Source organism: Salvelinus alpinus, chromosome 6, assembly GCF_045679555.1.
Source record: "Salvelinus alpinus chromosome 6, SLU_Salpinus.1, whole genome shotgun sequence".
NCBI classification, from domain to species: domain Eukaryota; kingdom Metazoa; phylum Chordata; class Actinopteri; order Salmoniformes; family Salmonidae; genus Salvelinus; species Salvelinus alpinus.
In genome coordinates, this window is record NC_092091.1 from 49,554,158 (window position 1) to 49,626,246 (window position 72,089).

At 42.3% G+C, this 72,089-nt stretch overlaps 3 protein-coding genes and 1 pseudogene across 8 annotated transcripts in view; all 4 read left to right on the forward strand.

Annotated features, from left to right (window-relative positions):
• The first annotated feature begins 4,484 nt into the window (after positions 1-4,484).
• LOC139578795 (THO complex subunit 6 homolog) lies at positions 4,485-14,281 on the forward strand (annotated as a pseudogene).
• Positions 14,282-14,571: 290 nt separating this feature from the next.
• LOC139578796 (ras-related protein Rab-35-like) lies at positions 14,572-27,822 on the forward strand. Of its 4 annotated transcripts, XM_071406822.1 has the most exons (8): positions 14,572-15,006; positions 15,810-16,557; positions 16,695-16,865; positions 17,349-17,399; positions 17,561-17,684; positions 23,568-23,692; positions 25,109-25,233; positions 27,285-27,822. In XM_071406822.1, the coding sequence occupies exons 3-8, from the start codon at positions 16,805-16,807 to the stop codon at positions 27,432-27,434; spliced, it is 636 nt and encodes a 211-aa protein (XP_071262923.1). In that variant the 5' UTR covers positions 14,572-15,006; positions 15,810-16,557; positions 16,695-16,804; the 3' UTR covers positions 27,435-27,822. The 4 variants fall into 4 exon arrangements, with proteins under 4 accessions (XP_071262923.1, XP_071262921.1, XP_071262919.1 ...); XM_071406820.1 differs by having other exon boundaries at positions 15,796-16,865; XM_071406818.1 differs by having other exon boundaries at positions 15,810-16,865.
• Positions 27,823-33,306: 5,484 nt separating this feature from the next.
• LOC139578797 (E3 ubiquitin-protein ligase RNF25-like) lies at positions 33,307-51,045 on the forward strand. Of its 3 annotated transcripts, none has more exons than XM_071406823.1 (10): positions 33,307-33,461; positions 47,299-47,370; positions 47,958-48,054; positions 48,440-48,507; positions 48,643-48,712; positions 48,967-49,038; positions 49,248-49,391; positions 49,590-49,679; positions 49,861-49,998; positions 50,110-51,045. In XM_071406823.1, exons 1-10 carry the CDS (start codon positions 33,322-33,324, stop codon positions 50,941-50,943), a joined length of 1,725 nt encoding a protein of 574 aa, XP_071262924.1. In that variant the 5' UTR covers positions 33,307-33,321; the 3' UTR covers positions 50,944-51,045. The 3 variants fall into 3 exon arrangements, with proteins under 3 accessions (XP_071262924.1, XP_071262925.1, XP_071262926.1); XM_071406824.1 differs by having other exon boundaries at positions 33,349-33,439; XM_071406825.1 differs by lacking the exons at positions 33,307-33,461; positions 47,299-47,370 and having other exon boundaries at positions 47,803-48,054; positions 48,624-48,712.
• An 18,094-nt stretch (positions 51,046-69,139) lies between these two features.
• Positions 69,140-72,089, forward strand: part of kat8 (K(lysine) acetyltransferase 8) — a 17,989-nt gene continuing 15,039 nt past the window's right edge. Inside the window, exon 1 of the mRNA XM_071406826.1 lies at positions 69,140-69,531. Within this exon, the coding sequence (XP_071262927.1) occupies positions 69,201-69,531 (331 nt within the window). The 5' untranslated portion in view covers positions 69,140-69,200. The remainder of the gene's footprint in view (positions 69,532-72,089) is intronic.

The following is a 72,089-nucleotide window of genomic DNA, read 5'->3' on the forward strand; positions in this document are numbered from 1 at the left end:
TGCAAAAACAAAGTGTTGGAGAAGAAAGTAAAAGTGCAATATGTGCCATGTAAGAAAGCTAACGTTTAAGTTCCTTGCTCAGAACATGGGAACATATGAAAGCTGGTGGTTCCTTTTAACATGAGTCTTCAATATTCCCAGGTAAGAAGTTTTAGGTTGTAGTTATTATAGGACTATTTCTCTCTATACCATTTGTATTTCATATACCTTTGACTATTGGATGTTCTAATAGGGACTTTAGTATTGCCAGCCTAATCTCGGGAGTTGATAGGCTTGAAGTCATAAACAGTGCAATGCTTGAAGCATTGCGAAGAGCTGCTGGCAAACGCAGTAAAGTGCTGTTTGAATGAATGCTTACGAGCCTGCTGCTGCCTACCACCGCTCAGTCAGACTGCTCTCTCAAATCATAGACTTAATTATAATATAATAACACACAGAAATACGAGCCTTAGGTCATTAATATGGTCAAATCCAGAAACTAGCATTTAAAAAACAAAACGTTTATTCTTTCAGTGAAATAAGGAACCGTTCCGTATTTTATCTAACGGGTGGCATCCATAAGTCTAAATATTGCTGTTACATTGCAAAACCTTCAATGTTATGTCATAATTACGTAAAATTCTGTCAAATTAGTTCGCAACGAGCCAGGCGGCCCAAACTGTTGCATATACCCTGACTCTGCGTGCAAAGAACGCAAGAGAAGTGACACAATTTCCCTAGTTTAACTTCTTATGGCTGCAGGGGCAGTATTGAGTAGCTTGGATGAAAGGTGCACAGAGCTGCCCATATTAAACGGCCCATGCTCCTTAGTCCCAGTTGCTAATATATGCATATTATTATTCATATTGGATAGAAAACACTCTGAAGTTTCTAAAACTGTTTGAATTATGTCTGTGAGTATAACAGAACTCATATGGCAGGCAAAAACCTGAGAAGTTCCACTTCCTGTTTGAATTGTTTCTGAGGTGTCAGATTTTCAACCAAGCTCTCAATTGAAATGACAGCGAGATATAGATGAGTTTTCACTTCCTACGGCTTCCACTAGATGTCAACAGTCAACAGAACTTTGTCTGATGACTCTAATGTGAAGGGGGGCCGAAGGAGACAGGAATGAGTAATCACTTCCACGAGCTGATCACGCATTCACCATGCGCCTTCACATGAGTAGGACGTCCGTTCCATCGCTCTTCTGAAGTCAATCTAATTCTCCGGTTGGAACGTTATTCAAGATGTATGTTAACAACATTCTAAAGATTGATTCAGTACATCGTTTGACATGTTTCTACTGACTGTTACGGAACTTTTGGACATTTTGTCACGTTATAGTGGAGGCGCTTTCTGACTTTGGAATTGTTTACCGAAGGCGCGAACCAAAGTAGCTAATTGGACATAAATAACGGAAATTATCGAACAAATCAAGCATTTATTGTGGACCTGGGATTCCTAGGACTGCATTCTGATGAAGTTCATCAAAGGTAAGGAAACATTTATCATGTATTTTCTGGTTTCTGTTGAGTCCAACATGGGGGCTAATTTGGCTATTGTTCTGAGCTCCGTCTCAGATTATTAAAATCTGACACAGCGGTTGCATTAAGGAGAGGTATATCTATAATTCCATGTGTATATGGAGGGAAGGGGGCAGTAACATATTATCATCTACATTTATGATGAGTATTTCTGTTGAAACAATGTGGCTATGCACTATCACTGGATGTTTTTGGAACTAGTGAATGTAACGCGCCAATGTAAACTCAGATTCTTTGTTATAAATATGAACTTTATCAAACAAAACATGCATGTATTGTGTAACATGAAGTCCTATGAGTGTCATCTGATGAAGATAATCAAAGGTTAGTGATTAATTTTATCTCTATTTCTGCTTTTTCTGACTGCTATCTTTCGCTGGAAAAATGGCTGTGCTTATTGTGGTTTGATGGTGACCTAACATAATCGTTTGTAGTGCTTTCGCTGAAAAGCATATTTGAAATCGGACATTTTGGTGGGATTAACAACAAGAATACCTTTAAAATGATATAAGACACATGTATGTTTGAGGAATTTTAATTATGAGATTTCTGTTTTTTGAATTTGGCGCCCTGCACCTGCATCTGGCTGCTGTCATATCGATCCCGGTAGCGGGATGCAGTGTCACGGCTGTCTTCCTCTTCTTCCTCTGAAGAGGTGTAACAAGGATCGGAGCAATACGCAGCGTGTTAGGTATCCATGTTTTAATATAGAAAACTGAACTATGAACACCAATACAAAACAATAAACGTGAACAAACCGTAACAGTCCCGTGTGGCACAAACACTGACACAGGAAACAATCACCCACAAAATACCCAAAGAACATGGCTGCCTAAATATGGTTCCCAATCAGAGACAACGATAAACACCTGCCTCTAATTGAGAACCAATCTAGGCAACCATAGACTTACATAAACACCTATAATGAACACAACCCCATAACTCTACAAAAAAAACCTAGACAGTACAAACACCCTAGACGAGACAAAAACACACAAACCACCCTCGTCACACCCTGACCTAACCAAAATAATAAAGAGAACAAAGATAACTAAGGCCAGGGCGTGACATGCAGCCATAAGAATTGCCTGCTAACATGAATTTCTTTTAACTAAATATGCAGGTTTAAAAATATATACTTCTGTGTATTGATTTTAAGAAAGGCATTGATGTTTTATGGTTAAGTACATTCGTGCAACTATTGTGCTTTTTTTTCGCAAATGCGCTTTTGTTAATTCATCCCCCGTTTGGCGAAGCTGGCTGTCTTTGATAGGAAGAAATAGTCTTCACACAGTTCGCAACGAGCCAGGCGGCCCAAACTGCTGCATATACCCTGACTCTGTTGCACAGAATGCAAGAAAGTGACACAATTTCCCTAGTTAAAAGAAATTCATGTTAGCAGGCAATATTAACTAAATATGCAGATTAAAAAATATATACTTGTGTATTGATTTTAAGAAAGGCGTTGATGTTTATGGTTAGGTACACATTGGTGCAACGACAGTGCTTTTTTCGCGAATGTGCTTGTTAAATCACCCGTTTGGCGAAGTAGGCTGTGATTCAATGATAAATTAACAGGCACCGCATCGATTATATGCAACGCAGGACAAGCTAGATAAACTAGTAATATAATCAACCATGTGTAGTTAACTAGTGATTATGTTAAGATTGATTGTTTTTTATAAGATACGTTTAATGCTAGCTAGCACCTTACCTTGGCTCCTTGCTGCACTCACATAACAGGTAGTCAGCCTGCCACACTGTCTCCTCGTGGAGTGCAATGTAATCGGCCATGATCGGTGTCCAAAAATGCAGATGACAGATTGTTATGAAAACTTGAATTCGGCCCTAATTAATCGGCCATTCCGATTAATCGGTCGACCTCTAGTACTCACCTTCATAGTTGTCAATGTAGCTACCTATATACATCTTGAACCCCTTTTAATTCTTACTAGCTGGAGTCTCGGAGGCTGATTTAACAACTCAATGTACATCATTAGTAATAATTTGAGGCATAATTTGAGGCAAGTCCTGAAGATACCTAGTAAAAATCTGCGACATAGTGGTAGTAAGACATATCGTCGATAACAACTAGACTGACTTCCGTTCTATAGTATGCGCCACCGGTAGGAAGTGTGTTTAGAACGTTTGATCATGGAATGTGCATACGGGATATTCAAACTCGGGAACTCTGATGAAACAACCACACGTCACCAAGTACGGCCACTGGGCTTCCTCTCATCACCATATTTGGTAGTGAACGGAAACGCCAACCAGATGCTTCACATTAACACATCTGGTGAAATATCTGTCTCATTGTATATTTTGGCGACTTTTTGGTTTAAATTGGAAACACGAAATTCGTAAACAGAAGTTGAGCTCAACAATATTTATATTTTCTGACGCTTAAAACTGTATATTCGTCTTCACAATGGGTCCTGTCGAGGTAACAGTATAAAGTTAAAAATACTAGTGTTCATTGTTCTTTCAGTATTGTTGTTATTGTCATTATTACAAATATATATAAAAAAAATCGTCCGATTAATCGGTATCGGCTTTTTTGGTCCTCCAATAATCGGTGTCGGTGTTGAAAAATCATAATCGGTCGACCTCTAGTGAGTACCAAGTCAGTGACAGATATTACGTCAGCTAGCTACAATCATATTAGCTAGCTATCAGGAATAGTCATGCAATCAACGGCAATCAAGTCGCCTGCTCAGATAACATGATTGCTAGCAATGTAGCTAAGTTAGTTTGCACTAGCTACATGAACGCTTACAGACATGTTATTAGTCATTTAACTAGCAACATTAGTTAGGTAATGTTACTGTAACGTTGAACATCTAGCTAGCAATACTTGTATCATACCCATTCAATATGTTTTAAAATGCTGCTATTGCTTTTATAAATCTGATATCTTAATTACATTAGCTATGTGTCATTGTGTTCTTCGTCCAGCACCTCCACATGTCCGTGTTCTCCCAGAGTTTCTCTCCCTGTGGTCGTTTCCTAGCCGCCGGCAACAACTACGGCGAGATAGCGGTGTTCAGGTGAGACCGAGCTAGGTCGAGGACATACAGTTTACTGGCTGCTTGCAGTTTGAGTAGTGAGAAATTTCATGATATGAACAGAGATTATGTAATCAGACTGTCCCTGCAATACAAATGTATCATTTAAATGTTTGAATGGATAAAGCACATTTTTGAGGTGCCCAAGTCCAATGTATCTTATTTACTTAGTTCTTTACAGTAAAATGCTATTTTTTATCATTTCACCCAGTCTCTCCTCAGCGTTTAGCCCAGATGCTACAGATCTGAGCCAGAAACCCATCCTCACATTTACTGGTCCAGTCTATGACAGTATGTGAAATCGGCCAAGTCTCTGTGTCTCTCTCCCAGAATACCAAGGCTGCTTGGACAAAGAGGCCGAATTACAAGTAAGGCACCAATCAGCCGTAAATTTGTTTTGAGAAAACACAAGAAAGTGTGTCTGTGTGTAGACTGTGTACATTTGTGTTGGTTATTTTATCTCCAGATGTTTCTCTTTGCTGTCTGATGTTTGTAGCCAAAAAGTGTTTGTTCATAAATGCCCCTCTGCAGATCCAGCCTGGAGATCCCAGAGATCAATGCCATGTCTATCAATTCCACTGTGAGTACACAGACACTTGTCAGATTCATTAAGTACCTCACTGTACTGAGACAAGTGTTCTCTCTCTCTCTCTCTCTCTCTCTCTCTCTCTCTCTCTCTCTCTCTGTCTCTCTCTCTCTCTGTCTCTGTCTCTCTGTCTCTCTGTCTCTGTCTCTGTCTCTGTCTCTGTCTCTGTCTCTGTCTCTGTGTGTGTGTTCTCCAGAGAGAGAGTCTAGTGATTGGTAGAGGGGACAATAACATCCACATAATGGATCTGGAAAGTGGCGTCTTTAAGGTTTGAGAAATATTCATTGCTTCGATTCGGTCTCAAGATTCAGCAATCTGATGTTGAACATTGTAAATAAATATTCTTCGTTGAACATTTTAAATAAATATTCTTCGTTGCTACATCTTTTAATATCTTCTCTCTTCATCCTTTCCTCTCTCGCGATCACACACTTAACCTTTGCTCGTTCTCTTTATTGCTCTCTCTCCCTTCCCCAGTCAGTTCTGCAGGGTCATACAGACTATATCCACTGTCTGAGTGTGAGAGAGAGGGAGGGGGAGATCCTCTCTGGGGGTGAGGATGGCGCTGTCAGGATATGGGGTGAGTGACGGATGCATCAACCTATCACTGCTTCAGGTTACGCTATCTGTCATTGACACATCTGGAATCAATGCATGGCTGTATTACATTATACTGTAGTGTTGTCATGTATCTCACTCTCTGAACTCCGCCTCCAGACTACAGGACTGGCCAATCCATGCACTGCATTGAGGTCTACAAATATGAGGTAAGATATTGGGATGGGTGGTTGCCTGCCCCTACCCTCCATATGTACAGAAGTTATAATGTAGCATCTTTCTTACATACAAAAGTATATTTAAGTAATTTTTTGTTTAACCAAAAACATGTTTTATATGTAGGCAGGGCAAACGGTCCCGTGTGGCTCAGTTGGTAGAGCATGGCGCTTGCAACGCCAGGGTTGTGGGTTCATTCCCCACGGGGGGACCAGGATGAATATGTATGAACTTTCCAATTTGTAAGTCGCTCTGGATAAGAGCGTCTGCTAAATGACTTAAATGTAAATGTAAATGTAAACCTGTTTTGTTGATTTCTGGTATATCATCAAAAATAAATAAATCACAGCCTGTTTTTGTATTTATCAAGCAGTTGTTACCTGATTTAAGTACAATACCATTGGAAATTAATGTTGAAAGTTCAATTTATATACAAACACCACGCTTACAAACTAACAATCCCGCACAAAGAAACGGGCGGACCGGCTGACTGATAAAGCACAACAAATTAAGAACAAACACAAAACAGGTGTAACCAATGAACACATAAGGAGGGGGAGAAAAGGATCAGTGGCAGCTAATAGGCCGGTGACGACGACCGCAGAGCGCCACCCGAACGGGAAGGAGAGCCTGCCTCGGTCGGAGTCGTGACACATATGATTACTTTTGTTGCACATGTATGCTCTGTTGAAACTACCACAGCTCAAAAAACATGTAAACTGGATATATAACAGTCGGCTACATTTTGGAATGTTGCAATTTGGTACAGGGTTCACCAAAACAGAAAGACAAACTCATCACTGTTTTGTCAATCACTCCTATCGATTATCACATTGAAATCAATTGTTGCGCGAGAGGGATATGAGGTCTCATGAGGTTGTTGGTAAAGCATGACCCTTGCAACGCCAGGGTTGTGGGTTCAATTCCCACAGGGGACCAGTAAGAAAATGTATCCACTCACTACTGTAAGCCATTCTGGATAAGAGTGTCTGCTAAATGACAAATGTAATGGTAATGTTGTATGTCCTGTTAAAACTAACCCCGCTCAAAAACCACACGGAATCTGAGAATGATGTGTACATCACTGGTTAGAGGACAATTTGTAGAAGACAGCTAGCTACATTTTGAAGTTGTATTTTGATTCAAGTGGGTCGCCAACATGGTAAGTGTAACGCAACACTTTTTGTTAATTCCATTGATCCATCTGAAAATCAATAGAACAGGGGGCAAACATTTGGGTGTCGCGGTGTTTAAACTGACACTATTCAAAGGCCACATGGAAACTTGCAATAACCTATACATTGCTGTTTAGATGAGAATGTGTAGAAGGCTTCTATCTATATTTTGGAATGACCTATAGTATGGGGGGGAGCTTTCTGTTAACTTCAACTAATCACAACCCTCCATAGGATATCAACAGTGACAACTGTTGGCTGCTATTTAAGTGATCGTTTGACTGTCAAGTTTGTGCATTTGTGTATGGCTAGTGTCTTTTATAGGGAACTACCAAATTATCCATGCCATTTCAGAAAGAAAATGGCTGCCTTCTACACTGCAAAAAGTCAGCCCTCAAAAACAAGAAAAAAATGCAATAAAATGAGGGAAATATTACCTAAAATAAGCAAAATTGCACATTTGTGGCCTGCTGGATTCATTTTGCAGGGCTCTGGCAGTGCTCCTCCTTGCAAAAAGGCGGAGGTAGCGGTCCTGCTGCTGGGTTGTTGCCCTCCTACGGCCTCCTCCATGTCTCCTGATGTACTGGCCTGTCTCCTGGTAGCGCCTCCATGCTCTGGACACTACGCTGACAGACACAGCAAACCTTCTTGCCACAGCTCGCATTGATGTGCCATCCTGGATGAGCTGCACTACCTGAGCCACTTGTGTGGGTTGTAGACTCCGTCTCATGCTACCACTAGAGTGAAAGCACCGCCAGCATTCAAAAGTGACCAAAACATCAGCCAGGAAGCATAGGAACTGAGAAGTGGTCTGTGGTCACCACCTGCAGAATCACTCCTTTATTGGGGGTGTCTTGCTAATTGCCTATAATTTCCACCTTTTGTCTATTCCATTTGCACAACAGCATGTGAAATTTATTGTCAATCAGTGTTGCTTCCTAAGTGGACAGTTTGATTTCACAGAAGTGTGATTGACTTGGAGTTACATTGTGTTGTTTAAGTGTTCCCTTTATTTTTTTGAGCAGTGTATATGAAAGCTGCCAAAATGTTGACAGTTCAATGCACCCAATTTTTTCAAATGAAAGGAAGATGGGACCTGTATCAGAGGTTAAAGATCTACAATATTTATGTGGAAAATTGAGGGACTTCTTAGGTTTCAATGAAGTAAACCATGCTGTATCAGTCAAATGGCTTGTACTAAATTCTAATAAATTCATAACTCAGAAGTCCATGATCTTTGCCAAAGTACTGAATGGTAATATGCCAGAATTTGGACTGGTCAAAAACATATTTCTTCTTGATTCTAGGCTTTATTGTTTGGAATATCAACCATTTCAAACTATACGCTTTGTTAGAAACGTCATGGCTTATTGTCACGTCCTGACCATAGTTCTTGTGTGTTTTGCTTGTTTAGTGTTGGTCAGGACGTGAGCTGGGTAGGCATTCTATGTTGTGTGTCTAGTTTGTCTGTTTCTGTGTTCAGCGTAATATGGTTCTCAATCAGAGGCAGCTGTCAATCGTTGTCCCTGATTGAGAATCATATATAGGTGGCTTGTTTTGTGTTGGGGATTGTGGGTGGTTGTCTTCTGTCTTTGTGTTCTGCACCAGATAGGACTGTCTCGGTTTTCACATTTGTTATTTTGTATAGTGTTCACGTTATTGTCTCTTCTTTATTAAATCATGTTGAACACTAGCCGCGCTGCATTTTGGTCCTCTCCTTCATCTCAGGAAGAAAGCCGTTACACTTATCAAGTTGAGGTCCCACACCTTGCACAGGCCACTGAGTTAGTGGATGCTGAAAAGCTGGTTGATTTTACATCTTATTACACAATTAGCAACAAGAGCCAAACTTATGTACAAGTCAAATACCGTCTTGGGGATGTAATAGAATTGTACAACAGTTCAAATGACTCATAGTGTGTTCCCCAGATATGAAAAGTGTACTGTCTTTGTTCTGTACTGTATTTTGTCTACATGATTGCTATGTAAGATTGACAATAAAACAGTGAATTCCATTTGGTCATTATCTGTTCTTAATGTGTGAAGAGATGAAAACGATAAGATGCTTGAAATAAGAAATTCTGACTTTGACAAAGCAGTTTTGTACTTGTCAGTGTTGATCAAACAGCTTTATTATTCTGGTAATTCTAGTTTGGAGCATTAAGTTACTCAGAACCAGTAATACAATCTCAGTAACAAGTTATATTATCTTATTAAGATAATTAAGGACATAAAAAGCTTTAAATGCTCCAACATATAAACTGTCTGATAAGAAGAAATATCTTGTCAGACAAAAAACAAGCATATATTGCCTTGATTTAAGATATTTATTCTTACTTAGATTTTCATTTTTGCAGTGTAAATCTTGCGAACCTCAGCGCGTATGACAAAATCAACAGTACAAAAGCAAACATATTGATCTGTTTTAAGCAATTCATCTTTTGTCATGGTGTTGACTATAAACTTTTATACTAACATCACCAATCTGAGGTAAAACGATGTGTAATCCCCCCCCCAAACATTAGATTGTGTAGTTGGGTAATATACATTTGAATTAGATAAGGCAAAATAATTTTCTTAATTTAGGATGATAGTAAATCAAGCAAGCTAAATGATTTTTTTCAACTATCACAGATTTCTCACTAGTTTAATCATTTAGTGTTGACAAAACACTCCTTAACATAATTTAACCGGAAAGGTGGTCTACACTAGAACCTGCATAGGGCCTGTGCAGCAGGCTGAATGTTTGACATCCCTGTCAAATCAAATTGTATTAGTCACATGCGCCGAATACAAAAGGTGTAGACCATACAGCTTACTTACGAGCCCCTAACCAACAATGGAGTTTAAAACAAAATACAGATAAGAATAAGAAATAAAAGTAACAAGTAATTAAAGAGCAGCAGTAAAATAACAATAGCGAGACCTATATACAGGGTAGGTACCGGTACAGAGTCAATGTGCAGGGGCACTGGTTAGTTGAGGCAATATGTACATGTAGGTAGAGTTATTAAAGTGACTATGCATAGATGATAACAACAGAGAGTAGCAGCGGTGTAAAAGAGGGGGTGACAATGCAAATAGTCTGGGTAGCCATTTGATTAGATGTTCAGGAGTCTTATGGCTTGGGAGTAGAAGCTGTTTAGAATCCTCTTGGACATAGACTTGGCGCTCCGGTACCGCTTGCCGTGCGGTAGCAGAGAGAACAGTCTATGACTAGGGTGGCTGGAGGCTTTGACAAATTTTTAGGGGCTTTCTCTGACACCGCCTGCTATAGAGGTCGTGGATGGCAGGAAGCTTGGCCCCGGTGATGTACTGGGCCGTTCGCACTACCCTCTGTAGTGCCTTGCGGTCGGAGGCCGAGCAATTGCCATACCAGGCAGTGATGCAACCAGTCAGGATGCTTTCAATGGTGCAGCTGTAGAACCTTTTGAGGATCTGAGGACTCGTGCCAAATCTTTTCAGTCTCCTGAGGGGGAATAGGCTTTGTCGTGCCTTCTTCACAACTGTCTTAGTGTGTTTGGACCATGATAGTTTGTTGTTGATGTGGAGACCAAGGAATTTGAAGCTCTCAACCTGCTCCACTGCAGCCTCGTTGATGAGAATGGGGGCCTGCTCGGTCCTCTTTTTTCTGTAGTCCACAATCCTCTCCTTTGTCTTGATCATTTTGAGGGAGAGGTTGTTGTCCTGGCACCACACGGCCAGGTCTCTGACCTCCTCCCTATAGGCTGTCTCGTCGTTGTCGGTGATCAGGCCTACCACTGTTGTGTCATCGGCAAACTTAACGATGGTGTCGGAGTCGTGCCTGACCGTGCAGTCATGAGTGAACAGGGAGTGCAGGAGGGTACTGAGCACGCACCCCTGAGGGGCCCCTGTGTTGAGGATCAGCGTGGTGGATGTGTTGTTACCTACCCTTACCACCTGGGTGCGGCACGTCTGGAAGTCCAGGATCCAGTTGCAGAGGGAGGTGTTTAGTTCCAGGGTCCTTAGCTTATGTAAGAGCTTTGAGTGCACTCTGGTGTTGAACGCTGAGCTGTAGTCAATGAATAGCATTCTCACATAGGTGTTCCTTTAGGTGGGAAAGGGCAGTGTTGCGTGCAATAGAGATTGCATCATCTGTGGATCTGTTGGGGTGGTATGCAAATTGGATTGGGTCTAGGGTTTCTGGGCTAATGGTGTTGATGTGAGCCATGACCAGCCTTTCAAAGCACTTTATGGCTACAGATGTGAGTGCTACGGGTCGGTAGTTGTTTAGGCAGGGAGAGGTTGAAAATGTCAGTGAAGACACTTGCCAGTTGGTCAGTGTATGCTCGCAGTACACGTCCTGGTAATCCATCTGGCCCTGCAGCCTTGTGAATGCTGACCTGTTTAAAGGTCTAACTCACATCGGCTGCAGAGAGCGTGATCAGTCTTCCAGAACAGCTGGTGCTCTCATGCATGTTTCAATGTTTTTTGCCTCGAAGCGAGCATAGAAGTAGTTTAGGTCGTCTGGTAGGCTCGTGTCACTGGGCAGCTCTCGGCTATGCTTCCGTTTGTAGTCTAATTGTTTGCAAGCCTTGCCACAGCCGACAAGCGTCAGAGCCGGTGTAGTATGATTCGATCTTAGTCCTGTATTGACGCTTTACCTGTTTGATGGTTTGTCGGAGTGCATAGCGGGATTTCGTATAAGCTTCCGGGTTAGATTCCCGCTCCTTGAAGGCGGCAGCTCTAGCCTTTAGCTCAGTGGGGATGTTGCCTGTAATCCATGGCTTCTGGTTGGGTTATGTACGTACGGTCACTGTGGGGACGACGTCATCGATGCACTTATTGATGAAGCCAATGGCTGATGTGGTGTTCTCCTCAATGCCATCGGAGGAATCACGGAACATTTTCCAGTCTGTGCTAGTAAAACAGTCCTGTAGCTTAGCATCTGCTTCATCGGACCACTTCCTTATTGATCTAGTCACTTGTGCTTCCTGCTTTAATTTTTGCTTGTAAGCAGGAATTAGGAGGATAGAATTATGGTCCGATTTGCCAAATGGAGGGCGAGGGAGAGCTTTGTATGCGTCTCTGTGTATGGAGTAAACGTGGTCCATAGTTTTCTTTCCTCTGGTTGCACATTTAACATGCTGATAGAAATTTGGTATAACGGATTTAAGTTGCCCTGCGTTAAATTCCCCGGCTACTAGGAGCGCCGCCTCTGGGTGAGCGTTTTCCTGTTTGCTTATGGCGGAATACAGCTCATTCAATGCTGTCTTAGTGCCAGCCTCTGACTGTGGTGGTATGTAAACAGCTATGAAAAATACAGATGAAAACTCTCTAGGTAGGTAGTGTGGTCTACAGTTTATCATGAGATACTCTACCTCAGGCGAGCAATAGCTCGAGACCTCCTTTGATGTTGTGCACCAGCTGTTATTTATGACAATACATAGTCCACCACCCCTAACTGCAGATTGCGTAACAAAATACACATCATACTACAAACAAAATCCTAATGCTTCTACTCTTTCTCTCTTCTCTCACTCCCTCTCTTTCTAGGAATGTGCCCGCCACCAATATGGCAAGTGGATCAGCTGCCTGACGACCGACTCTGATTGGATGGTGAGGAAAGGGCAGCCCTTGCAATTTAGTTTTTTCCCATAAATCAACAGTTCCTTCCCCCATAGGATGAGCACTCTTTTTCTAGAAATTGTCCTGACTTGTTCAGTACCTCAGTCTGAAATGCGGCACTTATGTTATCAGTGTGGTTGCCGTGGTGATACATTAGAAATGTCGCGAAGGTCGACTCCACCTGTGGAATGTCTGGCGCTGTTATCTTTTAGTCCTTCAGGATGAAAAGTCGAGATGCCTGAAATGTTTTTTGCAATGCAGATACTGTAACATTACTCAGCGTTTCCTCCTACAATTTGATCTCCTTTTAATGTAGTTAAATAATTCTCCCTAACCCCTGTCCCTTTTTTCCCCCCACCAGCTCTGTGGAGGAGGCCCATCCCTTTCCCTATGGCACCTCCGCTCCATGTCACCCACCTCCATCTTCCATCTCTCCGGATGCCAGCGACAAGCCAACTTTTACCAGGACATGGTGAGACGTGTGTGTGTGGGTCAGACTGTGTGTGGGAAGGGAGAAAGAAAGTTTATGTGTTTGTCTTTCTCTAACTGCAGACAGTCCATGTGTGTGTGTGACCTCTCCCCCGCCTGTAGATCTTGTCGGTGGGTGAGGGCCAGTATGTGTCCCACTGTCTCCGCGGGGGAGAGGTATAAAGGCTCAGATCCCCTGCAACCCCCGCTCCCTCAACACGCTGGCACTGAACCTCAACAGCACTGAACACAGGGTGAGAGTCATTAGACAGACCAACTGAACACTCCACATTACTCATCCAACCCCTCAGGTTAAATGTCCTTCTTTGCTCGTCCCGCTTGTTTTCTTCCTGTTCTTGGTCAAAAGTCCTGTGTGGCTCAGTTGGTAGAGCATGTCACTTGCAACACCATGGTTGTAGGTTCAATTCCCACGGGGTACCAGTATGGGGAAAAAAGTAAAGTAATTATGCACTCACTACTGTAAGTCGCTGTGGATAAGAGCATTACTAATGATTACATTTTTGTCCACATCAAAGCTTCAGTAAATTTTTTAAAACATTTTTTCTTAAACCTTTATTTAATTAGTCAAGTCAGTTAAGAACAAATTCTTATTTACAATGACGCCCTACCCTGGCCAAACCCGGACGACGCTGGGCTAATTGTGCGCCGCCCTATGGGACTCCTAATCACGGCCGGATGTAATACAGCCTGGATGATATTATTGATATTCAGTTTTGATATGGTTTCAGTTTTGATATGGTCTCAGTGTTGATATGGTTGAGTTTTGTTGAGCAGGGACTGTGGTGGTTTTTGGTGTATGAAGGAAGTGGTTGTGATGTCTTTGCTTTTCCAGGTGCTGACAGTAGGTGGAGGCAGTCACCAGATTGACGTATTCACCAACCTGTCCTACAGAACCTTCTCGCTGTCTTTCTGAGGACACACACATAACCCGATTTGAGCTCATAATGTGCTATTTCTTGATTAATTGTACTATACTATTGTGTACATAATTCATGCCTCTCTTGTCCAAAGGACTTCCATTCCAGGAATCATCCTGATGTGTTTTATGATAATAAAATATTTTGATCACTTTTCCATACCTGTGCATCAGTCTTGATGATAAATTAACCCCGGCCTTATGCTCTGAAGGAATACATTGTCTGAAAAATCTGTATATCTTGTCTACATAAAGCCTTGGATTATTCCATTTAGATTTCTAGAATATTGGGTTCCCTCCCCAGTGTTTATATTTCATATTTGTAGAGATAGTGTAAGTAACCCAGCCTACTGCTATAATCACATTAAACAAGTATAGTACAAACAGACCTATTTTTTTTGTATGTATTGATGAGACAAGATAAAGCACATTGAGCAAGATGGGAGATGGGGTGAACAGAGAGGAGGGAGAAGCACATGATTTGGATGCGAGTGACTCAACAACACTCATGTGTGGCCTGAAGACGTCGGGCCGTTGACTAGTCTAAGGCTCCGACCTTTCCTGAGTCATCCCCCCGGAACGGTCAACAGATCCTCGCATTTCTCTTTCCGACTGACCTGCACAAATCATCGCTATTGATCATTTTGTAGCACGACGCGTTTGAAATGCGCATAGAAACTTAGCTACGCTCGAGGAATTATTCCTATACCGTTATCTAGCTGAGTTGTGTTTTGCGCTCATTACATTTTTATGACAAAGTAACTTTTAACTTCGTCTGTGGGTGAGCGGCTAGCAAATAGCGATCCCGGATACAAACGAATCTAGCCTCAGCTCAGGCAGTCACTACTGATCCTAGCGGCTGATAATGTTCTCTGGTTACATGGTAGGTAAGTGTGGTAAACCCACATGTCTATGGTTTAAATTAAATCAAACATTGTGGTTTGTCATCAACTGTTTTTGATTAGTTTGCGATTGTAGCTAATTTACTAAGTGTGTTATTGTTGCGACATAGCCAGCTTGTTTTTCCTGAGACAGCTGACGATTGTGGGTTTCGGTAGGGACTAGGGAGGGACAGTTTCCCAGTGTTTTCAGTAATGTTTTCATTGATAATCACGATGAAGAAGCCATAGAAAATATTGTAACTTTGTACGAATGTGCCAGGAATTATTTTCAAGAACTAACTTTCGCCACATGTCATCTTTTTTAATGTGTTTATTATGGGGGGGAAACTGTCCTCAGTTCTTGCCATTCTTTCGCCCTAAATCGGCGACGCGGACAGACATGAGGGATTCTTTTGCTGTCCCTAAAAATACTTTGGTCACTTAGTGAATATCAAAGAAAAATTATGTTTCTGATACACGCTTTCTACTATTTAACACTATAACCTTTCACCCGACATTTTGTTTTAAACCTCTTCCCAATCCATTACGCCTTCAACCATATATGCAGGCTGTTTCATATAGGTGTGGTTCATATAGGTCTATGTTTAATGTGTGTGGAGAGAGGGCAAAAGGTTGGAAACGTTACAGTTAGAGAGACAGCTATGCTAGTGAACAGGGAAGGGAGGTTGCATACAGGGACTGGGTTGGCATGCGTCACGGGGAATTGACAGACTACAGGTTGTCTCCTCACTCTGTCCCTGTATATTGTCATTGATAAATGTGCCATACAGATGTTCTTTTTCAGGGTATGGTCCAAACAAGGGAGCTGAGGAAAGCCTGAAACAAACCAAATACTGTGAAGGCGCCCAACATTTCTCTTCCTATAGCTCAGAGAGGAAGTGAAACCAAGGGATTGAGACCGAAGCAGTTCAATGGATGAAAACGTTGCATGGACTGTAGATTGAAAGAGGACGTACTTCACCCTCTCAGATTTTTGCTTTCGGTCTCTGCTTGTCCTGCCCTTCAGGCCCCTCTGCCTGTTATTTTGTTTCTTGTAAGAGGTGCGTGATAACTTGACGCAGAGATGACAGCAAGACTGTGGGATTTGCAAGAGTGGTAACTGAGAAGAGCAGTGACGTGAATCCTTACATCCATGGGCTACCCACTGGAATCTAAGTATTAGCTAATCAAGCAACAACAATCGATCTACCTTGGACACAGACCAACAACTATGAGCACTTTCAGACGCTCATAGAGGAAGTGACTGACTCTCCCAGACCGCAATTTGATGAGGATAGTCTCTTTGCCCTTGTGTAGAGTTTAAAGTGTCAGAAGTCCTTCGACATCTGTCACTGCAGCCCAACTAAGGGGGAAAAACACATTTCTGCACTGGACTGGTGGAAAGAAAACTTAGGTGAACCTGTGATGAGTTGGAATGTGGTGCTGCAATGAACTAGGAATCCCCTACTGGAGTTAGTGGGAGGAACTGGAACTGAGGTGGAACCAGAACTAACCGAGGCCTTAGCACGACAACGGAATGCTTGATTTAACTGGTAACAGAACTAGTTTGTAATATTGAATAAGAATTCTGGAGTGGACTGGAACTGATCTGGGAAATCAACAGGAAATGAAATTGCAATGGAAGTGTTTTGAGGATGTTTTCTGTACATCTTCCATTCTGAACTGGTAGCATAGGGGGGAGACTGTTTCATCCTGGGATTTGGGAAGACTGGAAACTGTTCCTGTGGAACTGCATTTATTGGGAGAGGATTACTGAAACCAACAGCACTGTCTGCAGAAATGGCGGGCCCGGGAAAGGACTACAACCATCTCTTCAAACTGCTCATCATTGGAGACTCCAGTCAGTGCATCTTAACTTCCATCTTCATACAATGTTCATGTGGTCCCTTAGTGCTTACTCTGTCTGTGTTAAAATAGTAGTGTAATTCAAGTGTAGCTGTGCTGTGACACTGATGTTTAGCAGGCAGGTCATATTTTGTGAGTTGTGATTTAAAGGATTAGGCTAATGTTACTGTTTTAATCTCCTTAGTAACACAGCAAATATCAGTCAATCTGCTTAATCATTGGGTGATTATGATGAACATGCCTCACTTACTCACCAAGCTTACAGCTCTGATGATTGACGAAGTAGACTTATTTGTCGCTAACTCTTCAGACAATATGATAGATTTTAAAACATTTACCCATGATGTAGATATATAGCTTGCTGTATGTTGGCTACTTGTAATAGGACAATAAGTAGCCTGATACTGTGTACTCAGAAGTGAATGAAGAAAGGCCTAATCACCTAACCTCTCATACCTGTCTAACCTCTCTGTTCAAGATGTAGGGAAAAGCAGTCTACTACTACGATTTGCAGATAACTCCTTCTCTGGTGAGTTGCTGTTCTCTATCTGGTCAGTATATACCTTTAAACAATGTGAATGTGTGAGTGGTTAGGAACTGTGTTTTCTATATTTTTTTCAAGATTGTGAATGTGTGCCTAGCATGTGGTGTGTGCGTGTGTGTTTCTAACCTCTCTGCTTTGGCCTGCAGGCAGCTACATCACTACAATTGGTGTGGACTTTAAGATCCGTACGGTGGACATAGACGGGGAGCGAGTCAAACTGCAGATCTGGGACACGGCGGGCCAGGAACGCTTCAGGACCATCACTTCAACGTAATCTATCATCTATATCAATGATCTATCTACACGTATAGAAGCTATACAGTCGTGGCCAAAAGTTTTGAGAATGACACATATTAATTTCCACAAAGTTTGCTGCTTCAGTGTCTTTAGATATTTTTGTCAGATGTTACTATGGAATACTGAAGTATAATTACAAGCATTTCATAAGTGTCAAAGGCTTTTATTGACAATTACATGAAGTTGATGCAAAGAGTCAATATTTGCAGTGTTGACCCTTCTTTTTCAAGACCTCTGCAATCTGCCCTGGCATGCTGTCAATTAACTTCTGGGCCACATCCTGACTGATGGCAGCCCATTCTTGCATAATCAATGCTGGGAGTTTGTCAGAGTTTGTGGGGTTTTGTTTGTCCACCCGCCTCTTGAGGATTGACAACAAGTTTTCAATGGGATTAAGGTCTGGGGAATTTCCTGGCCATGGACTTTACCCCAGTCCTCAGCAGTCCTAACCCTGTAATTTGGCAGAATATCAGTCTGTCCCTGATGTTTTTCCTGGAGAGAAGTGGCTTCTTTGCTGCTCTTCTTGACACCAGGCCATCCTCCAAAATTCTTCTCTACACTGTGCGTGTAGATGTACTCACACCTGCCTGCTGCCATTCCTGAGCAAGCTCTGTACTGGTGGTGCCCCGATCCCGCAGCTGAATTAACTTTAGGAGACGGTCCTGGCGCTTGCTGGACTTTCTTGGGCCCCCTGAAGCCTTCTTCACAACAATTGAACCGCTCTCCTTGAAGTTCTTGATGATCCGATAAATGTTTGATTTAGGTGCAAACTTACTGGCAGCAATATCCTTGCCTGTGAAGTCTTTTATGTGCAAACCAATGATGACAGCACCTGTTTCCTTGCAGGTAACCATGGTTGACAGAGGAATAACAATGATTCCAAGCATCACCCTCCTTTTGAAGCTTCCAGTCTGTCATGCTGATTGAGTTCGAATAACAGAGTGATTTTCAGCTTTGTCCTCGTCAACACTCACACCTGTGTCAACGAAAGAATCACTGACATGTCAGCTGGTCCTTTTGTGGCAGGGCTGAAATGCAGTGGAAAAGTTTTTGGGGGGATTCAGTTAATTTGTATGGCAAAGAGGGACTTTGCAATTAATTGCAATTCATCTGATCACTCTTCATAACATTCTGGAGTATATGCAAATTGTATGATGGCAAACTGAGGCAGCAGACTTTGTGAAAATTAATATTTGTGTCATTCTCAAATTTTGGCCACGACTATAAGTCAATATATCAATACAAACACTGTTTATCACCACAGTTGGTTACTGTAAGATTTAGGCTCAATTTCAGATTTTTTCAGTTTTATAGTCAAATCAATGAGACTTTATTTGTCACATGCGCCGAATACAACAAGTGAAGACCTTACCGTGAAATGCTTACTTACAAGCCCTTATATTTCTCTGGGATAGGGGGGTAGCGTCCCACTTGGCCAAAATCCAGAAAAAATGTAATTTTTGTAAATTCAAATATATTACTATAAAAATCAATCTTTCATGAAATCACACATGAAAGACACCAAATTAAAGCTACACATGTTGTGAATCCAGCCAACATGTCTGATTTCAAAAAGGATTTACGGGGAAAGCACACCAAACAATTATGTTAGCTCAGTACATAGCCACAGAAAAACACAGCCATTTTCCCAGCAAAAGATAGTAGTATCAAAAAGCAGAAATAGAGATAAAATTAATCACTAACCTTTGATGATCTTCATCAGATGACACTCATAGGACATCATGTTACACAATACATTTATGTTTTGTTCGATAATGTGCATATTTATATCCACAAATCTCGGTTTACATTGGCGCCATGTTCAGAAATGCCTCTAAAATATCCAGAGTAATTGCAGAGAGCCACGTCAAATAACAGAAATACTCATCAAAAACTTTGATGAAAGATACATGTTTTACACAGAATTAAAGATACACTTGTTCTTAATGCAACCACTGTGTCAGATTTAAAAAATAAAAAATAAAACTTTACGTAAAAAGCACACCATGCAATAATCTGAGACAGCGCTCAGATTTAACAACCTTTCTCCGCCATGTTGGAGTCAACAGAAATACGAAATTACATCATAAATATTCCCTTTGATTATGTTCTTCAGAATGCACTGCCAGGAATCCTAGTTCCACAATAAATTGTTGTTTTGTTCGATAATGTCCATTACTTATGTCCAATTAGCTACTTTTGCTACTTAGCTACTTTTGCGTGTCCAAATGCTCACGCAGATGCAGGCAAAATTCAGACGAAAACTTCAAAAAGTTATATTACAAGTCGAATAAACTGGTCAAACTTAGTAGAGAATCAATCTTGAGGATGTTGTTATCATATATATCCAATAACGTTCCAATCGGAGCATTTCTTCATGTCTGTATAAGTAATGGAACGCAAGGCGATATCATGAGGAAAGCGCGTGAGCAAGAACTGGCAATCTGCCAGACCAGTGACTGAAACACCTCCCATCCGGCCCCACTTCACACTAGAGCACAGGTGTCAAACTCATTCCACGGGGGGCCGAGTGTCTGCGGGTTTTCGCTCCTCCCTTGTACTTGATTGATGAATTAACATCACTAATTAGTTAGGAACTCCCCACACCTGGTTGTCTAGGGCTTTATTGAAAGGAAAAACCAAAAACCTGCAGACACTAGGCCCTCCGTGGAATGAGTTTGACACCCCTGCACTAGAGGCTTCATTCAGCGTTCTACAGACTGCTGACATCTAGTGGAAGGCGTAGGAAGTGCAAACAGATCCATATATTACAGTGAATTGAATAGGCGATTACTTTAACATCGACCCTTCTCAGAATTCTCACTTCCTGTTTGGATTTTTTCTCAGGTTTTTGCCTGCCATATGAGTTCTGTTATACTCACAGACATCATTCAAACAGTTTTAGAAACTTCAGAGTGTTTTCTATCCAATAGTAATAATAATATGCATATATTAGCATCTGGGACAGAGTAGGAGGCAGTTCACTATGGGCACGCAATTCATCCAAAAGTGAAAATGCTGCCCCCTATATCAAAGAAGTTAACCAACAGTGCAGTTCAAGAAGAGTTAGTTAATTTGGTAAATATTTTCTTAAAGCAAAAAGTAATAATAACGAGGCTATATACAGGGGGTACCGGTACAGAGTCAATGTGGGAGGGTACAGGTTGGTTGAGGTAATTTGTACATGTAGGTAGGGGTGAAGTGACTATGAATAGACAATAAACAGTGAGTAGCAGCAGTGTACAAAACAAATAGGGGGTTCAATGTAAATAGTCTGGTGGCCATTTGATTAATTATTCAGCATTCTTATGGTTTGGGGGTAGAAGCTGTTAAGGAGCTTTTTGGTCCTATATTTGGCTCTCTGGTACCGCTTGCCGTGCAGTAGCAGAGAGAACAGTCCATGACTTGAGTGACTGGAGTCTCTGACAATTTTATGGGCTTTCCTCCACTGGGCCGTACGCACTACACTCTGTAGCGCCTTACTGTCAGATGCCGAGCAGTTGCCATACCAGATGGTTATGCAACCAGTCAGGATGCTCTCGAGGGTGCAGTTGTATAACTTTTTGAGGATCTGGGGACCCATGCCAAATCTTTTCAGTCTCTTGAGGGGGAAAATGTTTTGTTGTGCCCTCTTCATGACTGTCTTGGTGTGTTTGGACCATGATAGTTCTTTGGTGATGTGGACACCAAGGAACTTGAAACTCTCGACCTGCTCTACTACAGCCCAGTTGATGAGAATAGGGGCCTGTTCGGCCCGCCTTTTCCTGTAGTCCACGATGAGCCCCTTTTGTCTTGCTCACATTGAGGGAGAGGAGGTTGTCTTGGCACCCCACTGCCAGTTCTCTGACCTCCCTATAGGCTGTCTCATTGTTGTCGGTGATCAGGCCTACCACTGTTGTCGTCAGAACTTGATGTTGAGTTTGGCCACACAGTCATGGGTGAACAGGGAGTACAGGAGGGGTCTAAGTACACACCCCTGAGGGGCCCCAGAGTTGAGGATCAGCGTGACGAACGTGTTGTTGCCTACCCTTACCGCCTGGGGGCGGCCTGTCAGGAAGTCCAGGATCCAGTTGCAGAGGGAGGTGTTTAGTCCCAGGGTCTTTAGCTTAGTCATTAACTCAGTTAAGTGCTATTAATACTAGAGGTCGACGATTAATCGGCATGGCCGATTAATTAGGGCCGATTTTTCAAGTTTTCATAACAATCTGTAATCGGCATTTTTGTTACGCCGATTATGGCCGATTACATTGCATTCCACGAGGAAACTGTGTGGCAGGATGACCACCTGTTACGCGAGTTTAGCAAGGAACCAAGGTAAGTTGCTAGCTAGCATTAAACCTATCTTATTAAAAAAAATCAATCTTAACATAATCACTACACATGGTTGATATTACTAGGTTAACTAGCTTGTCCTGCGTTGCATTTAGTCAATGCAGTGCCTGTTAATTTATCATCGAATCACAGCCTGCTTCACCAAACGGGTTATGTTTTAACAAAAGTGCATTCACGAAAAAAGCACAATCGTTGCACGAATGTACCTAACCATAAACATCGATGCCTTTCTTAAAATCGATACACAGAAGTATTTTTTTTTTTAAACCTGCATATTTAGTTAAAATAAATTCATGTTGGCAGGCAATATTAACTAGGGAAATTGTGTCACTTCTCTTGCGTTCATTGCACGCAGAGTCAGGGTATATGCAACAGTTTGGGCCACCTGGCTCGTTGCGAACTAATTTGCCAGAATTTTACATAATTATGACATAACATTGAAGGTTGTTTAATGTGACAGCAATATTTAGACTTTGGGTTGCCACCCATTAGATAAAATACGGAACGGTTCCTTATTTCACTGAAAGAATAAACGTTTTGTTTTCGAAATGATCGTTTCCGGATTGGACCATATTAATGACCTAAGGCTCGTATTTCTGTGTGTTATTATATTATAATTAAGTTTATGATTTGAGAGAGCAGTCTGACTGAGCAGTGGTAGGCAGCAGCAGGCTTGTAAGCATTCATTCAAACAGCACTTTACTGTGTTTGCCAGCAGCTCTTCGCAATGCTTCAAGCATTGCGCTGTTTATGACTTCAAGCCTATCGTATTTCTGTGTTTATTATAATTAAGTCTATGATTTGATATTTGATTGAGCGGTGGTAGGCAGCAGCAGGCTCGTAAGCATTCATTCAAACTGTGCTGTGTTTGACAGCAGCTCTTAGCAATGCTTGAAACACAGCGCTGTTTACGACTGCAAGCCTATCAACTCCTGAGATTGGGCTGGCAATACTAAAGTGCCTATTAGAATATCCAATAGTCTTAGGTATATGAAATACAAATGGTATAGAGAGAAATAGTCGACGCGTCATAATTCCTATAATAACTACAACCTAAAACTCCTTAACTGGGAATATTGAACCACCAGCTTTCATATGTTCTGAGCAAGGAACTTAAACTTTAGATTTTTTACATGGCACATATTGCAATTTTACTTTCTTCTCCAACACTGTGTTTTTGCATTATTTAAACCAAATTGAGCATGTTTCATTATTTATTTGAGACTAAATAGATTTTATTTATGTTTTAAGTTAAAATACAAGTGTTCATTGTTCATTCAGTATTGTTGTATATGTCATTATTACATATATAAAAATCGTCCGACTAATCGGTATCAGCTTTTTTGGGGTCCTCCAATAATCGGTATTGGCGTTGAAAAATCATAATCGGTCGACCTCTAATTGATACCAGCCTGGGCAGAGTGCCAACCAACAATAACTATCTCCCGAAAAACAATGTAGCGATTTCCTGTTTTATACAGTACTCTTTACAGTCCTTTGCTATTTTCCCCTTTTACCTACCAGGTATTACAGAAATACCCACGGTGTGATTATTGTTTATGACGTCACCAACCCAGAGTCGTTTGTGAATGTGAAGAGGTGGCTTAATGAGATCACTCAGAACTGTGACAACGTCTGTAAGATCCTAGGTGAGTTTGGTGTGCTGAGATGATGGATGGATGAAGAGTAAAGTAGATGGCAAAATAGAGTAGATTGGACAAATGGATAGAAAATTATTAAGGAGGAAAATCACTGAGGAATGACTTTTGACTTCCAGTCCAGTGTGTTAATGTTATGGCTGATTGTGAACTGATAGACACACACTATATATCCAAAAAGTATGTGGACACCCTTTCAAATTAGTGGATTCGGCTATTTCAGCCACACCCGTTGCTGACAGGTGTATAACATTGAGCACACAGCCATGCAATCTCCATAGACAAACCTTGGCAGTAGAATGGCCTTACTGATGTGCTCAGTGACTTTCAATGTGGCACCATCATAGGATGCCACCTTTCCAACAAGTCAGTTCGTCAAATTTCTGCCCTGCTAGAGCTGCCCCGGTCAACTGTAAGTGCTGTTATTGTGAAGTAGAAACGTCTAGGAGCAACAACGGCTCAGCCGCGAAGTGGTAGGCCACACAAGCTCACAGAATGCGACCACCAAGTTCTGGACCCCGTAAAAATCATCTGTCCTCGGTTGCAACACTCACTACCAAGTTCCAAATTGCCTCTGGAAGCAACGTCAGCAGAATAACTGTTCGTCGGGAGCTTCATGAAATGTGTTTCCATGGCCGTGCAGCCACACACAAGCCTAAGATCACGATGTGCAATGCCAAGTGGTGTAAAGCTCGCCACCATTGGACTGTGGAGCAGTTGAAACTCGTTCTCTGGAGTGCTGAATTACGCTTCATCATCTGGTAGTCCGACAGACGAATCTGGGTTTGGGGGATACCAGGATTACGCTACCTCCCCCAATGCATAGTGCAAACTGTAAAGTTTGGTGGAGGAGGAATAATGGTCTGGGGCTGTTTTTCATGGTTTGGGCTAGGCCCCTTAGTTCCAGTGAAATTAGATTTTAATGCTACAGTGACATTCTAGACGATTCTGTGCTTCCAACTTTGTGGCAACAGTTTGGGGAAGGCCCTTTCCTGTTTCATCATGACAATTCTCCCGTGCACAAAGCTAGGTACATACAGAAATGGTTTGTCGAGATTGGTGTGGAAGAACTTGACTGGCCTGCACAGAGCCCTGACCTCAACCCCATAGAAAACCTTTGGGATGAATTGGAACACCAACTGCGAGCCAGGCCTAATCGCCCAACATCAGTGCCCGACCTCACTAATGCTATTGTGGCTGAATGGAAGCAAGTCCCCGCAGCAATATTCCAACATCTAGTGGAAAGACTTCCCAGAAGAGTGGAGGCTGTTATAGCAGATTTGGCATGATTTTGTAATGAGATATTTGACATGCAGGTGTCCACATACTTTTGGTCATGTAGTGTACTGTGCTGTCCAAAACAACATCTTTCATTCATCCCCACCTCTCTCTCTCGCCCTCCCTCAGTGGGGAACAAGAATGACGACCCCTCAAAGAAGCAGGTGGACTCCCATGATGCAATGCGTTTCGGGGAGTCGGTGGGCGTCCGGGTATTTGAGACGAGTGCCAAAGAAAATATCAACGTGGAAGAGGTGAGCCTAGCAGCCATGTTCTAAACCCAGGGTGTACCTCATTCACTTCGTCCTAGTAATAATAGTAAAATAAAAATAGTCCGCTCCGTCAAAAATAAAACTAAGCCTCAAATATCCCGAATGTCTTTGGGAAAGCTGAGCTTGAGACTTGATATGTCTCTCACAGGGAATTATGAGTTTGGGCTGTGGTGTTATAAGAAGTGTGACTATGGTCATCTCTCATATCTCTAAAACGGTTATCTTATTTCACCTTAGTCATGGTGGCCACTCCTTTTCCAAACAATAGCACTTCTGTGTGTACTGGTACAGTTGAAGTCGGAAGTGTGCATACACCTTAGCCAAATACATTTAAACTCAGTTTTTCACAATTCCTGACATTTAATCCTCGTAAAAATTCCCTGTCTTAGTTCAGTTAGGATCACCACTTTACTTTAAGAATGTGAAATGTCAGAATAATAGTAGAGAGAATTATTTATTTCAGCTTTTATTTATTTCATCACATTCCCAGTGGGTCAGAAGTTTACATACACTCAATTAGTATTTGGTAGCATTGCCTTTTAAATTGTTTAACTCGGTTGAAACGTTTTCGGGTAGCCTTCCACAACCTTCCCACAATAAGTTGGGTGAATTTTGGCCCATTCCTCCTGACAGAGCTGGTGTAACTGAGTCAGGTTTGTAGGCCTCCTTGCTCGCACACGCTTTTTAAGTTCTGCCCACAGATTTTCTATAGGATTGAGGTCAGGGCTTTGTGATGGCCACTCCAATAACTTGCCTTTGTTGTCCTTAAGCCATTTTGCCACAACTTTGGAAGTATGCTTGGGGTCATTGTCCATTTGGAAGACCCATTTGTGACCAAGCTTTAATTTCCTGACTGATGTCTTGAGATGTTGCTTCAATATATCCACATCATTTTCCTTCCTCGTGATGCCATCTATTTTGTGAAGTGCACTAGTCCCTCCTGCAGCAAAGCACCCCCACAACATGATGCTGCCACCCCTGTGCTTCACGGTTGGGATGGTGTTCTTCGGCTTGCAAGCTTCCCCCCTTTTCCTCCAAACATAACGATGGTCATTATGGCCAAACAGTTCTATTTTTGTTTCATCAGACCAGAGGACATTTCTCCAAAAAGTACGATCTTTGTCCCCAGGTGCAGTTGCAAACCGTAGTCTGGCTTTTTTATGGCGGTTTTGGAGCAGTGTCTTCTTCCTTGCTGAGCGGCCTTTCAGGCTATGTCAATATAGGACTCGTTTTACTGTGGATATAGATACTTTTGTACCTGTTTCCTCCAGCATCTTCACAAGGTCCTTTGCTGTTGTTCTGGGATTGATTTGCACTTTTCGCACCAAAGTACGTTCATCTCTAGGAGACAGAACGCGTCTCCTTCCTGAGCGGTATGACGGCTGCGTGGTCCCATGGTGTTTATACTTGCGTACTATTGTTTGTACAGATGAACGTGGTACCTTCAGGCGTTTGGAAATTGCTCCCAAGGATGAACCAGACTTGTGGAGGTCCACAATTTTTTAGCTGAGGTCTTGGATGATTTCTTTTGATTTTCCCATGATGTCAAGCAAAGAGGCACTGAGTTTGAAGGTAGGCCTTAAAACATCCACCTCCAATTGACTCAAATTATGTCAATTAGCCTATTAGATGCTTCTAAAGCCATGACATTATTTTCTGGAATTTTCCACGCTGTTTAAAGGCAGTCAATTTAGTGTATGTAAACTTCTGACCCACTGGAATTGTGATACAGTGAAATAATCTGTCTCTAAACAATTTTTGGAAAAATTACTTGTCATTCACAAAGTAGATGTCCTAACCAACTTGCCAAAACTATAGTTTGTTAACAGGACATTTGTGGAGTGGTTCAAAAACAAGTTTTAATGACTACAACCTAAGTGTATGTAAACTTCCGACTTCAACTGTATGTATCAGGGTGTGTATGTATTTTACAGTCATTACCCTGTCTCGCTCCTTTGCCTTCTACCTCTCCCGCTCCTCCCCTCTATTTCTCCCCCTCTCCCCCTCTATTTCTCCCCCTCTCCTTCCCTCAGATGTTTATGGCTTTCACTCACATGGTCCTTCGGACAAAGAAGCAGAGTCAGAGTCGTGCAGAGAGAGAGCGGGAACGAGAGAAGGAAACGGTTGACATCAACTCTCACAGACACAGAGAGAGGAGGAAGAGGGGGAAGAAGTGTTGCTGAGGGATAACGAGAGGAGATTTTCTAAGAACAGGACAGACCAATGGAGAGTCGAGCATCCAAAGTGTCTGCGCTCATGTGAAAGAGCCAGGACATTACATGTTGACATTGCACTGAGACAAGATTACAAGAGGTTAAGGACAGAGAACCACTGTTACGTGCCAAATTTTTACCCTAGCAGTTATTTTTTATGAATGTATATTAATGTCATTTTATCATTAAAAAGGAAACTGGATCCCCAACGTGTCAAACTGTTATTAAAACCCTTAATTTAGGAAATACACTAATGACTTCAAAAGTGATTAGAGTGTGATGCATATGTCTTATTTGTAATGAAAAAGACTGTCATGTGACAAATATAACGTCTAAATAAAGTGAGCAATAAATTCAATCTGTGTGTGCCTTTTTATATGCAATATAGCATTGCTAAAACCTATTCAGTATTTCAATGCTGAACCCCATTACCCTCTTGTTTACCTTTTTTTTTGTGGTAAATTAACACAAGATTCCAAAGTGTGTATGATACACATTGTCTAGTATATCCATCCCTTAAAGTCCGTTTGTGCCAGTGCTTCAATGTTGACAATTAGGGCACTTACCTACTTACGGGAAAAAATGTAAAAGGCATAAAACCATGTGAAAACAAACTTGGGTTATGTCCAATATCACAACACTTTGAATTTGTTTTTAAAGGGCCCATATATTGAATATTCCATGGGAGAGGCTTAGCTCATGGGAGAGGCTTAGTCAAAATAGGACCAGAATTAACCAGATATATATTTTTTGAATGAAGATGAATTACATACATCTTTATATGGATCTAATATCATAGGCTAATTAATTTGGGGAAGAGGATGTGGAAAACACATTAACTAGATCGTTAACTGTAACTACACTGAACAAAAATATAAACGCAACATGCAACAATTTCAAAGACTTTACTGAGTTACAGTTCATATAAGGAAATAAGTCAATTGAAATAATTGCATTAGGCCCTAATCTATGGATATCACATGACTGGGTGTAACGGCAGCCTTCCTCCTCTTCACGAGAAGAGAAGGTGTAGCAGGGATCGGACCAACACGCAGCGTAGCCAGTGCTCAACATGTTTAATAAAACGAAACTGTGAACACTTACAACAATACAAAATAACAAATGTGGCAAACCGATACAGCCCTATCTGGTGCAGAGAAAACACAAAGACAGGAAACAACCACCCACAAACCCCAACACAAAACAAGCCACCTAAATATGATTCCCAATCAGAGACAACACAAAACACCTGCCTCTGATTGAGAACCATATTAGGCCAAACATAGAAACAGACAAACTAGAAACACAACATAGAATGCCCACCCAGCTCACGTCCTGACCAACACTAAAACAAGCACAACACACAAGAACTATGGTCAGAACGTGACACTGGGAATACAGATATGCATCTGTTGGTCACAGATACCGTTAAAAAAATGTAGAGGCATGGAACAGAATACCAGTCAGTATCTGGTGTGGCCACCATTTACCTCATGCAGCACAACACATCCCCTTCACATAGAGTTTATCAGGCTCTTGATTGTGACCTGTGAAATGTTGTCCCACTCCTCTTCAATGGCTGTGCGAAGTTGCTGAATATTGGCGGGAACTGGAACACGCTGTCGTACACGTTGATCCAGAGCATCCCAAACGTGCTCAATGGGGCTGTTCATTTTCATGCTGAAACATGAGGTGATGGCATCATGGTATCTCTGTGCATTCAAATTGCCATCGATAAAATGCATTTGTGTTTGTTGTCCGTAGCTTATGCCTGCCCATACCATAACCCCACTGCCACAATGGGGCAGCAAACGGCTTGCCCACACAACGTCATGAATCTGCCCGGTACAGTTGAAACTGGAGTTAATCAGTGTAGAGCACACTTCTCCAGCGTGCTAGTGGCCATCGAAGGTGAGCATTTGCCCACAAGTAGTCGGTTACGACGCAGAACTCCAGTCAGGTCAAGACCCTGGTGAGGACAGATGAGCTTCCCTTGAACGGTTTCCTAAAAGTTTGTATAGAAATTCTTCGGTTGTGCAAACCCAGTTTCATCAGCTGTCTGGGTGGCTGGTCTCAAACGATCCCGCACGTGAAGAAGACGGATGTGGAGGTCCTAGGCTGGTGGAGTTACACATGGCCTGTAGTTGTGAGGCCAGTTGGACGTACTGCCAAATTCTGTAAAACGACATTGGAGGCGGGTTATGGCAACAGCTCTGGTGAACATTCCTGCAGTCACCATGCAAGTTGCAGGCTCCCTCAAAACTTGAGACATCTGTGGTGTTCTGTGACAAAACTGCACATTTTAAAGTGGCCTTTTATTGTCCCCAGCACAAGGTGCACCTGTATCTTGGCAAAGGAGCAATGCTCACTAACAAGGATGTAAACAAATTTGTGCACAAAATTCTAGAGGAATAAGCTTTTTGTGCGTATGGAACATTTTATTTCAGCTCATGACACATGGGGACAATACTTTACATTGTTCGTTAATATTTTTTTGCAGTGTATAATACCACCTGCTAGTAGCCATGTCCTGGGCATCAGTAAATGTAATGTCCTAAAAAAAACTTTGCAGTTGTAGGCTACTACTCATGAGACCTACAGTACTGTAGGCTTATGCACTCACAATGCAGGCTATAGCTGCCGGATGAAGTTGGTTTTCTTTTTATATTTTTCTTGAATTTTTTATTTATTTGTGTTATACATGTTTTATTAAACATTAACATGCAAAACACAAAAAATAGAACAGCTAGAGGGATTACACAAATTAAAAAATACAAATGCACATTATATCATATGACTAGTTTCTGAATCAACAGAATGTCCAGATTTCTCAATTTCTTCTCCTGAGGAGTCAGGTGGCTGTTTCTCTCCAGTGTATGAGTGGTCAGTTAGCAACTGCCTTCTTCCTTTGCTGTTTCACACATTTTTTTCTTCCATTTTGCCAAGTTTCAGATCAAGTTAGCAGTCTACTGAGCGTTGTTCTCTGTTGTGTTTACTATAAATCAAGTTTTGTTACATTTGAGAGGGATAAAAGTTAAGGTTATTCGGAGCAAGATAAAATCACATCTGCACTCGCCGCCATCTTCTTGGAACCCCTACACGATGAAGTTGGTGTCACGTCGTTCATAATAATGAAGGTCGGACCAAGGTGCAGCGTATGTTGAGTTCCACATATTTTAATGGAAGTGAAACTTAAGTAAATACAAAAACAAATAAAGAATAAACGAACCGTGACGACAATTCAGTGCGAACATGCAACTAAACATAAACAATATCCCATAACCCACAGGTGGAAAAAATGCAACTTAAGTATGATCCCCAATTAGAGACAACGATTACCAGCTGCCTCTAATTGGGAATCATACACAAACACCAACATAGAAAAATAAACCTAGAACCCCACATATAAATAATAAACTAGACTAAACACCCCTAGTCACGCCCTGACCTACTCTACCATAGAAAATACAGGCTTTCTATGGTCAGGACGTGACAATTGGTGAAGAGCAACTTTAGAAACATACTGCAGCAGAGAGGAAGAGGAAGAGAGAGGCTGAACTCAGCGGAAAATCTGTCTCCCTTTTCATTGTTTCGCCCACCAAGCAATGAGTTTTTGTATGGAGGTCAATGAGAGAGTGTTGAATTTGGTCAACAGAAAAAAAGTATGGCATATTTACTACATGAGGTTTATTTGATCTAATAGAAGTTTTGTAACGCGTAAATTCGTAAAGTTGTTATGAGTGTACTGATATAATTAGGACACGTGTCATCCCGGCAACTTTGAGAAGAAACACTTTATATCGGAGTTGTTTCGAGATGGCTATACATTTTCATGGCATGAGGTTAGTAGCATAGCATCTCTCTCCATTGAATACAGGCGGTTGATGTTACAATCCTCTATCGAAATATTTTTTAAAGTATTACAATAATGAGATGTATCCACCAATCCAAAGAAAGGATAGGCGGGAGCTAGACAGGCCGCCATGCCGCTTTGTGGACAACGACTCCCATTGTTAGGGCGGAAAGGCATGTATCTTGTCAGTACATCTATAATTTGCAGTCAAAACTTGATGACCTTTGATCACATGATATTTGTAAAGATCATGCAGTCAACATGTACTAAGTGGCCTAGCCCGAACCATGGTGGTGGCAGCATCATGCTGTGGTGATGTTTTTCAGCGACAGTGTCTAAGCAGTCCAAGAAGCTGGATATCATTATATCTGCAGCCGAGAAGTTTTTGGGGTTCCAAGACTTTACGGCAGAAGCACTGCAAGGACTATTGTCGCTAGGAAATGTCCCACCCTCACAGGAGTCTTCTGAGCCTGTGTAGGAACCTGATTAGAATTCTTTCTCTTTTTTTAACAGAAAAGCACGTTGGTTTTGTTTAGTTAATTTATTTTTTGATAGTTTGTATGATATTGATATATTTTTTACCCATATTTTTTGGTCTTCATTTTTGGGATCCTTATTATCCACCTGCACAGTAGGTGGTGAAATACAATTGTTGTGAACACCATTATATCATAGAAGAGAGTTGTCCCTCCCATCAAAGGAGTCATCTCAGGGGTGACGACTGATGTTCAGGTTGAATACCTGAAGAGAATTCCTGGTGTGGTTGGTGCCCGGCGTCTGACCCGTTAGGTAATTGGAGAAAAAGAAGAAAGTCTGTAGGTCCTTTTGTTTTTTGACAAAGAGCAAATACCTACGCATGTGAAGCTTGGTTATAAAAGGTATACCGTAAGAGCTTTCGTCCCCAAACCACTGCAGTGTAAGAATTTTAAAGGATTTGGCCATGTTTCAAGTGTGTGCAGATGGACAGAGTATATTGAACGGTGTGTAGAAGGATGACGGTGTTGCAATTGTGGTGGGAATCAGGATCCCGAGTTCCTGGAGTGCCCTGTAAGGGTGAAGGAGATTGAGGTGGCAAAAGTTAGAGCAGTCAATCGAATCTCCTATACAGAGGCGATTAAAATAATTAAGAAAACAAGTGATGCTAGTGAAGATATGGTAGTGGATGCACCACAGCCTGTAACAAATGTTTGCTGCCAGTCAAAAGACACCCCGTGTGTTACAAAAGTGGATTTTGTGGCGTTCATTACCACAGTTATAAACTGTACGGCACAAGTGTCAAAGAAGTCTGAGAAACTGGACATTTTTCTGGCTGCAGCAAAAACGCTTTTGGGACTTAAGGATTTTACATCTGAAGACTTGCAAGGGGTACTGGCGCTGGAAGACCCGCCCTCCCAGGTTTCCCTTGAGCCTGTGTAGTGATCAGATCTGTTTTATTTATTTTGAACAGAAAAGTTGTTTGATTTAGTTTAGTTAAATTATAAATTTTTTGGTCATTTTGTTGTTTTTTGCAGGGGTATTTAGTTCCATTTTTGGTAATCCTGTTTCCATCCCGCATAGTAGTTGGCAGGATGCACATTAAATTGTGCGATCGCCAATATACCATAGACGAAGTAGAACAGGCGTTGTGCTGAAAATCTCCCTCCTGCTAGAATTCTCCTTCCCTTCGCGTTCTTCATTGCTGTGACTTGCTTGCCAGTTGGGATTTCTGCTCTTCACTCAGTTTTCGGTTTGGCTATTTGTTTCAAGTGTATGTGGCGGTTCTAGCTTGTATAGCGCCCGCATCCGATGGCGCCCGGTGCCGCTGCCCATGTCGCCCGTACCTAAATCCGCTACTGATTTGTATTAGTCTATAAATAAATATCTTTGCCAAAATTCGTCATCTCTCCCATGTCTTATTCGACTAGTATTTTTGAAAGTGTAAGGATAATAATTCAGCCATAGTTGTTCTGAAATGTTTATTGCTTACCAACGTTTTACTACCTCTGTTTAATATAACACACATACATGTTGTTCTATAGAAAGTATTTGACTAGCCACAAAATTAAAGAAATTACAAGGTGGGGAGGGGGAGATTTTCGGGCACAACACCGGTCGGTGGAACGAAGATGGCCGCTGAAAGCGAGTGAGTTTGTTGATGAGAGCGTGTAGGTGGAGAAAATGTGTCAAATGCCTGTATAATACGTTAATTCATATTCAATACCATTTACTTAAATGTATCTTCAAATGATATGTACGTTGTAGATTGTGGTTAGCTAGCTATGGGTCGCTAGCTCCAGCAGCTATCTTACTAACGTTAGCTACACCCAAGTTAACCAACAACACAGCTGAGTGCAGGGGATGATGCAGCCAAGCATAATCTTGCAAGCAAGCTGTTTGTTCAACATTGTAACTTACTAAAGATATTACATACAGTGCTAGTTAGCTGACATACATTTAGGAAAATACACGAAGTTTATATCTGATTGAACCAGAATCTGGCTTTAAAGGAGACGTTGAACGTGGCAGGAGTATTTCCATGTTCAACGTCTCCAGATTATGGTTCAATGCTGGGTCGTTCCATGGCATTTCAGCAAACCATGACACCAACCATCTCAGATTGTTCTGAAATAATTTCCGTAGTTAGAAACCTATAACATTAGCATTCTTGACACGTTATTTTGATGAAATGTAATTTGATCTCTGATAAATTAATAAGCTAATTGATTACACCCAAATTGGCCATTTAAATGTATAGAATTCATAATACCCAATAAATATAGTACCTAACACTCTGATTTTGACCAAACTTTTTTCTAACATTGAGTAAGGCATGAAGAATACAAGGAAATTGTAAAACGCCAGCCATGGACCCCTCGCACCAAACCCACCACAAGAAGGAGTGTGACATTACATTTTACATTTACATTTAAGTCATTTAGCAGACGCTCTTATCCAGAGCGACTTACAAATTGGTGCATTCACCTTATGATATCCAGTGGAACAACCACTTTAATATAGTGCATCTAACTCTTTTAAGGGAGGGGGGGGGGTTAGAAGGATTACTTTATCCTATCCTAGGTATTCCTTAAAGAGGTGGGGTTTCAGGTGTCTCCGGAAGGTGGTGATTGACTCCGCTGACCTGGCGTCGTGAGGGAGTTTGTTCCACCATTGGGGTGCCAGAGCAGCGAACAGTTTTGACTGGGCTGAGCGGGAACTGTACTTCCTCAGAGGTAGGGAGGCGAGCAGGCCAGAGGTGGATGAACGCAGTGCCCTTGTTTGGGTGTAGGGCCTGATCAGAGCCTGAAGGTACGGAGGTGCCGTTCCCCTCACAGCTCCGTAGGCAAGCACCATGGTCTTGTAGTGGATGCGAGCTTCAACTGGAAGCCAGTGGAGAGAGCGGAGGAGCGGGGTGACGTGAGAGAACTTGGGAAAGTTGAACACCAGACGGGCTGCGGCGTTCTGGATGAGTTGTAGGGGTTTAATGGCACAGGCAGGGAGCACAGCCAACAGCGAGTTGCAGTAATCCAGACGGGAGATGACAAGTGCCTGGATTAGGACCTGCGCCGCTTCCTGTGTGAGGCAGGGTCGTACTCTGCGAATGTTGTAGAGCATGAACCTACAGGAACGGGTCACCGCCTTGATGTTAGTTGAGAACGACAGGGTGTTGTCCAGGATCACGCCAAGGTTCTTAGCACTCTGGGAGGAGGACACAATGGAGTTGTCAACCGTGATGGCGAGATCATGGAACGGGCAGTTCTTCCCCGGGAGGAAGAGCAGCTCCGTCTTGCCGAGGTTCAGCTTGAGGTGGTGGTCCGTCATCCACACTGATATGTCTGCCAGACATGCAGAGATGCGATTCACCACCTGGTTATCAGAGGGGGGAAAAGAGAAGATTAATTGTGTGTCGTCTGCATAGCAATGATAGGAGAGACCATGTGAGGATATGACAGAGCCAAGTGACTTGGTGTATAGCGAGAATAGGAGAGGGCCTAAAACAGAGCCCTGGGGGACACCAGTGGTGAGAGCACGTGGTGCGGAGACAGATTCTCGCCACGCCACCTGGTAGGAGCGACCTGTCAGGTAGGACGCAATCCAAGCGTGGGCCGCGCCGGAGATGCCCAGCTCGGAGAGGGTGGAGAGGAGGATCTGATGGTTCACAGTATCAAAGGCAGCCGATAGGTCTAGAAGGATGAGAGCAGAGGAGAGAGAGTTAGCTTTAGCAGTGCGGAGCGCCTCCATGACACAGAGAAGAGCAGTCTCAGTTGAATGACTAGTCTTGAAACCTGACTGATTTGGATCAAGAAGGTCATTCTGAGAGAGATAGCAGGAGAGCTGGCCAAGGACGGCACGTTCAAGAGTTTTGGAGAGAAAAGAAAGAAGGGATACTGGTCTGTAGTTGTTGACATCGGAGGGATCGAGTGTAGGTTTTTTCAGAAGGGGTGCAACTCTCGCTCTCTTGAAGACGGAAGGGACGTAGCCAGCGGTCAAGGATGAGTTGATGAGCGAGGTGAGGTAAGGGAGAAGGTCTCCGGAAATGGTCTGGAGAAGAGAGGAGGGGATAGGGTCAAGCGGGCAGGTTGTTGGGCGGCCGGCCGTCACAAGACGCGAGATTTCATCTGGAGAGAGAGGGGAGAAAGAGGTCAAAGCACAGGGTAGGGCAGTGTGAGCAGAACCAGCGGTGTCGTTTGACTTAGCAAACGAGGATCGGATGTCGTCGACCTTCTTTTCAAAATGGTTGACGAAGTCATCAGCAGAGAGGGAGGAGGGGGAGGAGGATTCAGGAGGGAGGAGAAGGTGGCAAAGAGCTTCCTAGGGTTAGAGGCAGATGCTTGGAATTTAGAGTGGTAGAAATTGGCTTTAGCAGCAGAGACAGAAGAGGAGAATGTAGAGAGGAGGGAGTGAAAGGATGCCAGGTCCGCAGGGAGGCGAGTTTTCCTCCATTTCCGCTCGGCTGCCCGGAGCCCTGTTCTGTGAGCTCGCAATGAGTCGTCGAGCCACGGAGCAGGAGGGGAGGACCGAGCCGGCCTGGAGGATAGGGGACATAGAGAGTCAAAGGATGCAGAAAGGGAGGAGAGGAGGGTTGAGGAGGCAGAATCAGGAGATAGGTTGGAGAAGGTTTGAGCAGAGGGAAGAGATGATAGGATGGAAGAGGAGAGAGTAGCGGGGGAGAGAGAGCGAAGGTTGGGACGGCGCGATACCATCCGAGTAGGGGCAGTGTGGGAAGTGTTGGATGAGAGCGAGAGGGAAAAGGATACAAGGTAGTGGTCGGAGACTTGGAGGGGAGTTGCAATGAGATTAGTGGAAGAACAGCATCTAGTAAAGATGAGGTCAAGCGTATTGCCTGCCTTGTGAGTAGGGGGGGAAGGTGAGAGGGTGAGGTCAAAAGAGGAGAGGAGTGGAAAGAAGGAGGCAGAGAGGAATGAGTCAAAGGTAGACGTGGGGAGGTTAAAGTCACCCAGAACTGTGAGAGGTGAGCCATCCTCAGGAAAGGAACTTATCAGGGCGTCAAGCTCATTGATGAACTCTCCAAGGGAACCTGGAGGGCGATAAATGATAAGGATGTTAAGCTTGAAAGGGCTGGTAACTGTGACAGCATGGAATTCAAAGGAGGCGATAGACAGATGGGTCAGGGGAGAAAGAGAGAATGTCCACTTGGGAGAGATGAGGATCCCAGTGCCACCACCCCGCTGACCAGAAGCTCTCGGGGTGTGCGAGAACACGTGGGCAGACGAGGAGAGAGCAGTAGGAGTAGCAGTGTTATCAGTGGTAATCCATGTTTCCGTCAGTGCCAAGAAGTCGAGGGACTGGAGGGAAGCATAGGCTGAGATGAACTCTGCCTTGTTGGCCGCAGATCAACGTTAATTTAAGTGACAAGTAGTATGAAGCTGCGGCTCTGATTATTGTTTCTTTGTCTTATGTAATGGATTCTCATCTAATTTGTTGATTCCCCCCCGTTCAGAGAAATTAGTCATTGAAGTTGTTAGGTTTATGTCCTATCCTACATTCTGAAATTACAAGGTTCTGACCACTAGACAGTGTTGTTCCTGCTAGGAGGTGATCAAAAAAGAACAGCCCCTCAATATTAAAGGGATAGTTAACCAAAATCACGAAATTTGTTTCCTTACCCTGTAAGTGGTTTATGGACAAGATATGACAGCAACCCATGCTTTGGTTTTGTTTACCTGGCCACTGTTTCAAATGCTAACGTTTTAGTATTTGTGACACAAATCCAATGCAAGTCAATGGTACAGTGCTTAATAGAAAGTCTACACCCCCTTTGATTTCTTCATATTTTATTTTGTTACAAAGTAGAATTAAAATGGGTTAATTGTCATACTCTGTCAAAGCGGAAGAAAAGTAATAATATATTTTTTAAAGATGAATGAAAAATAAAACGGGCGGCAGGTAGCCTAGTGGTTAGAGCGTTGGGACAGTAACAGAAAAGTTGCTGTATCGAATCCCTGAGCTGACAAGGTAAAAATATGTTGTTCTACCTACTGTTCCCCAGTAGGCCGTCATTGTAAATAAGAATTTGTTCTTAACTGACTTGCCTAGTTAAATAAAGGTTACATTTTTTAAATATATTTTTTTCCTTGATTAGATAGGTATTCACCACCATGAGTCAATGCAACTTTGGCAGCGATTACAGCTGTGAGTCTTCCTTGGTTAGTCTCATAAGAGCTTTGCACACCTCTTTTGTGCAATATTTGCCCATTATTCTTTTCAAAATTGTTCATGCTCTGTCAAGGTGTTGGATCATGGCTTGACAGCAATTTTCAAGTCTTGCCATAGATTTTCAAGCAACTAATGAATAAGTCAAAACTGTAGCTTGTCCATTCAGGAACATTCATTTGGCTTTGTGTGTAGGGTGTTGTCCCGCTGAAAGGTGAATTCCTGTCCAAGTGTCTGGTGTTAAAGCAGACTGAATCATGTTTACCTCTATGATTTTGCCTTTGCTTAGCTCCATTTCTTTTCATCCTGACAAACTCACCAGTCTCTGCTGATGTTAAGCATACCCTTACCATTATGCAGCCACCACCATGCTTGAAAATAAGGAGGCAATTACTCAGTGATGTTGTGTTGGATTTGCCCCAAACATAAGGCTTTGCATTTAGGCAAAAATATTTTTTTACACTATTATTTTTTTGCCTTGTTGCATACAATGCATGTTTTGGAATATTCTTTGTATTTTTATTATTTTCACTGTCATTTAGGTTATTATTGTGTAGTCTAGAGCTGACCTCATTTAGTCAACTGGTTGATTGTTTGGTTGATAGACTGTTGGTCAACCAAGATTTCTTGGTTCTAGCAATGTTAACCAGTATATTGGTGTTGAGAACATTGCGGCGGAGGTAACAGAGTTGGGAGATTCGAAAACAGACCTTGCCTTAATTGTCTAAGAAAAGTTAGGGGAGAGGAAACCCCAACCTAATTAGGTATTTATTTATTATTATTTATTTTTTTACAAGGCAGGTCAGGGAAGAACAAATTTTTATTTACAATGACGGCCTACACCGGCCAAACCCGGATGATGCTGGGCCAATTGTGCGTCGTAGCGTCTGTAGTGACGCCTCTAGCACTGAGATGCAGTGCCTTAGATCGCTGCGCCACTCGGGAGCCCAATAATCAATAGCCTAACTATTAAATGTGCCTGGCTTTATAAATCAATCATATATCAACAGAAATAAGACAGCTATTGCGTCTGTTGCCTGTTTGGTTGATAGCCTACTGATTCCATGAGCACCAAGTCTCAACAATTTCACAAATTTGGCGGTTTTAATTTTTGCTATGCTGTAATAAAGGCTTTACACTTTTTTTTCATTAGACCAGCATCTGGTATTATTTGTCATTTATTTAGTGTTTACACTGTTCCAAATTGTCAGAAATGATTTAGAATAATAACCCTCCTTTTACCTTAATCTCCTTATTGTTATTGTTATTATCATCATAATAATGAATGTCATTATCATTAGTAGGCTTAGTATAGCCTTGTAAAACCACCATCGAGCTGTAGGCCTAAGAGCGCATCCTGTTTAGTCTTCATACCGTAACTTATTTAGGGCTATATTTCAATACTTATATAGGCTACTGTATCAATCAGTCATTAATTCATTCATGTCATCAGACAACATAGGAGTCATTCATAATGTGAAATGCAATCCAGCATTTTAGTTTAAAAATAAAAAAGCGACCATTGAATAGTTAGCGTAAGCATTAAATAGGCCTAAACCATTTTATTTCGGAAATTGCATTCACGAATGTGACAGTTTTTAGTAGTGATGCATCGATATCCGATATTTTCCTTGCCAAAAAAACCCTGATACCGATAACTGATATTTAACATTTTTGCGGCCTTTTAAGCATTCTAGTACAGTTAAATAGTTAACACACACACAGACGCAGCGGTCTAAGGCATTGCATCTCAGTGCAAGAGGCGTCACTACTGTCCCTTGTTCGAGTCCAGGCTGTATCACATCCGGCCGTGATTAGGAGTTCCATAGGGCGGCGCACAATTGGCCGGGGTAGGCTGTAATTGTAAATAAGAATTTGTTCTTAACTGACTTGCCTAGTTAAATAAAGGTTACACACCACACTGAACAAAAAGTTATTTTGTTGGCATTTACCTATGTCCCCATTACTAGTAAAACATAATCAAAACCTATTTCTTTCACTTACTTGCTGTGCTTTTTCGTTGTTCAGTCGTTTCATTCTCAACCGGGATTTCTATGGAACGCCGTTTGGGTCTTTGCACGTCAAATAACTCTATTTGACATGTCAAATAACACGACAATCTGTTTCAGTAGCTATAGTTAGCTAGGTGTCATCATCTAAAATAACCCTAATTTATAAGACAGTTCTTATTTGATTAATGGTGGTCAGAACCATCTATGTGAAGCTAGGCATAATAAGGATTAGCCACAATAGTGGACTTTGCGGTTAGCCTTCAGAATAAAAGTAGGTCATAATTCTACTATTTGTATGATTTGCATCATTGTCAATTACATACTTTTATTTAGAAGGCAAACTGCAAATTCCACTATTGTGCCTAATCCTTATTGTGGCTAGCTTCACAACCCATAACCTGGTCCGGTTCAGCCTCACTAGACAGATGAAGCTAGCTGGCTGCTAATAACGTTAGCTTTGGGCAACAAAGTTAAGTAGCTGGCTAGCTATTTATTTTCATGAACTGAAGTTCAATTTCAATAGGCGAACAACAAGTGGCTACCTAGCTAATACTCTCTCACAAGGATTCTTGAATCATTGCTAAGAATAATGAAAATAACTGCACTTTCTACTGGTCATTGTTTTCAGGTTGGTTTTATTGGTGCTAGCTAGGTACCAAGCAAAAACTAGCTACCCCCTTAGAAGTTGCGGTCGAACAGATTATGCTTTATTACAAATGCGGTATTGTTAACACATCGTCTGTGGCCAGTTATTGCTTGTTTGCAGACTTTTTTTGTACAGCTTTGACAGTGCTACTGTATTTTTTTTGACACGCAAAGACCTAAACTGTGTTTCATAGTATGTCGTGAAGCTAGTAGCAGTGACACTATTACTATGTAAATCCAGTAGGGCAACATCTGAAAAATAGGGCACTTGGTAGTGTGGACCGGTGCTCGACCAGTCGGCGAAAGCCAACATCACCCACGACAGAGAACGGTCGATTGTCAAGGGCAATGAATTCCATTATCTTGCCGTTAATTTTGAGTTGTCTCGTAAAAATGTTCTTACTCTTTCAAATGACTGCTAGACTTGTTAACTGCTCGATCCACACAGCAGAAAATTGTGTGGGTTAGGAATGCTATGTAGCGCAACATTTTACGTGGCGTCATTACGTTTTATTGGTATGCACGGTAGCTTTGACATCGTTTTTTAACATCGGCGTTAAACTAGATATCGAGCCGATACCGATGTTGGCATTTTTAGCTAATATCGTCTGATTCCAATATGTTCACCATTATATTGTGCATCCCTAGTTTTTAGTCTTTACTGTAATAAAGGCATTACAACAGACTCTCTGGTACGCTTATAATTTATTTGGTGTTTACATTGTCCAAACGGTAAGAAAAATGTATATTGTAATCTGTTTGGTCGGAAGTTTATATACACTTAGGTTGGAGTCATTAAAACTCGTTTTTCAACCAGTCCACAAATTTCTTGTTAACAAATTATAGTTTTGGCAAGTCATTTAGGACATCTACTTTGTAAATGACACAAGTAATTTTTCCAACAATTGTTTACATTATTTCACTTCTATAACAATTCCAGTGGGTCAGAAGTTTACATACACTAAGTTGACTGTGCCTTTAAACAGCTTGTAAAATTCCAGAAAATGATGTCATGGCTTTAGAAGCTTCTGATAGGCTAATTGACATCATTTGAGTCAATTAGGTCTCCCGGGTGGCGCAGTGGTCTAGGGCACTGCATCGCAGTGCTAGCTGCGCCACCAGAGTCTCTGGGTTCGCGCCCAGGCTCTGTCGCAGCCGGCCGCAACCGGGAGATCCGTGGGGCGACGCACAATTGGCATAGCGTCGTCCGGGTTAGGGAGGGTTTGGCCGGTAGGGAGGGTTTGGCCGGTAGGGATATCCTTGTCTCAGTATGTAAAAAATTTAATAAAATGTATGCACTCTACTGTAAGTCGCTCTGGATAAGAGTGTCTGCTCTTGGCCGGTAGGGATATCCTTGTCTCAGTATGTAAAAATGTAATAAAATGTATGCACTCTACTGTAAGTCGCTCTGGATAAGAGCGTCTGCTAAATGACTAAAATGTAAAATGTCAATTGGAGGTGTATCTGTGGATGTACTTCAAGGACTACCTTCAACCTCAGTGCCTCTTTGCTTGACATCATGGGAAAATCAAAAGAAATCAGCCAAGACCTCAGATAAAAACTTGTAGACCTCCACAAGTCTGGTTCATTCTTTGGAGCAATTTCCAAACGCCTGAAGGTACCACGTTCATCTGTACAAACAGTAGCACACAAGTATTTACAACATGAGACCACGCAGCCGTCATACCGCTCAGGAAGGAGACGCGTTCTGTCTCCTAGAGGTGAATGTACTTTGGTCTGAAAAGTGCAAATCAATCCCAGAACAACAGCAAAGGACCTTGTGAAGATGCTGGAGGAAACAGATACAAAAGTATTTATATCCTCAGTAAAACGAGTCATATATCGACATAACCTGAAAGGCCGCTCAGCAAGAAAGAAGACACTGCTCCAAAACCACCATAAAAAAAAAGCCAGACTACGGTTTGCAACTGCACATGGGGACAAAGATCGTACTTTTTGGAGAAATGTCCTCTGGTCTGATGAAACAAAAATAGAACTGTTTGGCCGCAATGACCATTGTTATGTTTGGAGGGAAAAGGGGGATGCTTGCAAGCCGAAGAACACCATCCCAACCGTGAAGCACGTGGGTGGTAGCATCATGTTGTGGGGGTGCTTTGCTGCAGGAGGGACTAGTGCACTTCACAAAATAGATGGCATCATGAGGAATAAAAATTATGTGGATATATTGAAGCAACATCTCAAGACATCAGTCAGGAAGTTAAAGCTTGGTCACAAATGGGTCTTCCAAATGGACAATGACCCCAAGCATACTTCCAAAGTTGTGGCAAAATGGCTTAAGGACAACAAAGTCAAGGTATTGGAGTGGCCATCACAAAGCCCTGACCTCAATACTATAGAAAATCTGTGGGCAGAACTTAAAAAGCGTGTGCGAGCAAGGAGGCCTACAAACCTGACTCAGTTACACCAGCTCTGTCAGGAGGAATCGGCCAAAATTCACCCAACTTACTGTTGGAATCTTGTGGAAGGCTACCTGAAATGTTTGACCCAAGTTAAACAATTTAAAGGCAATACTACCAAATACTAATTGAGTGTATGTAAACTTCTGACCCACTGGGAATGTGATGAAAGAAATAAAAGCTGAAATAAATAATTCTCTCTACTATTATTCTGACATTTCACATTCTTAAAGTAAAGTGGTGATCCTAAAGTAAAGTGGTGATTCCTAGGACAGGACATTTTTACGAGGATTAAATGTCAGGAAATGTGAAACTGAGTTTAAATGCATTTGGCTAAGGTGTATGTAAACTTCCGACTTCAACTGTAGGCCTAAAATGCACGCAGTGCTTGCTCCATACATCATTTTTCTTTATCTACAGTATTTTCCATAACTAGTCAAATTTATTCCACCTATCTGACTTCCTCTTTACCGCCTGTGCAACCAACCATAAACATTCCACCGTTTCGAGTTTATTTGTCATGTCCTCTGCATCCATTTTGCTGTCACGTGTTAAGGTGTTCAGAGTTTGTTATAACCAATTTATTGATGTGATTATGATATGCTATATGTCAGGCCCTATTGTCACCTTCACTTACATGTCACATAAAGAGAGCAAGGGTTGAGGGAATAGGGAATGTTTTTCCTAAACAGATGAGGGATTTTGGTAACAACTTTTCAGTCAAAAATGGTTGTAATTATGTTGCAGCTTCAACAACACGGACAGTGTGGTGGTCGCTGCAGCAGAGAAAACGGGGAGATAACGGGTGCTAGGCACAGTCACTCGCTGTCTTTTTTTTAACACACCGCAGCAAGTCTGAGCCTGGCGGCACAATCAAATCAATTGCGGTCGGACTCCCTCTAGACATTTGTGTGTCTTAATTATTTAATCAAACAGTTCGCTTAAAGCATCAGACAAGCTCAATGAATATAGTTGATTTGAATAAAACACATAGGATGTGTCTATATATGGAAAAATACACGTTTAAACATTTTGACCAATCAATTGGTCGAAAGAACAGGTGACTCTTGATCGGCCAATATTTGTTTTTGTTGGGGACGGCTCTAGTGGAGTCACTACAATGTTGTTGATCCATTCTCAGTTCTCCCATCACGGCCATTGAACTCTGTAGCTGTTTTAAAATCACCAATGGCTTCATGGTGACATCCCTAAGCAGTTTCTTTCCTGACCTGCAGCTCAGTTCAGAAGTACGACTGCATCTTTGTGTCTGGGTGGTTTAATACATCATCCACAACATAATTATTAACTTGACCATGCTTAAGGATATATTCAATGTCTGATGTTATTGTTACCCATCTTCCAATCATTGCCCTTTTTTATGAGGCTTTTGAAAAGTTCCCTGGTCTTTAGTTGAATCTGTGCTTGAAATTCAATACTTGGCTGAGGGAGATGTATGTACAGTGGGGAGAACAAGTATTTGATACACTGCCGATTTTGCAGGTTTTCCTACTTACAAAGCATGTAGAGGTCTGTAATTTTTATCATAGGTACACTTCAACTGTGAGAGACGGAATCTAAAACAAAAATTCAGAAAATCACATTGTATGATTAAGTAATTAATTTGCATTTTATTGCATGACATAAGTATTTGATACATCAGAAAAGCAGAACTTAATATTTGGTACAGAAACCTTTGTTTGCAATTACAGAGATCATACGTGTCCTGTAGTTCTTGACCAGGTTTGTACACACTGCAGCAGGGATTTTGGCCCACTCTTCCATACAGACCTTCTCCAGATCCTTCAGGTTTCGGGGCTATCGCTGGGCAATACGGACTTTCAGCTCCCTCCAAAGATTTTCTATTGGGTTCAGGTCTGGAGACTGGCTAGGCCACTCCAGGACCTTGAGATGCTTTTTACGGAGCCACTCCTTAGTTGCCCTGGCTGTGTGTTTCGGGTCGTTGTCATGCTGGAAGACCCAGCCACGACCCATCTTCAATGCTCTTACTGAGGGAAGGAGGTTGTTGGCCAAGATCTCGCGATACATGGCCCGATCCATCCTCCCCTCAATACGGTGCAGTCGTCCTGTCCCCTTTGCAGAAAAGCATCCCCAAAGAATGATGTTTCCACCTCCATGCTTCACGGTTGGGATGGTGTTCTTGGGGTTGTACTCATCCTTCTTCTTCTTCCAAACACGGCGAGTGGAGTTTAGACCAAAAAGCTCTATTTTTGTCTCATCAGACCACATGACCTTCTCCCATTCCTCCTCTGGATCATCCAGATGGTCATTGGCAAACTTCAGACGGGCCTGGACATGCACTGGCTTGAGCAGGGGGACCTTGCGTGCGCTGCAGGATTTTAATCCATGACGGCGTAGTGTGTTACTAATGGTTTTCTTTGAGACTGTGGTCCCAGCTCTCTTCAGGTCATTGACCAGGTCCTGCCGTGTAGTTCTGGGCTGATCCCTCACCTTCCTCATGATCATTGATGCCCCACGAGGTGAGATCTTGCATGGAGCCCCAGACCGAGGGTGATTGACCGTCATCTTGAACTTCTTCCATTTTCTAATAATTGCGCCAACAGTTGTTGCCTTCTCACCAAGCTGCTTGCCTATTGTCCTGTAGCCCATCCCAGCCTTGTGCAGGTCTACAATTTTATCCCTGATGTCCTTACACAGCTCTCTGGTCTTGGCCATTGTGGAGAGGTTGGAGTCTGTTTGATTGAGTGTGTGGACAGGTGTCTTTTATACAGGTAACGAGTTCAAACAGGTGCAGTTAATACAGGTAATGAGTGGAGAACAGGAGGGCTTCTTAAAGAAAAACTAACAGGTCTGTGAGAGCCGGAATTCTTACTGGTTGGTAGGTGATCAAATACTTATGTCATGCAATAAAATGCAAATTAATTACTTAAAAATCATACAATGTGATTTTCTGGATTTTTGTTTTAGATTCCGTCTCTCACGGTTGAACTGTACCTATGATAAAAATTACAGACCTCTACATGCTTTGTAAGTAGGAAACACTGCCGATTTTGCAGGTTATCAAATACTTGTTCTCCCCACTGTATGTATGTATGGGGGACAGAGGAAGGGGTAGTTATTCAAAAATCATGTCAACCCCTATTATTTCATACACAGTGAGTCCATATAACTTATGTGATTTGTTAAGCAAAATTTAACTTCTGAACTAATTTAGGCTTGTATGAACAATTTGGGTGAATACTTATGCAACAACTATTTGAGTTATTACAATTTTATTAATTTGTAGAATTGTCTTTTCACTTTGACTTCATGGAGTATTTTATGTAGAGCAATGATAAAGTTACAATAAATCTATTTCAATCCCACTTTGTAAAGCAACAAAATGTGAAAAAAGTTCAAGGGGGTTTAGACTTTCTATAGGCACTGTATCTATATGATCATTTTTGCACTTCATATCCAAATAATCTATAAGTAACATCATTGAGTTACACAATCTATTTTTAGATACTTAAGGATGATTTGGACATGAAGCATGAAAATGCAAATATAGGCACCATTGACTTGCATTAGATGCGAAATAAGTTAGTGGACAACAAAACCAAAGCCTGGAACCGCACCATCTAGTGGTCAGAACCTGGTAATATCAGGATGTATGACGGGACATAAACCAAACAACATTAATGACTAATTTCTCTGAACAGGAGTTTGAAAACCATCACCAAATTCACTGGGAATACATTACACAGGATGAAGTACCGCAGCTTGTCAGACATAGAGAACTAATACTATATGCTCATTGTTGGAGTGGGATTGGCATGGGGGGGGGGGTCTGTGGGTGGCTTTTGACAACTTCTTTGGATTCCTCATGTTTAACTCATTGTTGGAAAAAAGTTGGGTCCAAATCAGGTGCTCGGTACTATATTTATTGAATATTATATGAATCCTATTAATGAAAATAGACAATTTGGGTGCAATCAATTAGTTTAGTTTCTCAGAGATCAAATTATATTAAGACAAAATAATTTCTGAATAATCTAAGATGGTGTCAATCCTTTGTGCTTTTTGAGGTTGAACGACCCCGCTGTCATTTATAGCTAGCTTGATAATTTGCCACACATGATTATCTGAGCTATGCAGGCTCTACATTTTACATCTGGTTTAGCTAGCCAATGATCCTGCTCTGCAGTAAGTTAATAAGTTACAGTTCAAGCCATTTCTGCTGTAACATCCAGATTGTTGCATCATTCATTGACATTGGCTACATCTCCTCTCTACAGTGTCCTGTCTGAGATTGAGGTTCTCCAGTCCATCTATCTGGATGAGCTGCAGATTAACAGGAGAGATGCTGGGTGAGCCATTCTATTTGATGATAGTGGTGTTCTGGGGCCTGGGCTAAGACCTCACTTAGGATTTTGCTGACTCATGAATCTATATAAATACCAGCTGTAGCCTGATTTGCAGATCTGTTTGTGCTGGTGTGGCATAGCAACAAATGACAAAACAACTTGGTTCACCTTAAGCACATAGAGTACAGATCTGTGACCAAACTATAATACTATAGGCACACAAACACCACACACACACACACACACCATTGTATCAGAAGTGTAGTGTGCTAGTTAGCTATGTTTTATGTTGCATCACGAGGATGGGCCAAATAGAGGGATATTGCAGGTCTGTTGCATCATACTCAGCTGATTGTTGCGTTCCCTCTGTATTCAACATCCTGTCCTCCCAACTGCTCTTTGAAGAGGACTATTAGCCTTCACACTTAAACAGACATCTCTTTCTGCTCTCTTTTCTTTCCCTGGGTGTTTTGCTATAGCGCATGACTGATTAGCCTCCCCCGGACAATAGATAAGACTAGATGAATAGCTGATAGACTTCGGGCTTTGAAGTGTGTTTAATTGACATTCTCTGTTGCTCTCTCTTATAGGGGATGGGAGGTGAGTCTGGTTCTATATCCCTCCACGGGTGAAGATTCCTTCTCTCAGTTTGTGCGACTCACCCTGACTTTGACTCTCGACTTGCAGGTATGCTCATATTCCCTTCTTCCTTGTCCTTTGCAATCCCCCAAAAATATTCCCCATTCCCTGGCTTAGGGCATGTAAATATACTGGCCTTCCCTGCTCCTGGAGAGCTACCTACAGGGTGTGTACACTTTTGGGTATTGGTGCAGGGATGTAACAAAAGCTTGCTTACCCAGTAGCACTGTAGGACCGGAGTTGAGGGGTCCTATGTGAGTTTTGAGACAACCCTCCATGTAGCAACAACACTTCCTGTAATATTGTTTCTGAATCATGTGAAAGTTTTTCCTATGCTTTCAGAATTTCCTGTCCTTAGGACCCTGCCCTGTCCCTTTCATTCTCAGGACATGCCACTTCCAATGTTTTACACTGATCTCTCTCTCTTCCTAAGTATCCCTGCTCTCCTCCCTCCATTTCCATCCACAACCCTCTGGGTCTTTCTGATGACAAGCTGTGCAGGTAACTAGAGGAAATCTGTTGTCCTCCATCTTAGGTTCATTGTAGTCTTATCCACTGCTCTGATGAAGGGTAGTTAAAAAAATGTTTGTGTCCCCTGTTACTTGTATTGCTCCCAGATTTCTCTCTCTCTCCCAGTGTGCAGAAATGTCTGCAGAAAGAGGCGGTGTCCTGCCTGGGTTCCGCTGTGTTGTACCAGCTCATTGAGGCCAGTTCTCTTTCTCTCCCTTTATTTCCCCCCCTCCCCCTGTTTCCCTCATTTTCTCTTTCTCTCACTCCCTCTGTTCTTATTTGAAATCTCTTAGTTGGAGACCACAGTAATTTAAGTACTGTATTTGTGATATTAAAATTAGAACTGTGGCTCGAGGATGCCCTTTGACCTGATTTTATTTTATTTAGAAATGTATAAATAGAGATGAATATCAAGTACCTGACTCAGTCCCTCTTCTCTGTCTCTCTCAGAAAGCCAAAGAGATCCTGACAGAGAGCAATATTCCCCATGGGAACTGTGTCATCTGCCTTTACGGGTTTAAGGTGAGCTGTTTAATTTGTATTTCCATTAGTCCACACAAGATGAAAGTTTAAACTAGTCTTCCTGTTTGAAACTCTGTAGACGATGTTTACACCAATCCAATGCTTTTGAAATCTATGAGGGGGAGTGAGCAAGTGGACACAAAATGGGACCGCAGCATTGTGTGTGACGTAAAGCTTGTCCTCCCCTGTGTCTTTCTGGTATGTCCCAGGATGGGGAGGCGTTCACCAAGACCAGATGCTACCATTATTTCCACTCCCACTGCCTAGGCCGCTACATCACCCACTCTGAGACTGAGCTCCAGGAGAGGGAGAAGGAGCTGGAGCAGGACAAGACACGGGAGAGGACTGATGAGGTGAGATCAAGTGTCCATATGCAGCGGTGGAATTGAGGGGGAGCGCCTGGGAGTTCCTGAAGTGAAACTGAATTTTTGGGGGAGGGGGGATGTCAATGTTTTTTTTTATTTTTAGCTATATTCCTGGATATTTTACAGTGATGATTCACTTTGTGGTCAGTTTGACTGGTGGTTCTTTCTTTCTCCCTCCCCCTGTAGGAGCTAACGGTTGTGTGTCCCGTGTGTAGAGAACCTCTGACTTACAACGTTGACCAGCTCCTGTCCAATCCCGCCCCTAGCTTTCCAAAGGTAAAGACACAATTGCACACACTGTACTGCTATGTAGCTGTTCTTTTTTCTCTACAGCACATATTTTTTTCATGGCTTGCAATTTTAACTAAACCACTTGAGGGACACACAACCCCTTAAAGTATAGTGGCTACTATTGCAAATACATCCATGCATTTGTGCTGACCTCTACTTCACTCAGCTGGAGGGAGCGGTGATGGGGGTGGAGTTTCGGCAGAAGTGGGCTGAGCTCCAGAACCTTTTGGAGCGTCAGAAAGCAAAAGGCGGGATTATCGACACAGAGGCAGAGTCTAACCGCTTCCTCATACATATTAATGAGGTAAGGAAGCAAGGAGGGGCTTAGAAAAAATATTTGCTGTAGTGTCTGTGTGAGCTGCACTTTCCTGATAATGTATCTTAATTAAATAACGTTGCGACTTGTTTTTCATAGCCACCTCCTGACTCAGACAATGTCAGCGCTGATGGGAATGCCTCTCCCAGCCAATCACTGCCCTCCCTTCCTCCTGCCTCCACCAATCAGATCACAGCACCAAAGCTGCAACACGCTGGCCACTCACATCGCAGGGGAGGGCTAGGTCACCAGTACCGTCACCAAGTGCCGCAGGGCCACTTCAGGGGCCCCAGGAGGGGAGGGAGAGGCAGGCCAGAGGCAGGGCGATGCAGGCCCCACACCCACCCAGGGACACCTGTCCCCCCCACTGACCATCTGGACAAACTCTCTCTGTCCTCAGAGAAACATGACAACCTTTACAGTGCTCCTCCTGCCAACTTTCACAACGCACCAATCAAAGCCAGACTTCAGGAGAACTCTAGCCACCCAGACCTGGGACAAGCACAGTTAAGCCAATTGGAGAAGGAAGAAGGGGAGGGACGTACGGAGCTAGGCCTACAAGAGGCTCCAGTTCCTAAAGACGGTCAGCCAATAAGCAAATCAAGCCTGGACACTTCTAAAATAGACATCCCATCTAGCAACGGCATTGAAATGGAGCCTGGGCGAGGCCATAGGGAGAGAGGAAGGAGGAGGGTCCCTCGCGGTTCAGTGCAACAGCCTGACCAATGGCAAGAGAGGCATTTCAGAGGAACAGACCAATGGGATGCTCGGGGGAGCGGGTACCATCGCTACTGGGACGGGCGAGGTCAGCGAAGCAGGGGAGTTGCCAACTACCCCCGTAGCAGAGAAGGCAGAGCTCACATGGCTGGTGGGAGGGGCTTCCATCAGAGTGTTGTAGAGGGAGATGTGGGGAGAGATGCTGCTGCTCTATGACAAAGGGACAAAGGAGGAACTAAGAACAACTATGTCTGTACCTCCATTTACATTCTCGACACACCTAAAATAAAGCTTTGCACTGTCTGGCACCTAAATGAACCGGTGTGTCCTGCCTTCTTTCCTATTGCTGTTTGAATTGTTGTCAGTGGGCAGTTGTTTAGTTTATGCTGAAGCATTCTTTTTACTGCATAAGATAAAGAAATGACGGGCCACATTTGTCTGAGGGAACATACAGTATATTTATTATTGACAGAAATCAGCTGAAATTGACCTGCCTTGAACATCACACACTTCAACTTATTTTCCCCCACCCTCCCCCTTCCTTTTTTCCTCTTGCTTTCGCTCCACCCCTTATTTCTGCATACCAACCCCTCCCCCTGGGCGTCCAGCCTCACCCATTGACATTTACATTTACATTCACCCCCAGCCCAGTAGTAGTAGTTGTAGGCCGGACAAGAGCCCCCCTGCTGGAAATCTGGCCTCTGCAAACGCGGCCCAGTGGGGACACTGACACCCCGGGGGAAGCGCTGCACTGGCCGGTAGATGTTTCTGTACTTCAGGGTTTTAGGAAACAGCTCCACCTGAGAGTGGGACAGGGGTATGAAAGGATAAGCATTATTTATGAGGGATACCTGGAGAAAATCAGACCTCTGAAATAAAAATGTATGACCCTCCTTTCAGTAAAATATATGTTTTACTTGACCCTCCCTGAACGCTTGAAAAAAGTGAACCTCCCCTATACCCCAAATAATAATGAAAAGGTGCATTATGCAGAAATCGCTCCGCCATTTCCTGGTTGCAAAAATGCTAATAGTCGCCTAATTTCAGTAACGACGCAAGCAATGTAGAGAATGAGTACTGTCTAAACCCCTGTGAAATATACACTACATGACCAAAAGTATGTGGACACCTGCTTGTCAAACATCTCATTCCAAAATCATGGGCATTAATATGGAGTTGGTCCCCCCCCTTTGCTGCTGTAACAGCCTCCACTCTTCTAGGAAGGCTTTCCACTAGATCGATGTTGGAACATTGCCTTTTATAAACGATCTACGTCATTTTACATGACTGGAGACACACATTTTTTTTATCCACAACTGAGCATGACAACGAATGAATGAATGCATGCTGCAGCACCTGAGATGTCTATACAGGCTAAATGTAAAAATAAAAAAAATATAAAAAAAATAGGATAGTCTAAGTTTGGAACAGTGCTAACGTTGTCAACAGTAAAAATGTAGCGGAACAGAACCAGTTACAACTGAAGTATCTGATCATCAATGAATGAGAATTACAATTGTGTTTTAACACAGCAGCCGCATATCATCAGTTAGGCCTATACGCACCTGTAACTTAAAGTTCATTTGGGAAACTATAATTTTCTAATACAATTTTATTCCTTGATATTGTTACAAAATAATTGATAAGGGCATGGGAATATGAGTGTCTGCTAGACTAAATTAACAAACTAGGCATGCATAGCTCACCGAATGATCAGCCCGGTGCCAGGATAAAGTGACTTTGTTTGAGGGGGTTCTTGCATCAGAATTATAATGAATTCTTCTTATATCATGCTATACCACAAACAAAGTTCAAATGCAGAGACTGACACCACTGAGTGCTTTTGCAGTGACAGGTTGGTGCGAAACCTGTAGCCCATCTCCGCTGCGCTGTATCAGCGTAAAATAGGGTCCTATCAGTTGTAAGGACAAAGATTCAGCAGGAGGCAGACAGTGTTGGATTTATTTACACAGCGCGGTTGTTTCAAAGATGACAGTGATATTTACAAATACACTGTATACAAAGTTCTGACTTCAATGACAGCATTCAAAAGAAAAAGCCTCTCATTAGGCAAAACCTGTCTTACCATTAAAGCACAGGTGGGGTCTACCAGCCTCAGATACAGCCTCCCCTTGAGTTACCCAAAAGTGAACTAACTAGAACATCCCCAAACCGGCACTTAAATACATTTGGCCACACCTATACTTGGAGCGCAGGCCAGGTATATCTATGCACGCTAAAGCATGTGCGTTCATGCAAAATAAAACATGACAGAAACCAGACAAAGACAATGAAGAAATTGACAGTAAACTGGTAATTGCAATTAAATAAACCAAAAGTTTTTACCACAACTGTTGTGCAGTTTGAGCTCTCCAAGCAATGTTTCCACTTGAAGAATGATATGAATGTATATTATATTTAATGAATTATCAACATTTCTGTAACCAAACATTTTAAATTAATGAGGGAATATGTTGGGATTAACAGTAACTAAACTGATTAATATATACACTGCTCAAAAAAATAAAGGGAACACTAAAATAACACATCCTAGATCTGAATGAATGAAATATTCTTATTAAATACATTTTTCTTTACATAGTTGAATGTGCTGACAACAAAATCACACAAAAATTATCAATGGAAATCAAATTTATCAACCCATGGAGGTCTGGATTTGGAGTCACACTCAAAATTAAAGTGGAAAACCACACTACAGGCTGATCCAACTTTGATGTAATGTCCTTAAAACAAGTCAAAATGAGGCTCAGTAGTGTGTGTGGCCTCCACGTGCCTGTATGACCTCCCTACAACGCCTGGGCATGCTCCTGATGAGGTGGCGGATGGTCTCCTGAGGGATCTCCTCCCAGACCTGGACTAAAGCATCCGCCAACTCCTGGACAGTCTGTGGTGCAACGTGGCGTTGGTGGATGGAGCGAGACATGTCCCAGATGTGCTCAATTGGATTCAGGTCTGGGGAACGGGCGGGCCAGTCCATAGCATCAATGCCTTCCTCTTGCAGGAACTGCTGACACACTCCAGCCACATGAGGTCTAGCATTGTCTTGCATTAGGAGGAACCCAGGGCCAACCGCACCAGCATATGGTCTCACAAGGGGTCTGAGGATCTCATCTCGGTACCTAATGGCAGTCAGGCTACCTCTGGCGAGCACATGGAGGGCTGTGCGGCCCCCCAAAGAAACTTGTGACTTGTATAGCATGCCTTCCCACCCCTACTAGTTCAATTTCTATGTTCACTCTGTATGATAACCTATAAAGTGAAGTGAGTACTAAATGTGTTGTGCTACTAATGACATATTGTGTTCATCTGTGCAAACACAATGGGACCACGCAGCCGTCATACTGCTCAGGAAGGAGAAGCGTTCTGTCTCCTAAGCGTTCTGTCTACCTCAGATAAAAACTTGTAGACCTGCACAAGTCTGGTTCATTCTTTGGAGCAATTTTCAAACGCCTGAAGGTACCACGTTCATCTGTACAAACAATAGTACACAAGTATAAACACCATGAGACCACGCAGCCGTCATACCGCTCAGGAAGGAGACGCGTTCTGTCTCCTAGAGGTGTAATTTGGTCTGAAAAGTGCAAATCATTCCCAGAACAACAGCAAAGGACCATGTGAAGATGCTGGAGGAAACAGATACAAAAGTATTTATATCCTCAGTAAAACGAGTCCTATATCGACACAACCTGAAAGGCCGCTGTCACGATCGTCAAAGGGAGAGAGAGAGGACCATGGCGCAGCGCGTGAAAAATACATCTTCTTTAATGAAGGAAAAAACAACCACTTACAAAATGAACAAAACAAACGATCGTGAAGCTAAACTGAACTAAGTGCACACATGCAACATAGAACATACATAGACAACTACCAACACAAGCCTACTGCCTATGGCTGCCTTAAATATGGCTCCCAATCAGAGACAATGAATGACAGCTGTCTCTGATTGAGAACCAATCCAGGCAGCCATAGACATAACTAGACAACTATACTCTACTCTGCCCCATACACATACAACATCCCATAGACTAAACAAAACACACAAAAACAACCCACCCCAACTCACGCCCTGACCAACTAAATAAATAAAAGAAAAAGGAACAATAGGTCAGGAACGTGACATAACCCCCCCTTAAGGTGCGAACTCCGGGCGCACCAGCATAAAGTCTAGGGGAGGGTCTGGGTGGGCGTCTGTCCACGGTGGCGGCTCTGGCGCTGGTCGTGGTCCCCACCCCACCATAGTCACTACCCGCTTTCGTAGCCTCCTTCAAATGGCCACCCTCCAAATTAACCCCACTGGACTAAGGGGCAGCACCGGACTAAGTGGCAGCACCGGACTAAGGGGCAGCACCGGACTAAGGGACAGCACCGGACTAAGGGGCAGCACCGGACTAAGGGACAGCACCGGACTAAGGGGCAGCACCAGGATAAGGGGCAGCACCAGGATAAGGGGCAGCTCCGGACTGAGGGAGGGCAGCTCCGGACTGAGGGACAACACCGGACTGCTGGCTGGCGGATCCTGGCTGGCTGGCTCTGGCGGATCCTGGCTGGCTGGCTCTGGCGGATCCTGGCTGGCTGGCTCTGGCGGATCCTGGCTGGCTGGCTCTGGCGGATCCTGGCTGGCTGGCTCTGGCGGATCCTGGCTGGCTGGCTCTGGCGGATCCTGGCTGGCTGGCTCTGGCGGATCCTGGCTGGATGACGGCTCTGGCTGGTCATGGCTGGATGACGGCTCTAGCTGGTCATGGCTGGATGACGGCTCTGGCTGGTCATGGCTCGCTGACGGCTCTGGCTGGTCATGGCTCGCTGACGGCTCTGGCTGGTCATGGCTCGCTGACGGCTCTGGCTGGTCATGGCTCGCTGACGGCTCTGGCTGGTCATGGCTCGCTGACGGCTCTGGCTGATCCGGTCTGGCGGAAGGCTCTGGCTGATCCGGTCTGGCGGAAGGCTCTGGCTGATCCGGTCTGGCGGAAGGCTCTGGCTGATCCGGTCTGGCGGAAGGCTCTGGCTGATCCTGTCTGGCGGAAGGCTCTAGCGGCTCCTGTCTGGCGGAAGGCTCTAGCGGCTCCTGTCTGGCGGACGGCTCTGTAGGCTCATGGCAGACGGGCGGCTTTGCAGGCTCATGGCAGACGGGCGGCTTTGCAGGCTCATGGCAGACGGGCAGTTCATGCGGCACTTGGCAGACGGACAGTTCAGACGGCGTAGGGCAGACGGGCAGTTCAGGCGCCGTTGGGCAGACGTGCAGTTCAGGCGCCGTTGGGCAGACGTGCAGTTCAGGCCGGCTGAGACGCACTGTAGGCCTGGTGCGTGGTGCCGGAACTGGAGGTACCGTGCTAAGGACATGCACCTTCAGGCTAGTGCGGGGAACAACAACAGGGCACACTGGACTCTCAAGGCATACTATAGGCCTGGTGCGTGGTACCGGCACTGGTGGTACCGGGCTGAGGGCACGCACATCAGGGCGAGTACGGGGAGAAGGAACAGTGCGTACAGGGCTCTGGAGACGCACAGGAGGCTTAGTGCGTGGTGCCGGAACTGGTGGTACTGGGCTGGAGACACGCACCATAGGGAGAGTGCGTGGAGGAGGAACAGGGCTCTGGAGATGCACTGGAAGCCTGGTGCGTGGTGTAGGCACTGGTGGTACTGACCTGGAGCGGGGAGGTGGCGCCGGAAATACCGGACCGTGCAGGCGTACTGGCTCCCTTGAGCATTGAGCCTGCCCAACCTTACCTGGTTGAATGCTCCCCGTCGCCCGACCAGTGCGGGGAGGTGGAATAACCCGCACCGGGCTATGCACACGTACAGGAGACACCGTGCGCTCTACTGCGTAACATGGTGTCTGCCCGTACTCCCGCTCTTCACGGTTAGCCTGGGAAGTGGGCGCAGGTCTCCTACCTGCCCTCGGCCCACTACCTCTTAGCCCCCCCCCAATAAATTTTTGGGGTTTACTCACAGGCTTCCTTGCTAGTCGCGTACCCTCATAACTTCGGTTCCTCTCTCCGGTTGCCTCTGCTCTCCTAATCGCCTCCAGCTGTTCCCATGGAAGGCGATCTCTTCCAGCTCGGATCTCCTCCCATGTGTAGCAACCCTTGCCGTCCAATACATCCTCCCATGTCCACGAGTCCTGGTTACTTTGCCGCTGTTGTTGGTTCCGCTCACGCTGCTTGATCCATGGTTGGTGGGTAGTTCTGTCACGATCGTCAAAGGGAGAGAGAGAGGACCAAGGCGCAGCGCGTGAAAAATACATCTTCTTTAATGAAGGAAAAAACAACCACTTACAAAATGAACAAAACAAACGATCGTGAAGCTAAACTGAACTAAGTGCACACATGCAACATAGAACATACATAGACAACTACCCACACAAGCCTACTGCCTATGGCTGCCTTAAATATGGCTCCCAATCAGAGACAATGAATGACAGCTGTCTCTGATTGAGAACCAATCCAGGCAGCCATAGACATAACTAGACAACTATACTCTACTCTGCCCCATACACATACAACATCCCATAGACTAAACAAAACACACAAAAACAACCCACCCCAACACCAACTAAATAAATAAAAGAAAAAGGAACAATAGGTCAGGAACGTGACAGCCGCTCAGCAAGGAAGAAGCCACTGTTCCAAAACCGACATAAAAAAGCCTGACTACGGTTTGCAACTGCACATGGGGACAAAGATCGTACTTTTTGGAGAAATGTCCTCTGGTCTGATGAAACAAAAATAGAACTGTTTGGCCATAATGACCATCGTTATGTTTGGAGGAAAAAGGGGGAGGCTTGCAAGCCGAAGAACACCATCCCAACCGTGAAGCACGGGGGTGGCAGCATCATGTTGTGGGGGTGCTTTGCTGCAGGAGGGACTGGTGCACTTCACAAAATAGATGGCATCATGAGGAATGAAAATGATGTGGATATATTGAAGCAACGTCTCAAGACATCAGTCAGGAAGTTAAAGCTTGGTCGCAAATGGGTCTTCCAAATGGACAATTATCCCAAGCATACTTCCAAAGTTGTGGCAAAATGGCTTAAGGACAACAAAGTCAAGGTATTGGAGTGGCCATCACAAAGCCCTGACCTCAATCCTATAGAAAATTTGTGGGCAGAACTGAAAAAGTGTGTGCGAGCAAGGAGGCCTACAAACCGGACTCAGTTACACCAGCTCTGTCAAGAGGAATGGGCCAAAATTCACCCAACTTATTGTGGGAAGCTTGTGGAAGGCTGTAGTTCAGCATAGTTCAACTGTAGTTCAGCATCGTCGTGGTTCTATGATATGTTAGGCCCACGGGGTACTCTGATGTTACAAGTTCTCCTCCCAGTAGCGATTGTGCTATACCTTATTGTTTTGTGCCTGCCTATTTTGATAACATGTATGAGGGCTGTATTGCTGAAATGGGGTGGGGTTGCTCTGGGCCCTGACAAATCCTGAATGATGCCTCTGCTACAAAGGATGATAGAACAGAGGATGAGGACCCTAATTTGAATGAGTTGCCAAACTATTTATTTCATGGTGAAGGTGATGATGATGAAGAATGCTCACCTGTTTAGAATAATAGTAAACGTGTTTTTATAACTGAAGTAATTTTTTATTAAACTCCATTGTTGCATATACTGCATTATGCATTGAATATTTGCTTTTCACTCTCTATGAAGATATAGGCTTAAATCGTATAAACTGTATGTATCTTTTGTTTTTCTTCATGGTTCATGCAGGTGACTGTATCATAGACAAATTGGTAGAATGCTTATATGTGTTTGAGGTTGAAATGGGAGACAGTGCTAAGGTTTTTTGGGAGGACGTTGAGTCTGTGATATAGCTGTCACATGCAGCAACCAATGCAATGAATTATTGTTTTTATGTTTCTTGTTTTATGAAGAATGTATGCACCACTATGTGGAAGTAAAACCTCAATGAACCAACGAATGGTTATTTACAATGGTAATATACTAGTGCAAGGAAGTTTCTTTTCCTGTAAATTTGAGTTGGAAGCGGGTTTGTTTTATTTGTACTAATCTTTTTTAAAATTGTAATCCTATTTTAAGTTGAGACTAGGTTTCAAGATGGGGGAATGTCGTAGAATCACAACATTATGTTAATCACATGACTTTTATTTTAGAATGTAATCCTATATTAGTACTCACACCATCTGTTTTTGTTAGAGGCAACAGAATAGGATTGTTAGAACTTTCATGTGTCTGTGTGAAGAGAGAGAAGCCTGAGATTTAACGCTGACAAGTAGATTTACAATGGCTTGGTGATAACCTAAAGACTGCTTTGCATTCCAATCCATGATTAGTGTCTGTGTGCATGTCTGTCGTTAACAGGGAGAACCAATCACCAGTTTAGTATTCTAGGTTGCATTAGTATTTTTTGTATAAGCAAGTAGTAAATTAACTAGACAGATATTTGGCGCCATGTAAATCTTGATGTCTGTTGCATGAGAGCACAATGTACCTTTTGTATAATTTCAACATATCTGTTCTTTGTCACAAGGACTCAGGAAGACTATAAAGAGTTGTAACCAAATCCTGTTTATTTGGGCTTTAACTCTACACCATTGGGTGATTGTTAACGTTCCATTACTGCAGTAATTACTAATAAAATTAATTGTTTTGAAGAAATCTACAAGTCTCTCCTTTGATTAGAATAATTCCACGACACACGCAATCATTTGAACTTTTTTGCTATTTTTATATAGGAACTTATATAGGAACTAAAACTGAGGGGGCCAGGTACACTCATGATCCTCAAACCAAATAATTGCCAAACTCGTGTTTCTAAAAGTGAATGCCTGTAACGTATACGCTGGGAGTTGGAAAGCAAGTGCAGGTGGTGAGTTTAATAATAAACGGCACATCGACCAATATAACAAACACGAGTAGCATAGAGACATGAAACACATAAACAATACTGACTGGGGAGAGAACCTAAGGGAGTGCCAGATATAGGGGAGGTAATAAGTGAGGTAATGGAGTCCTGTTGTGTCTGATGATGACGTGCAGGTGCGCGTAATGATTGATGCCAGGACCGGTGGTTAGTATACCAGTAAAGTCGAACGCCGGAGGGGAGTAGATGTGACCATGACTGCGTGATGGAAATGTTATTGTGTGTATGAACGTATGTTTAGCACAATGGTGCTTTTCTAATAACCAACTTGGTTGGGTTCATGCGATGACTGATTGATTGTACGAAGGAGGAATCCACACAATCACTGAATCAATTTGGCAGTATGCCCAGAACATTGCTCTGGGAACTAGGAGTGATGATACAATAGCTCAGTTTCAAGGTAAGAAGCCTGGTGTGGTATCAGTCAGGCTCATGCAGGAACCAACCATGCTTTAATGACTTGTTTGTGTAGCAGTATGAAGTTTCATCAGGCTTGTATTGAGTTTGTGAACCACCTATCACCTTGTCCGTGATAATAAAGATTGCTTCGTTTGCTTTGTATTTGAGTCCTTAGTGGTGAATTTCCATGACAACTGTAGAGCCTAAGGAATTTGTTTCACTTAATTCTAAGTAGCAATTTTAAATTTAACTTTATACAGCCTAAATGCGAAATGTATTGGCATGTGGTTGAAATGTTGAACGCTCATGCCAGCCTGTAGTTGTCACAAACGCTTCACAATTGATTTCTTAAATGGCAACACATATACACATATATATATATATATAATAATAATAAATTTCCTTCTACCTGACTTGCTCCTGAACAATGGTGTTTAATAGCCTGTTGAAATGATAGCCACAGAATCACACAATAGTGTACTTCCCAAGCAAAGTAAAAAATAAGTATCCTCAGCTATAGAAGTTTGTAGTGCAGCCTCTGAACATCATAGACACAAACCAAAGTTATCCTATATGTAGAGTCACGTCTTTCCCCTGCATTGTACAGCTTGTTTCTAGCATAAAGCATTGTGGACTAAAGCGTTGTTAAAGAATCCGGTCCATTTAATTAAAAACATCTTAACCTAACAAGGGGTAGGGCCTATGATTTTACCCATTTATCCTCAAATAATTACCCCCTCAAACCGAGCCCTTCACTGACACTGAGCTATTTAAGGAGTGCATGGTAGCTGAAGGAATTGGCTGACAAAATCTATAGATAGTAGACTATAATTGAATCTGTCAAACAGGTAGGCATACCTCTTTCTTGAATAGAAAGAAATCAGCTCCAACACAAAGCCCCCTTCCTGCTAATAGCCAAGTCAAATTTAAATGAAGACTGCTTAAAATAATTAGGCCTACTTTCAGCACTGACATGCTGTCCATCTCCATGGCTGTTGCTTCATAGTAATGTAAGTTATGTAAATTACTTGAATATGACTTATTGTGAGGTTAATAACTATGATAAATAGCTTAATTATGGGCAATGAAATATTATTTGTATTAATAAATTAGAGCAGTAGCAAGCGTACCTCCGGTCCTCATCTTCGCGCTCTTTCTCTATTGAATTTTTGGGACAAATAGTTTTTTTTGCAGAAGAAGCCTTTCACTAGCTTCCTGAAGTGCCACCGTATACAGCACAGCCATTGGTTAGGCAGTACAAAAGGATTTACATCAGCAAGAGCAGGGCAGGCCAGAGCTCATTGTGGTAGCCTAGTTTTATATACACACTCCCAGTGCATTTCCCCCAGGACCAAGTTTGGGAAACGCTGGCCTAGGTCTATAGCCTATAGTATAGGCTATGGATCACTTGATTGAGACCACACTAGGCGCACTTGATATTGCGTGCCCAGCAGAGAATCAGGGATGAGGGCCAGCATTGGGCACACATTGAGATATAATAAGCAACTAATTCTCAAACGCTGAGCAATATGACATTTAATCTATTACAAATCAGTGTGGCAATCCCACTCAACCAATCGACAAGTCAGCCCACCACCATTCACTCAACCTCAGCGGGGTTATATAAAACTGTAAGCATACGGTTTTCAGGAAGCAGAGGTGAAGACTCAAACCGGATGCTTTCCGTTTCTTCCAGCTCTGCTCAGGCTTTTCTTTTATGCCTGCTATGTTAGGTTACCACTCACTCGATCTCTCCGCATCTTGATTGGCTCTAAGAACATAGTCCATACCATCGCTTCATCGCAGGTGGGGGTGGTCAGAGAACCCTGGTAGCGGTAGAACTTGGTGAGGTGCACACTTCCTAGCAGATCACTGATGGATAGTGGCTGCACTATGTCAACTGATGAACCTGAGACAGGAGAGTAGTATGAAAAATACTAGTAACACCACTATCAAGGGGAGAAGGCTCTCCCTTTGTTAGGGCCCTAAAAGCAGTGGAGTTATCACTTTGCTCTTGCTCTCTCTGTATCTATCTCTGCAAATTCAAATGAGCTACATTGGTATAAAAATACAGAATATAAGTACTTTAAAGCTAGCTGGCACCACTGCTCCTCACCCTTCTCTATTATATTCAGCAGATTTGATGTCAAAGTCCTCCAGGATTCCACATGCCATTGATCCCCTGTCACCTGGAATCCATGGAATGTGTTGATGATAGCATGGATAATAAGTAGTGAAGGCTGGTGGGAGGAGCTATAGGAGGATGGGCTCATTGTAATGGCTGGAACACATCAAACACATGGTAACAACGTGTTTGACTCCGTTCCATTGATTCCATTCCAGCCATTACAATGATCCTGTCCTCCTATAGCTCACCCCACCAGCCTCCTCTGATAACAAGGTATTCTGCCGTAACTCCTATTACTAAGTCAAGAATCATAACTCTGTCATAGTATTGTCATCATCAACGTAGAACTGTTGTGACGTAGAGTTGTACATCTATGATTTTACCCACACACCGCTACTGCACACACACTCTCTCTCTCCTTGTACAGTATCTCACCTCCATGGGGTATCTGACTGAATCCACTGTGTGTTCAGAGCCTGGGTAGCACAGTGAGTCGCCTCCCCAGTGGAAATGTATCATGACGGCCGTGTAGCCATGAGAGAGCCCTCCTCCTCTCACCTCCATCAGGCCCTCCTCTAACACAGAGCTCACTGGGAGGATGAAAATAAGTTGTGGTATTACCGTAGTATAAGTTAATATGGTATTGTGTCTTCACTAACAACTGTTAACGAGAAAATTATACCAATGTCCTTGAGCTACTGAGATTACTTTAAAGAAGACTAGATAACACATGTCCTACAGACACACTATAAGGACAGGACCAAGGAGATTCACCACAAGAGTACCTGTGTGTCCATTGTTGGTGAGAAACTTGATGCTGTGTGGATTAGTGATGTCACTGAAGGTGAGGTTGTGGAGACTGGGGTCAAAGGTCAGCTGGTTAGTATTAATGTTGATCGGCGACCATCTGACCCCCTCCACACTGAGAGTTGGGAAGGGAGGGCCAGAAAGAGGGTCTGTTCTCTTAAAGAGAGAGAAAGAAAAAGAAAGCCTCTGTCAGATTAAACGTTTCCTGTTATGAACTGTGTTTGTGTAGCACAGCACAGCTATGAGATGACTGAAGAGTAATGGACTGAGGTTAAGTCAGAACTAGTGAAGTCTTACCACAACCATTGTGACACCAGGGCTGGTCTAAAAGAAACACATTTGAAAATACATATACTGTATATCATAGAAAATATAAATATTTATTAAACTTAAAAAAATTAAAAAAAGCCTACGTACCTGCTATGGCTAGTGAACAGAGATAGAGGATAATACACACAGATGTCTGAAAAGCAAATATAAATAAAATGTAACACAAAGATGCATGAATCTTTGTTATCTCTATGATTAAAATCCTGTCAAAATGTAGCCATATTAAGATCCCTAAGTGTATGACTTTAAAAAGGATTTCTTACCCACTTTTACAATATCGTTTCATAAGTTGAATTAATAACCACATTAATAATGAAAATACATGTTCTTATATGCCTATCTACAATAGACTGCATTGCCCAACTGCCAAAACAACTTTTCAAGGCTATGTGGAACATTATAACCAAGTATGTAGTGCTGGGGGATCACGAGCCTCACCTGTTTCAATTTGAAAATACATGGACTATTAATTCTGATCAATTCTAAATAAATTACATTTAATTACCACAGAAATTCCATAAATAACAATAATGACAAACCAAATAAATATGTAGGCTAAAGCAGCCTAGAGGTAGGTAAAATGGTGGTTTCTTCCCTGCTTTCTCTCTGGCGGTGGCGAGAATTATGAAAAACTGTAGACTACATGTGGGCCTTGCGGAAGCCCTTTGGAGGCTTTACAACTTTGGCCAATCAGAAGGGAAAACAAAAAACATCTAAATTCACCAGCTCTGCTTTAATGTTCACGACCTCCTCTTGCGCAGTGTAACGGAAAACGATATGTGACCACTTGGTTACGGTGACTTTCTTCCCGAGGACACCCAAACCAGTGGCCACCGCAAAGCCCAAGAGCCTGACCCTCTCTGGAAGTTGCTGTAGCCCTGCTTGGGATATTTAGCCTACAGTATATTGGCTAATGGTTGAGACGCAGGGCCTGTTACATGTAACAGGTATTTGCTGACCACACCGCTCGCGTCACGTGTGCGAGCGTGGCAAAATAAATGTACACATACATGTTATTCAATCATTGCACCCACACAGCTCCCGCGCGTCAGCGAGCGCTAAAATAGAACTAGTTCTATTTGTGAAGCTCAACATGCTGCAAGTCCTGCCTCTCCTATCTCCTCATTGGTTTTTAGGAGCATATACCCACGTTCCATCTCATTTGTTTTTAGGGGCATTTCCCCATGTGGGTGACTGAAAGATGAACTGAGGTCCACACTCAGTTCATCTTTGTGGTAATGCACCATAAAGTTTGTTGCCAACCGCCATATAAAGTCCAAAGAAGAAAAAGAAGCCTGAAGGAAGGAGGAGAGATGACTAGAAACAAATTTGGTTTACCGTTTTATCTGTGGATTAATTGTCCGAGTTGAGGACCTTGTGCATTTCAGGTAAAATAACAACCCAATGTTTATATCCCAGGACAAATTATCTCGCAACATCAAGCTAGCTAGCTAAATTGCCATAAATGTTTAATGCTTTTTGACCTGTCCCCAAATTAATATAATTGGTTCAGAGTTTGTTTTGATATTTCAACCTGCGTGTCCTGATCGCGTGGTGTGGGTGAACAAAATCGTGCGAGTGCTTTTTGGTCAGTATATTATCTTGGTATGTCAGGGTGGAAAATTGGACATTTGAACTGGGCCAAGTTGGAGGTATGCATTTAGGTTATAGTTTATTGAGATGCATTAATACACCACACTAAAAGCTTGATTTTATGGCTGTTTAAAATGAATTTCCTGCAGTTCTAGGCAGTCCAGTAATGATTTATGTCATTGCAAATAAATATGAATTGATAGTTCACCTCTGTTTTATTTATATTCTGTAATAGGGTATATTGCAACCATGTGTTCAAGCTAATCAAATACAAGTTATACGATTCATCAGTATTTTACATAACAGAAGTGAATATAATAGCATAGCATAGAAGACCTATAACGTTACTGTTCAAAACTGTTACGCCAAAACACCTAATTTCTAATGAGATTTTAAGATAGCTGAAACTGAAGAGTAAAAATATATCATCATGTACCAAAACTCAGAGCCACAAGGCAGGATATATGCTTTGATTGAAACAAAATACAAGAAAGGCTAATAGTTTGATAACACCATCTGCTCTAATTCGCTCTTGAAATAGGCTATTCCCATGAAACTGATTGAGATCAATTATTAAATTATTGGCGTGCAGATGCGGTTTCACCGGTAAAACGTGAATAGGCCTAATTATCATTCACGATGGACAGGTATGGCCTATTTAGAAATGAGGTATGCCTAACTTGGTGTTTGAGGGTATTAAAAATATTACATTTTCTTGAGACAATATGTGGGCATAGGCAGACATTGCAATTGGAGTATGCACTTGATGCATATTCTACAACAGGGCTCTCCAACCCTGTTCCTGGAGAGCTAACATCCTGTAGGTTTTCATTCCAACCCTAATCTAGCACACCTGATTCTAATAATTAGCTGGTTTATAAAATTAATCAGGTTAGTTACAACTGGGGTTGGAGTGAACGCCTACAGGAGGGCAGCGCAGCGCTGCGCTGCGCAGCGCGTCAGGTACAGGGTTGGAGAGCCCTGTTACAGAATATGCATCAAGTGCATACAGCCCTTGCGGGCCTGCCATACAGTTATATTACAAGTGCCCTTCCAAGAAGGCTCAAGGTCATTGGCCACAGATAAAATGACGTCAAATCACGTTATATGTACAGTAGCTTTGATTGGACTGATCATGTCAACGTCTTACTTTCAAAGTCTTAGCTAGCAGTCATCATCGTGAATCAAGTCGACAATCTACTGTCAACTCCTTTTTAATCCTTGTCATATGGAGAGAAATAATGAAGATAAATTATAGCTGAAACGTATCGTTGCTCATCGGCCATTGGACATAAAGATTACACAAAAAGTTGGAAATCGCAAATTCAACAATGAGTTGTTTGGAAGAAATCAGTGGCTAACTGCAAGCAGTGCAAAGCAACCAGCCTGCTATTCAATGGAGTGGCTGTGTGTTTTTTTCCCTGAGTTCCCACCATAAATCCAGAGAATGCCAGACTTTGATGACAAAGTTTGATGACAAAACCACCGCGCCACATTCATATTTAAGTGAGCACATTACAAGCCAAGGTGAGTCCAAACATGTATTGTTTGCTGCTGCATAAATGATGTAATATGCAAGGGAGATATGTATACTGTAGCTAAGAAAGTAATACTAAGTGTATGTTGTGTAATAAGCTGTTAGTAGCCCATGTGCCTCACCCCAATAATTTGGTCTATTTTCACCTCTTAATTTCACCTAATATTACTTTTCTGACTCGGTGGTGCTGCACATGTAGCCTATAACCTGTTTTTGAGAAATGTCATCATCTAATATTGTAAGAGGTTTCATTGTCGGTTACTGGCCTAACGCTGTAACCACTATTTATCCTACGGTTCTGAATTGGTGTACAGGGAAAGTACTTAAGAGCCCATGTTCTGCATTCTGTCGCTGTACATTTCAAACGTGCTGAACAAATAGTTACATTGAATACGTCTTTCGTCGCTTGCTCATTAATGTCTTAATTGGAATGCCTCATCCGCTCATCATTCCTTTATGCCATAGTTTGTACACCTCAATTGTCAGTAGAAACCACATTTTGTTTAAGTAAGTCAGCCATATCAGCTATGTTTAAAAATAAAAAAAATATATAAAAAAAAAAGGCCGTAAACGTGGCTGAATTAATTAGCCAGGTGTAGCGGTGGTAAGGATTCACTCCATTGTGCTGAAAAGAAAGCACTGCTGTTGGGACAGCTTTATATAGGCCCTATAACAGTTTGTGGGCACCGCTTGACGTCGTTACAGTGCAATTAATGTTTTGTTTGGTGTTGTGTAGTGTTTTTGCTGGCATAAATCAAAAAAAAATTGTTGTTGAGTTTGCCCCACCAAGATTTAAATGCTAAAATTGCCACTGGTCTAAGCACGGCGAATGGGGGTAGACAGGGTTAGGGAGTATGGGATTACAAAAAAAGGTAACTAATCCGTTACCAACTAAAATATTGTAATCAGATTACAAATACTTTTGAAAAACTAGATTACTTCTAGGATTACTTTTAAAATCAGAAAGGGTGTTTGCGAAAAAAAATCTTTGACACTTCTCTGTTTTCTTAATGACATTCAAATCAGCATTGAAAAAAGGTGCAACTTTAAATTTGTTCCACCTGAACGAGTCTGACCACAAGTCAGACCACTATGATGACACACCAAATGTGTTTGCTGGATTGCATGAAAAGAGCAAGAATAGGCTTTTGGAAGTAAGGATGATAGTAGTGGTGTAGTCTACGGCGATACAGACATCACTGATTATTGATATCTACATAGCGCATTGTGAATCACAGTGCTGCTCTCTTATTTGAGCTATTTGCGCCTTACGGATTGTGGTTGTTGTGGATGGCTGTTCACAAATCTAAATGTGTATTTGAACCCAATAATGGTTGAATTCAAGAAGTTTAAGCTGTCTATCAATCATTGTTTTTCAAACCAGTGGACAGCCAGTGAAAAATGCGCTCTTGCATCAGCTGCATAATGCAGATCCAAGCCTGTGGAATAAAAGTGGGGCTTTTATTGCTCAATCTAATTCATTCTGATAAAATAAATAAATCCATGAGCCTAATGGACACATGCTCAAACTTGCACACTTTTGATAGACTTAAAGGGGCAATCTGTAGTTTCTACATCCATTTTTGGACTTGGATATATATATATATAAATTAGATAGATATATATCTATATCCATTGATTCTTGAAGAATATAACTTATAAATCCCTCATGAGTTTCGTTCAACTGTCACACTCCATGAGAACCCAAAATATACGCTTGTTTTATTCCATGTTTGTAAACATTGTAAATATAAACAAACACTGAATTGCCTCATAACATGGTTAAAACAATAATTGTATATCATGGATGGTCAGTCCTTGCATCCATAGCTCTGTCTATTAGTCTGAGAGTGGTTTCATTTCTCCAGGCCCATCCCTCAGCTTTTTACCAAAACAGAGTCAGGGCGACCGTTTTGTTATTGTTTCATCTGTGGATTTGCCCTTTAAAAAGCTGCATATTATCAAAGTGTCACCAACAAAAAGGTAAACAATAGGCCTACAGCAAATGCAGCATATGGCATAAAAAAAAATCACATGTAAATAGGACTTTTCAGTAGTGCTCAAAGAATTCCATTCCATGAGCGCAGCATTTATTTTTCAACTCGAATCAATGAGCCCAATCAGTCCTCTATGACAACAAAATCATAAATTACTAGGGGTGGCTAATAAATCCTTAGTTTTGGGGTCACGCTCAGGTAAAACAATTTGGCAAATCAATACTTCCATATTTCCAAGTCCTATTCTTGAAGATCAAGGGGTATAACATTTAATGGAATGACTGGAATTCTGATAGACTTTGGTTGTTAAGGTAAAGATATAATTTAATTGCATTATATGTAGTAGAAAGCGATGGGTTAGAAGAAGCCTACATAACCAACTCATGAAGTAAAATTGAACATCCATATATGGCCAGCTGTGTAAACTTTTTAACATTGATTTATCCTGCAATAGATGTCCTTCAATTGGTAACATACATTTTTGTCTTCTAATGCCTCTTATGGGGAAAGTAAGAGGCATTAGTAACGGAATGTAATCAGATTACGTTACTGAATTAGGGTAATCCCAAAATTACGTTACTGATGACAATTTTGGACAGGTAACTAGTAACTGTAACGGATAACATTAAGAAAATAACCTACCCAACCCAGGGGGTATCTAATCTGATCCTAGATCTGTTAGAAGAACAACTTGTTTAGAAGAGTCGAGAACGCCCCCCTCTGCACTGCGCAAACTCACATCGTCCGGGGCAGGCAGTGTTTTGAAATAACACAAGATGTCTGCCGCAACAGCGCTAACGACGAACGAGCGTCATATTCGAGACAATAACTACAACAACAATCTTCCAGAGGACCGAATGGACATTGAACTTGACACGGGACACAACGTAACGGACCGGGAAGACTTGGACACTGGAATACAAGCCACTTGTTCATCTAACGGCAGTGGCGGGGAGGAGGATGAGTCGGAGGCCATTGATCGGGAAAGAGAAGCCGGGGGCTCGATTTCTCAGCGCAACGGGGAAGGAGTGTTGTTGGGCAGGGAGCAAGAGGTGTCAGTCGAAATCGGAGAGACGTATTTATGTCAGCGAGCCGACAAGACATGGCGTAAGTATTTGTTTATAAGCCAAAAATAGTTAGCTACGTTTGAAAGGCTGTGAGGCAGAACACTATTTATCATCAGTGCGTCCCGACTGGTTCTGCATATATCTTCAGATTGATAGTAGGCTGGACACGTGATATTTATAACAACTCTTTTTAAAAACTAAAACTAGTTCATTGCATCCACCTTGGAGCCCAGTTTCTTAATATTACCATCTGTCCAAACTGCTTGGCGTAGTGTTGAATTAATCGCGGAAAAACATTTTAGGGCATTTTTCACCCTGCCAGCTCCTATTAGTTCTATTGAGCACAGTGGCACCAACTCGCTTCCAAACGTTCAATTCCCAGCCTTATTGTTCTAGGTCACAATTCCTGCCTGGCTATTGTTGGCAATAAGACCTGCTCATATTAAACTCGTAGGCTTACCTCAGTAATTTATTATAATTAACAAGGTTGGGGCTACTTGGTGAGCAAACTCGCTGTTCGCCTGGGTAACGTTACACGTTGTTGTGACCCGCAGAGATAACGATGGCTGGCGCATAGCCATCAAACGTTAAACATTTTCTGCTCATGGAGGGTGTAAACCTAAAAAAAAAACGCATGTCCCTGTCATCTTTTTCAAGATGTGGCCGATTTAAACAGCCAGAGGACATTTTTTAATTAAGAAATAACCATGTTAATGTAGATCTGTGGAAATGCTACCTCAGATTATTAGCCTAGAAAGTGTCACGAATTAGTTATTTAGTACCCACAGAAGGCCACAGGGTGGAGCAAGAGAGCTATAAATCCATACTGTTTTTTGCTTAATTTCTAACCGTAGTTATAACCTGTTTTAGCCCTTAACCCTAAACCTTGGGTAGGGTACCCTAGAATACGTTTTAAAACTATTTGTGTTATAATATTGTCAGTAAATACCATTATAGTACTAAATAGCATTTTGATTGTTTTTTATTCAAAACCTATGCAAGCATTTAGCTGTTTTTTGTTGTTGTTCTTTTATGGTATTTATTATTGTAAGGCAGAACTTGATAAACAGGCCACATTTTATTTTTCAAATGTGGTTTTAACTGGGTGTGACCTATATGTGAAAGTCCAACAATTGGATGGGATAGGTGGGGCAGGTTTGAGACTGATCTCAGGAATTAATAAGAAAAATACACTATTTCTCAGCTGCCTCACCAGTGACATTATTTGAATTAATAACTTTAAATTGCTAAATATTTCCAATAGATGGCAGCATAAAACCACAAAGCATCAATTATAGGCTATAGCAGTAATAAGATTGACATAAAATAGCATGCAACCAAAGACTATATGTCCCATGATTTTCTAAAATGGTCACTCATTAATTTACAGGTAGCTATTTATCTCATATTAGGCCTGTGTTGCTTTTGGGAGAGCAAAAAAAATAGTGACTATAGCAGGTATTGAACCCCGGCCAAATAATCACTAATCAGGTGCGCTAACCTCAACCCTAGTAGACATGCATAATAAAAAGCTCTGTTAACGTATATCATATTATGAGTACACAGCCTCGAATAGAAAAGATGACTGCTTCTTCCAGCCCGCCAACAAATTACATCATGCACCCTCACTGTTAGCAAACTTACCTCCAACATGCCCCTCGCTTGCGCGAGAAGGCACAAGTTTTTGGTGGGGCTTGTTGAGTTGGCTACTTTTGCATGAAGGCAGAGCGGGTCGATGACGGTTGACGATTTTGACAATGAATGTACTAGGAAAATAAATTTTTGTCGACCAGAGGTGACTGAATTAATGTTCAGGCTTATTGATAATTGTTATGGTAATGAAGTATAATTTCAAAACATGAGCACATAAACAAGTAATAATAAACATGAATCATCATTATATTTCTTCACAGCAATCTGTTAAATGCCTTTTCAGCCCTTCCACTTGTGTTAGCAGTGTGGAATGGGACAGAAAGTGCGCACATGAGTTTTCCTGTGAGGGTAGTGGTGTATCCAGGGAGAGAACTAATCTTCTGAAATTTAATTTGTGGTCTTATACTGCCATCTATTGGAATTATTTAGCAACTGCAGTAGTACTGAATAAATTGTATATCCTTACTAAAGTAGTAATTATTCAGAATCGCAAAATATACAATTTTCTAGGTAATTTTATCACGTACAACCATAAAATAACTATTTAAATGAAACTGACAAACACCATACATTTAGTTAATAATAAAAAATAAAAAAATGTTTTATTTAGATGGGTGTCATTATCTGCGAAAGGGGGTCTTAACAAAAAACTACCGACACTGGACACAGACACTAAAACAAGCTTTTTAAAATTATAAATCTGGTAGCTCTTTACTTTACTGAGCAGTTCGTTTTCATGTGTGTGCTGCCTGCCATGTCATCAGATGAGTAGATCTGTGAATAATGAAATGTAATACATTTTTGCCACGCTTTCACATTGTGGCCTAGTTTCTAATGATGTAAGTTTTGGCAGACATCAACAAAATTACTCATAGAACTGAGGTCGTCATATTGTTCTTTTTTTCAAGTCGGACACCATTTTAATCAGGATAATCTCCTCTTTCT

Bases quoted from the DNA above. Each gene is read 5' to 3' on its own strand.
- LOC139578796 (XM_071406820.1), top strand. From the start codon at position 16,805: ATGGCGGGCCCGGGAAAGGACTACAACCATCTCTTCAAACTGCTCATC. The intron at 17,685-23,567 runs GTAATCTATCAT...TTTACCTACCAG, and splicing joins TTCAGGACCATCACTTCAAC to GTATTACAGAAATACCCACG. The intron at 25,234-27,284 runs GTGAGCCTAGCA...TCCTTCCCTCAG, and splicing joins AAAATATCAACGTGGAAGAG to ATGTTTATGGCTTTCACTCA.
- LOC139578797 (XM_071406823.1), top strand. From the start codon at position 33,322: ATGTTGTTCTATAGAAAGTATTTGACTAGCCACAAAATTAAAGAAATT. The intron at 33,462-47,298 runs GTAGGTGGAGAA...TCCTCTCTACAG, and splicing joins GAGTTTGTTGATGAGAGCGT to TGTCCTGTCTGAGATTGAGG. The intron at 48,055-48,439 runs GTATGCTCATAT...TCTCTTCCTAAG, and splicing joins CTTTGACTCTCGACTTGCAG to TATCCCTGCTCTCCTCCCTC.